This window comes from Cajanus cajan, chromosome 1 (assembly GCF_000230855.2).
Source record: "Cajanus cajan strain Asha chromosome 1, NIPB_CcT2T_4, whole genome shotgun sequence".
NCBI lineage: Eukaryota > Viridiplantae > Streptophyta > Magnoliopsida > Fabales > Fabaceae > Cajanus > Cajanus cajan.
In genome coordinates this window covers 16151144-16222832 of record NC_138517.1, presented here as the reverse complement: position 1 = coordinate 16222832, position 71689 = coordinate 16151144, and the positions used below count along the sequence as shown (strand labels likewise).

General features: G+C 31.2%; 6 protein-coding genes and 1 long non-coding RNA gene across 18 annotated transcripts in view; 3 read left to right on the top strand and 4 right to left on the bottom strand.

Annotated features, from left to right (window-relative positions):
* The window catches only part of LOC145958440 (uncharacterized), a 7436-nt gene extending 4768 nt beyond the window's left edge, over positions 1–2668 (top strand). For all 3 annotated transcript variants that reach the window (XR_014434246.1, XR_014434247.1, XR_014434245.1), the window contains one exon: positions 1958–2668. This is a non-coding gene — a long non-coding RNA (uncharacterized LOC145958440). The remainder of the gene's footprint in view (positions 1–1957) is intronic.
* An 864-nt stretch (positions 2669–3532) lies between these two features.
* LOC109803259 (receptor-like protein EIX2) lies at positions 3533–8544 on the bottom strand. Of its 2 annotated transcripts, XM_083075838.1 has the most exons (3): positions 7645–8544; positions 4740–5769; positions 3533–3773 (listed from the first exon to the last, which is right to left on the bottom strand). In XM_083075838.1, exons 1-2 carry the CDS (start codon positions 8450–8452, stop codon positions 4754–4756), a joined length of 1824 nt encoding a protein of 607 aa, XP_082931964.1. In that variant the 5' UTR covers positions 8453–8544; the 3' UTR covers positions 3533–3773; positions 4740–4753. The 2 variants fall into 2 exon arrangements, with proteins under 2 accessions (XP_082931964.1, XP_020220340.2); XM_020364751.3 differs by having other exon boundaries at positions 4740–8539.
* An 18109-nt stretch (positions 8545–26653) lies between these two features.
* Positions 26654–35217, bottom strand: EMB1417 (Pentatricopeptide repeat (PPR) superfamily protein). Of its 4 annotated transcripts, XR_003804533.2 has the most exons (8): positions 35058–35217; positions 34232–34334; positions 34018–34116; positions 33706–33849; positions 33242–33454; positions 32612–32806; positions 32032–32171; positions 26654–26858 (listed from the first exon to the last, which is right to left on the bottom strand). XR_003804533.2 is itself a non-coding variant. In XM_029272377.2 (7 exons), the coding sequence occupies exons 2-7, from the start codon at positions 34313–34315 to the stop codon at positions 32088–32090; spliced, it is 819 nt and encodes a 272-aa protein (XP_029128210.1). In that variant the 5' UTR covers positions 34316–34334; positions 35058–35217; the 3' UTR covers positions 31824–32087. The 4 variants fall into 4 exon arrangements, 3 of the variants coding, with proteins under 3 accessions (XP_029128210.1, XP_020220836.1, XP_082931958.1); XM_029272377.2 differs by lacking the exon at positions 26654–26858 and having other exon boundaries at positions 31824–32171; XM_020365247.3 differs by lacking the exons at positions 26654–26858; positions 32032–32171 and having other exon boundaries at positions 32378–32806.
* A 435-nt stretch (positions 35218–35652) lies between these two features.
* LOC109804200 (Pentatricopeptide repeat (PPR) superfamily protein) lies at positions 35653–41982 on the top strand. Of its 2 annotated transcripts, XM_020365992.3 has the most exons (11): positions 35661–35857; positions 36100–36193; positions 37516–37735; positions 38757–38859; positions 38952–39019; positions 39443–39622; positions 39727–39852; positions 39994–40332; positions 40803–40955; positions 41369–41464; positions 41639–41982. In XM_020365992.3, exons 1-11 carry the CDS (start codon positions 35776–35778, stop codon positions 41741–41743), a joined length of 1566 nt encoding a protein of 521 aa, XP_020221581.1. In that variant the 5' UTR covers positions 35661–35775; the 3' UTR covers positions 41744–41982. The 2 variants fall into 2 exon arrangements, with proteins under 2 accessions (XP_020221582.1, XP_020221581.1); XM_020365993.3 differs by lacking the exons at positions 41369–41464; positions 41639–41982 and adding an exon at positions 41164–41350 and having other exon boundaries at positions 35653–35857.
* Positions 41983–47205: 5223 nt separating this feature from the next.
* On the bottom strand, positions 47206–62683 carry LOC109803179 (DNA primase). 4 transcript variants are annotated; one of them, XM_020364632.3, is made up of 14 exons: positions 62544–62683; positions 62246–62409; positions 61010–61185; positions 60747–60893; positions 60588–60639; positions 60289–60463; positions 59195–59277; positions 58670–58882; positions 58069–58191; positions 57439–57595; positions 49472–49579; positions 49134–49199; positions 48782–49041; positions 47206–47796 (listed from the first exon to the last, which is right to left on the bottom strand). In XM_020364632.3, exons 1-14 carry the CDS (start codon positions 62665–62667, stop codon positions 47689–47691), a joined length of 1956 nt encoding a protein of 651 aa, XP_020220221.2. In that variant the 5' UTR covers positions 62668–62683; the 3' UTR covers positions 47206–47688. The 4 variants fall into 4 exon arrangements, with proteins under 4 accessions (XP_020220221.2, XP_020220222.2, XP_020220224.2 ...); XM_020364633.3 differs by having other exon boundaries at positions 47206–47793; XM_020364635.3 differs by having other exon boundaries at positions 58069–58185.
* Positions 54498–56131, top strand: LOC114916238 (uncharacterized). Its single transcript, XM_083075825.1, has 3 exons — positions 54498–55392; positions 55479–55865; positions 55950–56131. The coding sequence occupies exons 2-3, from the start codon at positions 55679–55681 to the stop codon at positions 56099–56101; spliced, it is 339 nt and encodes a 112-aa protein (XP_082931951.1). The 5' UTR covers positions 54498–55392; positions 55479–55678; the 3' UTR covers positions 56102–56131.
* A 999-nt stretch (positions 62684–63682) lies between the features above and the next one.
* Positions 63683–70317, bottom strand: LOC109804331 (DUF21 domain-containing protein At2g14520). 2 transcript variants are annotated; one of them, XM_020366146.3, is made up of 12 exons: positions 69627–70317; positions 68518–68594; positions 68190–68273; positions 67983–68096; positions 67388–67474; positions 67179–67318; positions 66885–66972; positions 66552–66625; positions 65901–66031; positions 64888–65111; positions 64273–64319; positions 63683–64056 (listed from the first exon to the last, which is right to left on the bottom strand). In XM_020366146.3, exons 1-12 carry the CDS (start codon positions 69814–69816, stop codon positions 63912–63914), a joined length of 1401 nt encoding a protein of 466 aa, XP_020221735.1. In that variant the 5' UTR covers positions 69817–70317; the 3' UTR covers positions 63683–63911. The 2 variants fall into 2 exon arrangements, with proteins under 2 accessions (XP_020221735.1, XP_020221737.1); XM_020366148.3 differs by lacking the exon at positions 67388–67474.
* Between the last annotated feature and the right edge of the window lie 1372 nt (positions 70318–71689).

Sequence of the window (71689 nt, the reverse complement as noted above, 5' to 3'; positions counted from 1 at the left end):
CTCTATCCTTTATTTATGAATTATATACAATGTTTTGTTTTCTTTATGAAAATTTTGAATGTTCTTCAATTTTGAAAATAATAATTTCTTAGTCCATTCTTTAAAATTGTTCCTTGAAATTAATATATTTTTTAAATAACAACACATGATAGTTATGAAATAATTTTGAAGTTAAAATTGAATAAGAGATCAAGTTTCATTCAATTGTTAACACTTGTATTAATAATTTATTCTCTCTTAATAGGATACAAATGTTATTATCTTATATAAATGGTTGTATGTGTCACTTAAATAAATAAATTAAGAGGTTAATATTTCCTTAAAAACTAAAGGAGAGATGTGTCAGTTAAAAATATGTAAGGGGAGGTCATTGAAATTTTTCATTATTAATTTTAAACTAACATGGAAGTAGCATCTTATCTTTTTGAAATTTTTTTAACTATTTTAGATTTGTTTTGAAATTATTTTTAATTATTAACATTATTGTTTTCACAGTTGTACATTTTTTTTATAAGAACAAAGTAAAAATCGTGGTTATATTTTTCTAATTAAAAGTAAAAAAAAACATAATAATCTTCTCAAACTAATAGATCCTTAATTTATTTATCTTGTATTCTACATTATAATATTTTGTTTTATAAGAATGAAGTATCAAATCATCTTTGATTAATATAAAATTTTGTATATATGATATAAGATTAAAGAACTTTTAATTTAAAAGTTGAATTTATAAAATTTACATTTAATATAAAGTTATTAAGCAATGTAAAACTTTGTAAAAGTTACACCGATACCGTTTGAACCCTTCTCATACAAAAAGGGGGATTCAAACGACACCGGTATAACTTTTATCAAGTATTACACACTCTATAACTTTATATTAAATGTGAATTTTGTAAATCTAACAATTGAATTATAATTTCATATCACTTTATATGTTTATATCAAATTTTGTTAAAATTGAACAATAACATAAAGGTAATCAAAGTGTTCATATTTTATTATATTTGGAAATCTATATATTATGTAAAATTTATTTTATAAGAATGAAGTATCAAATCATTTTTGATTAATATAAAATTTTGTATATATGATCTAAAATTAAAGAACTTTTAATCTAAAAGTTGAATTTATAAAATTTATATTTAATATAAAGTTATTGAGTTATGTAATATTTAGTAAAAGTTATACCAATATTGTTTGAACCCTCCTCATACAAAGAGGAGGGTTCAAACGACATCGCGGTATAACTTTTACTAAGTATTACACGCTCAATAACTTTATATTAAATGTGAATTGTAAATTCAACCATTGAATTATAACTTCATATCACTTTATATGTTTATATCAAATTTTGTTAAAATTGAACAACAATATGAAGGTAATTAAAGTGTTCATATTTTATTATATTTGGAAATCTATATATTATATGTAAATTTTGTTTTATAAGAATGAAGTATCAAATTCACTTGGATTAATATAAACTTTTATATATATAATATAAGAGGAAAAAACTTTCAATCTAACGAACCAAAAGATGCTATGTTGTCTTGCCCTACCAAAGAATGGTGGGCAAGCAAGCGAAGCCCCAGGTTCAAAAAGAATAGTAGGTATCGAAGTAGTAAATACCAGAATGATTCTTGAGCAGCGCCGGGAGAAGTGAAGATAAGCACCAAAAGTAAGAGAAGTGAGGCGTTCAGAACCTATTCTAGTAGAGGCCTAGAAAACCTGACCAAAAGATAGTTAGGTCTTTCCCTTACTAATGCTAATGTGGGATCAGTTACTTATATAAAATTATTGAGTAGTATAATACTTAGTAAAAATTATACCGGTGTCGTTTAAGTCATCCTCTAATACAAATGTTTATAAAAATCATTTATTAATTGCATCCTTGGAAAGATTAATTTTGCATTAACTGATTAGAAATTTTGTCTACTTATATTATATTGGATCGCAGAGTGGGATCCTTGGGGTGTTCCAAATGATTACGAATGTGAGGTGATTGAGAATGAAGCACCACTTCCCAAGCATGTTCCTCTCCATTGATCTCCTCTTCTCCCTAAAGAATTTCACACCACACTAGAGGCACTTGCATCTCAATCAGGAAAAGATACTCCTACTGTCAACTCTAGTGAATCACCATCAAAGGCATGATTTGCAGCCACATTAGAGCTTTGGTTTCTCAATTTGAATATATTTTTCCTTCCTTTGCATTAAACTGTTCGCATGACGTATATATTTTCAGACTCATCAGTTTTTGTTTGGGAAAACTTTGGCTCCTTGATAACTTGAACAATATGAAATAACAAGAACTTTTTGTTTCACTTTACAAGTATATATCATGCAAAAAAAAAACATATCCATTATTAATAATCTTTAATTTATTTATTTATCTAGGTTACATGACTCCCTAATGCATCTAAATAAGGCAAAGTGCTGTTCCAGCTTGTCTGCTGTAGCATTTCATTCCCTAAATGGATTCAGACTGTATTATATGCACATTTGACCTGTTGTTTACTTTGTTTCAATCTGATATCCCTGTATTTCCCTTTGTTCTATTAAAATTCCCCCATCTCAAATATTTATCAATTTAATATATATCAATTCAGGTTCCTAGGTTCTTAATGGTATACATGCCTTTACATTACATTATCTATTTAATATATCATTAATTAATAGGTTCTTAATGTTACTAAACATTATTCTGGAAAGAGTGGTTGAAGCATGAGAATTTAGGTTAGAATTTTGTTATTATTTTTTTTTGTAATATTTGTTATTTTTATCAAAATAAAAGTTTTGGAAAAATGAATAAGTTAGTTTGGTTCTTGTAATTATTAATTTTTTGTATTTTATTTCTTTAAAATTTAGAATTATTATTTTTAATTTTTATTATTATGTAATAATTTTTAGTTACTTGTTTATTCATTAAAAGATTAAATAATTATTTCAAATGTTACCGATAATTGTTAGTAATGTTATCTTATTATATTAGTCTGCGATATTTCTAACAAAAATATATAGGCCTATAAAATAAATTATTTAATTTTAGAGAAATAAAAATAAAAAATTATAAGACTTAATATTAAAATTTATTTATTTTGCAAGAATTAAAAATATATTTACAAATTTATAAAAGAATGGAAAACATTCAAAAATTACATTACCAAAATTATTTGCTCATAAATGGAGAAAAAATATATTTAGATCAATATTAGAATTATATAAGTAGTCTTCAAAATATTAAAAAATATGCTACATAATTTATCATATTAAAAAATTCATCAAATTAGTCTTTAAATATTAATAAAACATATTAATGCAGAAATTAAATTAAATTCCATTATTAACCTGTGCAATAAAAAATGTACAAATTGTGAATGAGAGAAGTATGCCACTTGAGATAAAAAGTTGATAGTGAATAAATTTGGAATTCCTAAAAATTATGTTATAATAAGCACTTTAGACTTAATAATATTATAAATATATAATTAAATATTTTTATTGCGTCGGCAATGAGAAATGCACAAGTAAATTATTAATATAATATGTGGTAATTTATATTTCATCACAAACACAACACTAATAATATGAAATAACTATAACCAAAAGTTATACAAGTACAAGCGCTTCAAACAATGAAATCATAAATATAAAAGCTAAGGATATGTCCCTGTTGCCGGTGACCAATATAAAACAACCATAAATTCCAGCTTATTTTCTGTAGATAACTTGTTTTGCTCAAATGATTTGCAAAAGGATGGGTCTTCAAGATGCTGAAAATTAACAAATGAAATGTGAGCTTCCCAGATGTCAAAATGAAACCAAAATTTATTAACGTTCTCTCAGATAAATAAATAATCAATTAAATGAATAATGTTTTTTATCTATACAAAGAAAATTAACATTAGTATTTGTCAAGAATTTGAAGTAATAAGAATAACATATGGAGTATATATGTTAGCTCATATGAAAAACTTGCATAGCATAACAGTGATAATCTTTAGAGTTTTATAAGGCTATCAAGTATCGAGCATTAATAATTTTAATGCTATGTATATAAACACTAATACATCCAACGATTATAAATAGGCAAGAAATCGCAATTCTTAGTTAATTAGCATACTGCGCTTATAATTGTTGTGCAATATTATCTCATTTCGTTTAAAAAATACGTCATAAAAGCATAGATTAACAATTCTATTGCAAAATCTTGAGTATAAATGTTCAAACATCGTGAAATATATTCGCATCATCTCTCAAATCAATTATTTTATTTAACTAACCATATATCACTCAATAATGTTATACATCAAATTTTATTGATCCAAACATTAAATTAAAATTTTTAAATACATAGATCAAATCTTCAAATTTTTAAAAGATTTAAAAATAATATAATACTTTGTTTCATTAATTTAAATTGATGGATAATCATAAAAATATTTTATATGTTAATTTGAAGTTATATAACGAAATGGAGTATGTTTGTTTTGTATTTTTGTTTTTGTTTTAAAAATTAAAAAAAATAATTTGTAAAGGCTAAAAGTAGGACAAGAAGATGCAAAAGAGTAATATGGTCTTAAATAATGATGTATGAAAGTATTATATAATGTAATATGTAAAGCTCTTTTCCATTAACTGTTTGTACCAATTAAACTCTTTTAATTTAAAATTTATGATGATTATTTATTATGTGAAAAGTAAAAGTAATTATGTATGGAAAGACTACAATTTATTACCTGTTAAGCTATAGTCACCTCCGTACATGAGAGAATTTAAAATAGGCATGTGAGCAAGAACGCTTGAATAATATTGAGCCCAACACCATCCAAAAGCTTATAACAAATCCAAATGTCATACTTATGTAAAATTCATGACTTAAAAGTGAATTTTCATTCTCATCAATTTCAACTTTTGGCCCTTTTACGTGCTCCCCATGATCAATACACGATTTCTCCAGTGGTGGCCCACAAAGATCAAGATTATCTTCAAAACTCGAGGCAGGGAAACTTTGTAATTGTGTGCCAGTTGGAATTTCTCCAATTAGATGGTTGTGTGACAAATCTAACATGGCGAGTCGATGAATTTGAGTAAGACTCAGAGGAATTGAATCAACAAATTGGTTTCTTGACAAATCAAGAAATTCAAGTGATGATAGCTTGCCAATATTTGAAGGAATTTTTCCTGTCAAGTTGTTTCTTGATAAATTTAATGAAATCAATCCAAATAAATTCTCTATTTCGATAGGAATTTCTTCTGAAAAGTGATTGCTTGAGAGATCAATACTTTTTAAAAGTAATAACTCAGTAGTTTTGAACATTTGTTCTGAACCTTTCCACATCAAGAATGCATTTAGATCGTATGATTGATTGCCTCTCATATAGCTGGTGTTGAAAGAATACCAATGACCTTCATAATTACTTGAAAATGTATTTTGAGCCATTGAAGTAAATTTTTTTATGCATGTAGGAATTTGCCCAAATAAGTTATTTTGAGAGAGATCCAACAGTTGAACGCTTCTTAGATAACAAATCTCTAATGGTAAACTTCCATAGAAATGATTCATCCCCAAACTTAAAATTTGCAACTCTTGTAATTTCCTCCCAATCCAAGTAGGGATACGGCCTGATAACTTGTTTTTTGCCATATCAAGCATTACTAGCTTTGTGCAATTACTCAGAGAGAAAGGGATCTCATTTGTTAAGTTGTTGTTTCTCAATAGTAATGCTTGAAGATCAAAAAGAGATCCCATGGAAGTAGGAATCTTTCCTGAAAAATCATTGTGACTTAGATCTAAATAAGATAATGACTTGAAATGGCTCCAACAATTCGGAATATGTCCAGATAATTGATTATTTGAAAGGTCTAATTGGTATAAGGTTTCAATTGTACCATTGGCACATAAAAATGAAAAAGAATTTGAGAATTTGTTTTTGGATAAATCAAGAAACATAGAATATCGTAGAAATGGTGGTATTGGGCCTTCAAATTGATTTGATCCAAGAGTTACGGAATAAGAAGGATTCTTCTGTGGAAAATTTGGAATTATACCAGAGAGATTGTTGTACGAAATATTCATTGAAATCCATTCCTGCAATGTTAATTTAGCCCAAAACCACTTTGGAACCAAATATGATATTCCAGCATTTGAAATGTCAAGATCATTGAAATGATTTTGTGTTTTCAACCATTTGGGAAATGTTGGACCTAGCATGCAAGATTGCAATCTTATATAGCTCAACTGAAATGGTGGAACCCAATTTTGTGTGAATGTCAAGGCCAATAATGAGTTCTCAGATAAGTCCAAGAGGTATAACTTAGACAAATTAGTGAAATGATAGTCAGTGAGCACACCTTTTAAGGAATTTGATTGCATATCTAGACTCTCTAGTTGAGGTGGAAATCGAATATCTTTAGGAATGTCTCCATTTAGCTTGTTTCCATAAAGATTTAATCCTTTTAAAGATGAGAATATTGAGAGGTCAGGTAGTGTCCCATTAATTTGATTCATTCCTAGATATAAATATTCCAATGAATATCTAGCACATCCAGATAAGTGATGGATTATCTTGGTAAACTCTTCAACCAAGCTATTGTTAGACATGTCTAATGAGTGCAAAGCACATGAATTGCCAAATGATTTTGGAACTCCACCTTCTAAAGAGTTTGAGCTAATTGACAAAAGCTTCAATTGAGATGGCAATATGTTGTTTTCAAGAATTTTTCCACTTAATTGATTGTCAGAAAGAATCAATACTTTTAAAGATGAGAATATTGAAAGGTCAAGCAACGTACCATTGATTTTATTTCCTTCCAAGTTTAATTCTTGCAATGAGTATTTGGAACACCCGGACAAGTGATCAAATATCACTAGTAGCTCTTCACTTAAATTATTATAAGAAATATCTAGTGAGCTCAAAGTACATGCTCTCCCAAATGATTTTGGAACTCCACCTTCTAAAGAGTTTGAGCTAATGGACAAAGACTCCATTTGAGATGGCAATTTACTTCCTTCGGGTATCTTCCCACTCAATTGATTGTTAGAAAGATCCAATATTTTTAAAGATGAGAATACTGAAAAGTCAGGTAAGGAACCTATGATTTGATTGTATCTGAAATACAATTCTTGTAATGAGTGTCTAACACAGCCACCAGACAAATTATGAAGAATTGATGGAAGGTCTTCAGTCAAATTGTTCTTACTCATGTATAAAGAATGTAAGGTGCATATATTCATGAAGGATTTCAAAATCCCAGCCTTCAATCTATTATAAGAGAGGTCAAGGTGCTCAAGGGAATTCATCTTGACCATGTCAAAATGATTGGATGTGGAAACCTCCAAGAGGTTATAACTAAGATCAAGCTCAACAAGGTTGGAAGTGGTGTTTGACACCCACTGGAATATCATTGGTGACGTGAAGGTGTTCGAGGATAGATCAAGGAGGGAAAGGGAAGTAGAAAAATTGAATGTAGAAGGCCTCAATGAAAGGATAAAATGATCGGAAAGGCTACAATCACTTAAACTTAGTTGTCTTAGTTTTGGTAGCTTGGCAATCATTTGCAGGTAGCTGTGAGAAGTGTTAAGAATAGGTATGGATGACAAGTAAAGATGGGTTAGAGAAATGAGATTAGACAAACACTGACCTCCATCATAAATTTTGAGAGCAACATCACCACCATATATATTTCCTCCAAGATAAAGCTCTTGTAAGTTTGAAAGGTTCCCAAGCTGAGATGGTATATTTCCTTCAAAAGAATTGTAGCTGAGATCAAGATACTGCAACTTGGAGAGATTTCCGAGTTGGGATGGTATCTTTCCTTCAAAAGAATTGTACCTGAGATCAAGATGTTGCAACTGGGAGAGATTTCCAAGTTGAGGAGGGATTATTGAAGCCTCCAGATGAAAATTCCCAGCAAGATTCAAGTATTTCAAATGAGAAAGAGAGCCAAAGTGAGTTGGAATTTTTCCTTCAAAACCACAGAATGACAGATCAAGGGATATCAAGTTGGTGAGAGAGCCAAGAAACTCTGGAATATGTGTGTTGTAAAAAGAGTTGGAAGTGAGGTTGAAATAGTATAATTGTTGCAACTCCATCAACGACTTGTGGATCTCTCCGCTGAGATAACTTCCCGAGTTGAGAGAGCGGGAGATTTCATATGAATTGTAAGCATATTCATCATCATGAATCTCACCATGAAGGTCGAGCATGAGGACATGGCGAGTGAGGTTGCTGCAGCGGATGCCCTTCCATTGGCAGCAGTGAGGAGTGGTCCAAGAGGAGAGCATGCCATAGCGATCAACAAGGGCAGCCTTGAATTGGAGAAGAGCTTCCCTCTCCCTTTGAATGCATTGAATTTCATGTTCATCACCACAAACAACAACCTCCACCCACACCAAACACACCATCATCATCAACATTTTCAATTTCAAACGCATCCTTGACATTATCATCACAACCACTAAGTGATTGATATTAGAGAATTGGATTGATACTTGTTCTCACTTTCATTACCACTGCCAATACCCATATATATAACATCCCATAAATAATAAATAAATAAAAAGAGACCATTAATTTTGCACCGTCAATTACGAAACTAATCACAACTTCTGGACTGCTTTTGGTATAAAATACTTAAATACATTAACCGTATAAATATGTGTCCTTTTGAGCCATAAATATATTTGTTGTGATTTTTTGTTATAAAAAAAATATTTGCAGAATTGTCTTACAAATTTTCTTACAATAATAATTTCATAAATTTTTATTTGCAAAACATGATTTACAGAATTTTCTTATAAATTTTTTTATGAAAAATAATTTACAAGAAATTTTTGTAAATTTTGCTGCAATTTTAATGATCATAGAAAAAAAATTTCATGGTAAAAATTCATAGAAAATGTTGTAAAAAATTTATTTTGTTTCTTGCAAATTTTCTTGTAAAAATAAATTCGCAAGTAGTATTTACTAAATGGTAAAAAAATTTCGCAGATAACTTTTCTTGCGGATTTTCCTGTCAATTTTAATTCGCAGAAAAAATTTAAAAAATATTTAAATTTATAAGTTTAATAATTAAAATATTTTTAATTAAAATGTTATTTTACTAAATTATTTATATATAATTAATTTTTATTTTAATTAAATTAAATATATAAATTTATAAATATGATAAATTAATGATAATGAGTTTTAATTTAATGATAATTTATAAAATTTTAAAATTAAAATTATTTACTTAATAAAATATTATTTTACTAAATTATTTATAAATATTTCATAAAAATTAATTTTAATTTAAAATATTAATAAATGAAATATTTATTTTAATTAAATTTATAAATTAATGATGATGAGTTTTAATTTAATGATACTTTTTAAAATAAAATTATTTAATAAAAAATTAATTTTTAAAATATTGAATATTTTAATAGTTAAAATAATTTATAATAATGTAATATTGTAGTTCAATATAATGATTAATCTTCTTTCTAAAATCATGATCTAATTAATATTTAAAGAAAACTTCAAGTCTCACATCGATAGGAAATAAAAAAATTAAAAACTATATAAGTTGGGACAACAATCATCTTATAAGTTGATTTTGTATGATTTAGGATTAGACATATAATCTACAATTTAAGAGTTTAAAAGTTTATGTATCACATGTTAGAGATATTTTAATGTTTCGGATGAATTCATTATGAGTATTTAAAAGTTAGAGAATTATTAATAGAATTTATACAAAAATTACCTCTAAATTTTAAGTTCGCAATAAACTTTCTGTAGTAATTTTTTTGATTTTTTTTTCATAAGAAATTTTTTTGCAGAATTTCTTGCGAAAAAATTCATAGGAAATTTTGCAAAAAGCTTTCTTGCGAATTTTTTTCGCAAGAAATTTCACAGGAAACTTTCCTATGAATTATTTTTGCAGGAAAATTTCTTGCAAATTTTAAAATTCGCAAAAAATATTATCCACGAAAGTATTACTTAAAGATAAAATTTCATAGAAAAATTCATAGGAGCAATATTTCCTACAAATTTTTATACAAAGTTTGCATGAAAAGTTGTATATAATAAGAGAAATTCTAGTAGTTTCACAAATTATTTAAATATTTTTATTTTTATTTTATTTTGTTAAAAACTTAAAATTCATATATGTGACCTATTGTGTTTGAATTAGTTTATTGGCTTTGGAAAAAAGCTAAATGGTTTTTTTTTTCTTTCATAAAGTAATATGAATTAGTCATTTTTGATAGTGTCTCTCTCAATCACATTGTTCTCATTGATTTTAGTTGGCCCTTAATTAAATGACTTCGGTGGAACAAAACAAAGAAAGACTTGGAAAATAACTGAGTCATCGCGTAAGTTAAAACAATAAATGTGGAAATTTTATAATTAAAGTGAGATGGCCCTTATACCACTTTCTACGAACAAAACAAAATGACTTGCAGAGTCTGCTCATCGTAGCATATACGTTAAACAATAAAATCTGTCAAGCACTATGTGGTTTAGTGATGAGAGGTTATAATGGTATATACACAATTTTAAATTTGAGCTATGATGTTTTTTTTATATATAATTCTGATAAATAAATAAAAAATACGTGCCTATGATATAATATAAATGAGAATACACATTACTAGTGTTTTTAGAATCTTATGATGTTTTCATGTTTTTTTTTTAATGAAATGGATTTTAGGAAATTTTTAACACCTTAATTATTTTAATTGTATCTATAATATATATTTTTAAGTAAATATTTTTAAAATAAATAATAATAATTAACAATAATCTTGTAATATAATATAAATTATTTATCATAAATCTAAAATATAATTTATATTTTTAAATATTTATACAAATTTTAATTATAATTAATTTATTTATCTAAATAATATGTATATATAAAATTTATTATATAAATTATAATAATATAATATGGATTAATGAACCTATGTAATATACATTCTAAAATATTAGTATATATATAATAGATTACGTGACATAATTATAAAAAAAAATTGATAGAAACATAATTTTATCTATATAAATTTTTAACTATTTTTATATGAAATTACGTATAACACACAATGATGGATTTATAAATTTTAAGTTGTGTGGGTAATATTTATATACATAAATTTGTAGTGTTTAAAATATAAAATAAAATTTTTATAAAGACAAATACATATTATAATTGTTCTCTACCAACTTTCATAGTTTGAAAATATTAAATGATTTTCTCATTTTCAATACAATAAAAAATCTATCTCTATATAAGTAACTAAATTATTATTTAATCATTCGTCTCTCATACGATTTTGCATCCAATTCTTGATGATATATATTCATAGCCGAAAAAGCTCTTTCAATTGATGCAGTAGCCACTAGTAGTATCAAGGCTAGTTCTTAAAGCAAATACACCAATGATTATACATGTTTTTCTTGTCTCCACAAGCTTCATAGAAAGATCACCAATTCCTTCTAATTTTGAAAAAGTGTTGTCAAAATATACATCTATGAAATAATTTTCAAGTTGGCTATCTAATGCCAAAAGTTCAACAGGAGAAAATTCAGAAGAATAAAATTGAGTAAATGAATCAACTTCTCCTTATCAAATATAGAAAATGAATCTCTTGGATTTATGCATGCTACACAAAGAAGCAACTCAGTATTTACTTCTGTGAAATGGTTGTTTAACTCTTGGAGTTGTCAATCAATCAATTGAAAAAATAATTGAACTTGAAAATGGCACAGATTAGAAACTTGCTCTACTTTGCGCCTTGACCTTTCTTGTGTTTGAAAAGTGTCATTCATATTTAGAACCACAATGCTATGTTTTTCACAAAATGATGGAACATTATTAAGCAAAGAAGACCAACCATCATCTCTCATTGCTTGTAATCTTTGTTTGGACACTAAAACTAATTACATAGCATTTACGTACAATATCTTGATCACTTCTTTGCAATGCTTGAGATAACTCATGAGTAATCCCTAAAATATTTTTTCATCAAGTGCAAGGTGAAAACAAATTCAAAAGTTTGCATAGAATTCAATAAAGCACATGCTTCACCTTTTTGCTCTAAACTTATGCCATCTTCCTCAACTATTTCAAGCACATCAATCATGGAAGGGAGCAAGGAAAGTGATGGAGCTAGGTGAGGAGATTGATGTTCCTTCACTTTGTTCCATGCTTAGGACCGTAACTCTTGAGGTAGACCATTGGAAGAAGCTTGAAGTTCCACGAAGATGTCTTCAATGGAGGAGAAGCCTCAAGGTGGTTCGGTTACTCCTAGCTTTGTGTAGAAGCTTGAGGAACCAATGGTTAAGGTTGAAGAACCTTAGGTGAGACCTTAGAGAGAATTCTCCACGGTTTTTAGAGAGGACTCTTGAGAAAGAAATTCAGAAGTTTTATTTCTCAATTTATCAAAAGTGTATACAAATGAGGTAATTACAAATATATAGGTTAGAGGTAACTTCTAGGAGAAGCTAACCTTAACCATGGTTCACTAGGAACCATGGTAAGGTACACTTAACTCCCACGGTTTAGCTTAGCTTGTAGGAGAAGCTAACCTTGACCATGGTTCACTTAAGAACCATGGAAAGGTAAGCTTACCTTACTTGAGTTTAGAAGCTTGCAAGGCAAGCTTCAAAACTCAAGAAGAGTAGCTTGAAAAATTCGGCCAAAGGAGAACAAAGGAGCTAGGCGGCCTTGGACAAATTTGGCTCCATGAATTAATTTGAAAATCCTTGATTTGGTTTAGTTAGGTTCATCATATGATGATGAGACCTAGCTAAATCAAATCTATGAAAAATTAGGAGCAAAATGAGTCCAATATGCAAAATTTTGCCTAGGCCCAACTCAGGCCCAATTTCTAAGCACACCCTCAAGTATTGCTAAATGTCACCCCCTTTTCCCTATTGAAAAAATGCAAAATGAATGTATCAACTAGGGAGGTTAAATGGAGTTAAACTCTCCAAGTAACCTACCTCAAAATCAATATACAAATACTAGGAAAAGCAAGTAAAGTGCCTCACAAATACAAAGGCAAAAATAAGCTATACAAAAGAAACTATGTACAAACATATGAAAAGGTCTTGAAGATCATCCCATTCCTCTTGGTTCTTTTAGGATATCACCTCTTGATTTCCTTGGCCTTGGCCATAGTCTATCATCCCCTCCCTCTTGAAAAGGATTTGACCTCAAATCTCGAGGGTCTTCATGATTATTGGCCACACCTACAAGTATATAATAAAATTCATGAGAGGTGATATTTTCAACAAATAAAGGTGAAAGGAATATCCTAGAAGTAATCCTTTCATGGAACCTAAAGAAATTTATGATACTAGTCCTACTAATATAATGAATAGGATCCTCTCCTAAACATAGACTAGATATATTTCTAAATCCTAAAAATGTGCTAAAACTAAAACTATAGTACACTAAAGACTTAATCCTAAAAACTAAAACATCTTGCCTAAAATACCCTATGTGGTAACCTAGACATTTCCTAGAAAATAAGGAAAATACTACTAAGAAATTCCCTAAACAATTTTGGATTATATTATTTGTTGGATAGTTATAAAAAGAATTTGTCACAAGGAACTTTGAAGGTTCAAATGTTATATCCAACAAATAATAAATTCCATAAATTGGGTGCATTATTGACACAGCTAAGGTAGGAAGACTATCTTCCTTGGGCACCACCAAAAAAGTAGTATGAGAAGTAGAACTAAATGAAGTCCATTTCTCCTTCACAAAATCTTGAAGTTGAGATTCTTTTTCTTTAAAAATAATAGATTTGTGAATCTCTTCTTCAAGACTAGTGACAGTGTGAGGGTAAGAGTTAAAGTCTTTATGAATAAAGAGAATAGTTTTCATAGGTTCTTTAGTGATAAAGCAATTCTCTTTAGACATAATTCCCTTAGAGGATATTTCTTCCTCTTTACTCTTCCCTACCTTTTCTATTTTACTTTCGTTTTTCATTTGTGCTTGATCCTCAGCCACTTGTTGAGGTGAGAGAGGATAAAGTACAAATTTCTTTTCCTTGTGAGTGAAGGTAATTTCATTAGTAAGACCATCATGTACAGTTCTCTTTTCAAATTGCCATGGTCTTCCTAACAAAATATGACAAGCTTCCATTGGTACTATATCACATAAAACTTGGTCCTCATACTTGCCAATGGAAAACTTGACCTTCACTTGTTGGTCAACTACTATATCACCATCCTTATTAAGCCATTGCAAATGATAAGGTTGAGGATGTGGCATAGTAATTAGACTCAACTTTTTAACCAACCTAGTGCTACAACAGTTGCACCATGAACCACTATCAACAATGAGAGAACAAACATTATTTAAAACATTACATTTTGTATGAAAGATGTTCTCTCGTTGTGATAGGGTACCACTAGGTTGATTATGAAGGATTCTCCTAAGCATTAGGAGCTCTCCTTCATAAGGATAAATTGGCTCCACTTTGGACCTTTGAAGCTTTGTTTCAACCTCACTCTCACTAGAAGAGGAGGTAGTAGTCTCTTCTTGACTACTATAAGTGTCATGCCCCCTTAAGATCATAACTTTCTTTGTAGGGTATTGAGAAGCAATGTGGCCTCTCCCTAGACACTTGAAACATTTAATATCACTAGTCTTTGTGCTAGTGTGTGGAGTGATGAGATCTCTATCCTTATCTTTATTTTTCTCTTTCCTTTTAGCCAATTCTTTGGGGGGTTCTGAAATAATTTTCTTTTCAAAAGGTTTTTCCTCCTCCAAGTAGTCTTTCCTAAGAGATCTAGAGTGGGAGCTTTCTCTTTTAGAAGATTTTCTCAACATTTGTTGTTCTACCCTTACACAAAGTTGGACCAAGTCATTTAGGTCCCTGTAGGGTAGTAGCTCCACTTGGTCTCTACTCTCTAAGTTAAGACCACTTAAGAATCTGGCTACTGTAGTGGCTTCCTCTTCTCTTATGCATGCCCTCATCATTAAAAGCTCCATTTGTTGCCTGTACTGTTCTACAAACATGTCTCTTTGTTGGAGCCTTTGGAGCTTATTCATAAGCTCCCTCCCATAGTAGGTGGGAATGTGCCTCCTTCTCATTGCACTTTTAAGATCATTCCAATATTGAATTGGAGGATCATTGTGGAGGCGTCTCTCTCTCTAGGGCTGTCCACCAATACATGGCACGTCCTTGGAAGCTAAGGGTAGCCAAAAAGACTTTTCTCTCTTCACTTACCTTGTGGCAAGCAAAGAGTTGCTCAACCTTCATTTCCCAATCCAAGTATGACTCCACATCATCCTTTCCATAAAATTGTGGGAGGTCAACTTTGACTTCCCTAGGCTTGGTTGTCCTTCTAGGTGGAGGTTGGTAGTGATCCCCTTGATTCATGCTTTTACTAGGGGATGTATAGTGGGAATGTGAGCTCCTACTCTTTTTTCTATGTTTCTTCATATCTTCTTTCAATTTTTCTTCCTCTTGTCTTAAGATTCTCAATTCTTCCTCTAAATAAGCAAGTTGTCCTTCTCTTTCAATTCTTTCCTTCTCTCTTTGAATGGATTCTTGCTTTTTCCATAGTTTAAGTGATTTGAGCTCTTTAGTGATGTAAGAAAGACTTTTTGGAGAGCCATCACTTTCACTATGGGAGGAATTTTGAGACATTTTAAGTCAAGAGATTTTTCACACAAAAATAGTTTTTATGAAAATAATTTTTTTTTTGAAGTGCTTAGACTTGGCACTTGGAGGTCTATGAGTACAAATTGAACTTTGGAGGGAGGTGAGCTACTAAAGAGCCACTTAATAACCAAGCCTCTTCAAGTAAAAATCTCTAAACCCCCTTGTACTTTGGTCTTGCACAAAACAATTTTCACAAAGAACTTTTCTTAAAGAAAATAACAAACAAGTGCCTATGTGTACAGTTATATGATGCTTGAAATCATAAAGAGCAAGAAAACATAAATTACTTGAAAACTTAAATGACTGAAAACATAAATTGCTTAAAACATAAATTGCTTGAAAACTTAAATGACTGAAAACATAAACTAGGCATGGTAAGCAATTTAAACCTAAGTGAGAGTTGGAGAGGTACCAAAGACCTTCAAGGACCCTCTCACAAGTGCTAAACGAAATTTACTATGAGAAATCTTAAGGAGAGATGGAGATACACCAAAGGCACTCCAAGACACTCCTTAATAAAGGCCTTGTACAAAAAATTTGGAAATTAAAAATTACAAGAAAATGAAATTCAAATTTTCTTCAAATGAAATGCAAATTCACATTCCAAATGAAATGTAAATTCACATTCAAATGAAATTAGTGGCTGCACTTAATTTCAAAGAAAACAAATTAGCCACTAATTAGAAACAAAATTTAGTAACGGATTTTGTAAGGAAAAAGTGTAACGACCCGCCATGGTCTCTACACTTAGTGGAATCGCACTACTACTAGTGAACTAAGGAAAATATTAAATTGGATAACTCATACATACAGGTATAGATAAGAATAAAAATAACCAAATTCTTTAAATACAAAATAAAATGCCATATATGTACAGTCATCCCAAAAATAATATTCCTTAGTGCCGGTCAAACAGACAAAAATCGCTACCCAAAATGGTAACCCTAACACGAGGATCAAACTCCCCGTCTCGCAGCGGTCACCTCGACTCCAAGCTAGCCCTGACCTGCTCCCATACCAAGTATGATCATCGCAGTTCCACCACATGGAAACAGAAGGCTAAGCTAGAATTCACAAATGAATCATAATAATCTATACTACACAATCGTATTCATAGAGTCACACCATACACTCTATCCAATATTACTCATGCATAAAATACAATCCACCAATCATGAAGTCAAACACCACACTTCATCATATTAATAATCATGCAATAAATGCATCTCATGACAGATATCAATGCATATCAATCATCTAATGCGTCGTCACGCATACACCTAGGAGATCTCCACAACAATAGAGCTGTATAAGTGACATTCCATCCTACCGAAACCACCCCAACCGTTTTCACGCCTAATGCGCCCGCTCGGTCACAGCTAAACAGGATATATAATCCTCCCTCGGGTTTACTCGGATGATGTCACTTACACAATTGGAAGTCCAGATCCACCGTCAGGTATAACACAGCTGGGTACGGGCTTACCACGACCTTGACATGCATTAACCAAGTCAATTGTGGAGTTCGCCCACCGACTATCCGCAAGGATCCACGCACCTTCCCGAGTACTTGGTTAAGGGAATAACCCTCGACCTCATACCCCGCTCCAACACTAGCTAAGGACTTAGAGGAGACTCACCCAACCCAGTGGCCTATCTGAGCACCACTCTCCCAAATCCAGTGGCTTCCCAGAGCACCACTCTCATATATCAGTGGCCTATCCAAGCACCACTCTCAAGAGACTCTATGTGAGCTCTTCCAGTTCGAAAATATTTTTCCTCTCCTCAAGTCCTAGGCTAGACTCATGCCATAGGCATCACATGCAATCATGCATCATACATCATAATGGTCTGCCCACCATCATGATCAACAATCATACACATGTCATAAAACATCACATGCAATAATGCATCATACATCATAATGGTCTGCCCACCATTATGATCAACAATCATACTCATATGAACATATACGCATGTCATATCATATTCAAACATTCATACGTATCATCACAAAGCATACATATGAATCACACCTCACCATACATCATATATCATACATACATGATCTAAAACTTCAACTTTAAACATGCATAAGCATCAATTCATTCATAAACTTATTCACGCTCGGCGTAGCCTAAGCTCGCCCATCCTAATCCCAGCCTGAGAGTCCCAAGACTCATCCACGCCTAGCGCATTCAACCTGCGCCCGGCCTAAATTCCAGTAACAGAGTTCACAAACTCTCATCCACACCAACAAATCCAGCCACATGCAAACACAAAATACAATGCATAGGCTCCATACAACTTAAATAAACCTAGAATCAACATGCACCCATCTGATGCATCAAATTCACCAAAAACCCCATTTTTTCCAAGACTTTGAACAATTAGCGAATTCTCCGATCCAGCCATGGATCCTCAACTTTCATGCATCAATTGAGTTTCTAAACTCACATGCAACTTAAATAACAAACATTCTAGCTTCCCTTACCTGAAGGTTGGCTAAGAATGGTCAACAACTGTGACGAAAAAGAATTCCTTTCCAAAACTCAACCCGAAACTTCAATCCTCCCAAAGCAAGCTTTCTAATCTGAATTTCAAGAAAATTCAGAAGGAGTTAGTGATCTAGAGGAGAAAAGGAGTCAAACAGAGAAATTTGGGAGAGAAAGGAGCTCACTGACCCAGAGACCTTCTCTCTAAAACTTCTCTCTAAAAACTCCAAAACTCCTGAAGGCCCCCAACCCCCTATTTATAGACTTTCGGATTGGCCCAGAACGGCCCGTACCGAGTTCGGAACGGCCCGTTCCGAACTCCCAAATCACGCACAAAATTCACGCCCATAACCGCCCGTTCTGAAATCAGAACGGCCCGTTCCGGGACTCATCTAGAACGGCCCGTTCTCCCTCCAGAACGGCTTCCCAGAACGGCTCGTTCTCAACTACAATATGTAGTTCAATTCAGTAGCTTGGAACGGCCCGTTCCAGTTTGGGAACGGCCCGTTCTGGGCTACTGAATCAACCTTTTATTTTTTATTTTTTTAACAATGTTACAAGTTTTAGTAACCAAAAATTCCGTTACTAAAATTAGTCACTAATTTTCACAAAAATTTTCACAATTAGCTTTGTTCTTTCTTGCTCCAATTCAGCCACCAAACTGCAACCTCACAAGGTGTTTTCACTCCTCTTTAGAAGCAACTTTGATTTTAGTCACTTCTAGGTGTTTTCAAGAGCCTAGCCACCAAGAGAGAACAAACTCCCTAAGCAACCACCAAAGCCTTCAAGTGGATGTCCTTTGCCTTGACCTCCTACACCTTTTAAGAAGCACTCAACCACCTTCAAGACTGGAATATTAGTGCTAAAACTGAAAAGGAACAATTTAGAAAAGCTACACCAAGTAGGGCTGGGCAAAATTAACTAAACTTAACTAAAACTAATAAATAACTGAATTATTTTAAACAAAAAAACTAAAACTATTTAAAATAAAACTGAATTAAACTATTTTTTAATTCAGTTTTAAAAAACTGAACTTATTTAAGTTACAGTTTAGTTAACTATAAGTAACTACACATTAAAAAATAAAAACAATCACGGGCACGACACGGGTTGGCTTGGCTCTCGAACGCACGCTATTAGTAACTGCATGACTGCTGTTACTGGTATCAGTCACTATATAATATTTGTTAAAATAAAAATGTATCTTTGGGAATTGCAAGAAATTAAAGCAGAATTGAATTTGAAAAAAGTTCAAGAATTAGCAAAGGCCGATGTGATAGCTTGACTTCACTTAATTTATGCAAAGGGATATAATTTTGATCAGTGGCTTCTAGAAGAATAAATATTTATTATGCTGATGTGATAATCTGCCAGAGAATTGGTTCATTCTAATTGTTTTTCTATGTGTTTCTGGTAATGTTTTCTCATCAGATATGAAGTTTTATCTCAAAAACTTGTTTTTACCTTTAATATAAATATTTATTATGCTGATGGAACTTCAATTCTAATTGACAAAACAAACCTGAATCATATAAAGAAAAGTTAGCACAGTTTAGAAGCAGTTCATAAATAGTTCAATTTAAAAATAGTGCAGTTCAGAAACAGATTAAGGTGCATAACAGTTCAGTTTAGTTCATATTATAATTCAGTATAATTCAGTACAGTACAATTTAATAGAATAAAAAACAGTTTAGTTCAGTTTGTGTAATCTAATTTTCAGTTCAGTTCAGTTTAATTGAACTATTTTTCAGTTTAATATAGTTTTTAACAGTGCAGTTTAGTGCAATTTAATTTCCCACCCCTAACACCAAGTGGTGGAAGACAAATGAGACAAAACTAGAAAGAATTCCACAAAATTGACAAGCAAAAATTAAGGCAAATTTTGGAAAGCTAGCACACAAAGATTAACCTAGGAAAGGCACTAGAATGGATTACCAAGTCAAAAGCTAAGATTATAAACAAAAATAAGACATAAAAATGTGGCTGGATCAACAAAAAATGTAAGCAATTATACACCAAAACCGAGAGCTATTCTTTACTAGATTTTCACTCCTTTGGCTTTTTCTTTTGGCTATTTTCTTGCTTTTTATTTTGCAAAATATTTTTCTCTTATTTTTCTTTTGATGTTCAGGAGTTTCAATGCCTTTTAAACACTTAGAAGTCTCGGATTTAATGTAAAAATTCTGCAGCAAAAATTTCACACAAAACAAGAGGTGTTTTCATGCATTTTATAACTAGTGCTTCACTATTTTGTATTCTTTTTATGTCAAATTTTTAAGCACTCATTCTTTTGTTTTTCTCATGCATTTAAGACACTCACACCTCTGTTTTGGTTCTGTTTTAAGGCTAAAAAAATTGCACAAAGTTTCAGCCACACACAAGACTCAAGGAAACCTAGTAGGAATTAGTGTTTAACAATTTTTTTGACAAAACTTATAACAAGACATAATAGAAACCTAACTCTATGAAATTTGCTAGAACTAATAGCAAATTAAGAACTCAAACATGTAAAATAAAAGCACATATGGTAAGGTACAGATTCAATAAGCAAAGACTCACAAATTTTGGATATAACAACACAAAACAAAAATTAGGTCACATAAGCTAGTCTAGGAAATTTCAACATACAAAGGACTATACATGACTTTCTAAGACAAAACAATTGATTCAAAAACAAAATCTAAACTCAATGAATGTTGTCCAATCACGGACACATGTGAATGAATGGAGATACTCAAGCAAAATCAAAACGCACAAGCATAGGAACCTAAAGCACAACAAAACCGGTTTGATTCAAGAATTAGAAGAACAAGCAAATATGAATCAAACTATTATTATGTGACATTTTGGATCCATCAAAGTGTGAATAAAATCTAGATCCATTCAGCAAACATAAAAAGACATGTAATAGGAAGATACAACACGGATTCAAGTAGAAAAAATTAGAGACAAAAACCTCAAGAGCACTAGGCTCTGATACCAAAAATGATGGAGCTAGGTGAGGAGATTGATGTTCCTTCACTTTGTTCCATGCTTAGGACCGTAACTCTTGAGGTAGACCTTTGGAAGAAGCTTGAAGTTCCACGAAGATTTCTTCAATGGAGGAGAAGCCTCAAGGTGGTTCGGTTACTCCTAGCTTTGTGTAGAAACTTGAGGAACCAATGGTTAAGGTTGAAGAACCTTAGGTGAAACCTTAGAGAGAATTCTCCACGGTTTTTAGAGAGGACTCTTGAGAGAGAAATTCAGAAGTTTTATTTCTCAATTTATCAAAAGTGTATACAAATGAGGTAATTACAAATATATAGGTTAGAGGTAACTTCTAGGAGAAGCTAACCTTAACCATGGTTCACTAGGAACCATGGTAAGGTAAACTTAACTCCCACGGTTTAGCTTAGCTTGTAGGAGAAGCTAACCTTGACCATGGTTCACTTAAGAACCATGGTAAGGTAAGCTTACCTTACTTGAGTTTAGAAGCTTGTAAGGCAAGCTTCAAAACTCAAGAAGAGTAGCTTGAAAAATTCGGCCAAAGGAGAACAAAGGAGCTAGGCGGCCTTGGACAAATTTGGCTCCATGAATTAATTTGAAAATCCTTGATTTGGTTTAGTTAGGTTCATCATATGATGATGAGACCTAGCTAAATCAAATCTATGAAAAATTAGGAGCAAAATGAGTCCAATATGCAAAATTTTGCCTAGGCCCAACTCAGGCCCAATTTATAAGCACACCCTCAAGTATTGCTAAATGTCACCCCTTTTCCCTACTGAAAAAATACAAAATGAATTATCAACTAGGGAGGTTAAATGGAGTTAAACTCTCCAAGTAACCTACCTCAAAATCAATATACAAACACTAGGAAAAGCAAGTAAAGTGCCTCACAAATACAAAGGCAAAAATAAGCTATACAAAAGAAACTATGTACAAACATATGAAAAGGTCTTAAAGATCATCCCATTCCTCTTGGTTCTTTTAGGATATCACCTCTTGATTTCCTTGGCCTTGGCCATAGTCTATCAGAAAGTAGGCTAAGTAATGTACCATAATGTGAGCTCCATCAAGTATCTCTCGCCTTCTAGATTGTAGTTTCTTGATTCAAGCCACATCCTTTAGAAATTTCTCCTTTTTACAATGCTTCTTTCACCTTTGCAATTTGACTTTCTCGAAGAATATCTCAACACTTACATGATGCTCCAACAATATTAAAAATATTAGCAACCAAGTTAAAAAATAATGCAACTCCAATATGTTTTTTTGCCACTATAACAAGAACTATAATTGAAGTTGATGGGCAAAACAATGAATATAAAATGCAAAACAGTTCTCTTTTAATATCAAGCTCTTAAAGCCATTAAATTCACCTTGCATATTACTTGCTTCATCATATCCTTGTCAAGCTCTTAAAGCCATTAAATTCACCTTGCATATTACTTGCTTCATCATATCCTTGTCCATGTAACCTTGATAAACTTAATCTATATTTTGAAAACAATGACTCCAAAGCTATTTTTAATGATAAAGCATTAGTATTAGAAACATGAACAAGACCAAGAAAACATTCTATAACTTGCCCCTTTTTATTAACATAACATAAAATCACAATCATTTGCTCTTTCATTAAGATATCTTGAGATTCATCAATCAAAATATCAAACAAATTATCTCCTAGATCATAAGTATAGCTTTAGTAGTTTCACTAGTAGTAGATCTAATAATATCTTTGTGTATTGTAGGAACTGTCAGCTTAAGATTTTCATGAGCATTTTTTTTTATCACTTTATGAATAACTTTATTGTGGTTAGCAAGAAAATTTGAAAGTTCAAGAAAATTTCCCTTATTACTTGATGACATTGACTCATCATTACCACGAAAAGTTTATCCTTGGCATAATAAGAATTGAATGCAATCAACTATTGCAGTCAAATGAATTTGATATTCCTTTTTAGTTTGATCATACTACTTACACATTGTAACTTCAATATGTTGTTTTTGTTTCATCAAAGAATGACAATTCCTCCATGCTTGATTATGAAACTATTTGGACCTCTAACATGAACTTGAAACCTCACACTTGTTTTCCAATTTGTAAAACCTTTTATTATGAATACATCAACACTACCTTTATGTTCCTCAACATGTGATCTCGTAAGATAACAATATAAAAAAATGTGTTGCATCCTTCTTTTGACTATATTCTAACCAACTTCCATATTGCAAATATCAATCTGGATTAAATTTATGATTGGTATCTCCAAATTGTGTTTGTGGAGAATTTATCTCTTTTGGTTAACAAAGACCCTTTTGCAAATAATATCTTCTAACTTCATCTCTATCACTTGGATGATAATTTGAAATTTGTGGCCTTAGACAAGGGTCGTTAGGAAACTTTTTCAAATCACATTCTAAAAATATTTTTTTGGCAGATGGACCTAATTTGACCTCTTTTTCAACATGTATTTGAGGAGAAAATGATTTCTCTGAAGATGATTTTTTTTTAAAATACCTTTCGATTACTACAAATAAAATCAATATAATTTTAACTGATGTAATGTTCATAACATACAATATTTCTTCTAAACATAAAATTAAAATGAGTAAATAAAAATTAAAATACTGAATTTCTCATTGAAAATTAAAAATAATTCAAATAAAGTAATATAAAAATACACTAACCTCAAAGATCACTTTAAATATATAGTTTAACTATTGAAACATGAAAGAATAGAGATGGAAAAAGAAGTTTTTTTTTCTTCAATTTTTCACTCTTCTGCACTTTATAATATGTTAGAGGTAGACTGAAATCTCAAAATATGAATAGAACAGGAAAAAGTAAAAATAAAATAGAAAAAAGATATAAAATATCCAAAAAGAGGTTAGGAATAACTTACAATTTTTTCTTGATTTACTTGAAATACATACATTATTAATTTACAATTTTTTTATCTTGATTTTACAATTTAAATGCATAACAACCTTTTTTTTCTTCTTAAACATGTAATTTGTTGTTAACTTTTATAGCATGATAAAATACTATTATTTTTTAAATATTCCTTCTCATGCGGCGGAGATAACGCTGCAACAAGGCTCACATTCTGTTTTTATTTTGTTACTTCTTCAATTTTCTTTTTTAATTTCTTTTCTATTTTTAAAATTTTAAGTGGATACAATATAATATTATATATATTATAACAAAAGAAACTATAAAGTTAGTGGAGGCAACTGTCCCCACAACTTATCAAGTTGATCCGTCACGACGGTACGTAGTTATTTTATTTATAATTTTTTAATCTCAACAATTTATTTTAATTTAATGGTTGTTATTAGTTGTTTTCATATTTTTATATTAAAAAGTGTTTTTATTTGAGATACCTCCTATATATATTAGAGGGACCAAGGCACTTCGTAACTCTAACAATTATATAAATAGGATATTAGATATGGTTGGGTCGTTATTCAAAAAGGACGTGAACAATTATTTTTTTAAAACATTTTGAAGGATATAATGGTCCACTCTAAAATGGGAGATAAAAAATAGTTACATATCCTTATATCCCCTTTATAATAAGTTTATAATAGCTATAGATAATTTGTTATTTTAACATATCATAGTTGATTTTATCAATGTAATTGATAAGTGTTGCTACGATACTTCTTTGCATTTTTGTTATAGAGAAGTCATTTTAGGTGAAATTACACGATCTTTTTCTCACAATCCCATGATATTTCACATTTACCAAACACATTACAATTATAACTTCTTCAAATTTCACTTTTCTAACACGTTTCTTCTCTCCCACCAAATACAAGGTAAATTTTATATTTCATTTTTAATGTATAAAAAGGTTTATATACCACAATTATTTGTTGTTGAAGATTCGAATCACGACCTATTGGGTATTGTTTTTGGTGAAATTTGATTTCGAGAATCGAATACAAATAATTTTTTTAAGTAGGACTCAAAATCTTCTAGAATTGTGTGAATTCCTTTTATTTGAACTAACAACTTATTGGTTTTCAACTTGAGAAAAAAATAAAAAGAGAGAGATTTTGCATAAATGTAAAATAGTAAGAGCTTGGAGAAGAAATTGGGATTAAGAAGTGAAAAGATTAAGTTTGGAGAAGAAATGAAGATTTAGAAGTGAAAAGTTAAGTTTGGAGAAGAACAAGAAAGGAGAAAGAGATTGAAAACAAATATAAATTACTAAAAAGGAAATGGTGGTTGATAATATTGTAGTAACTCATTGATCCATAAGCATCACTGAGACTTAAGATACATAAGGTGTTTACAAGTTTTAACCCTTATCATATAGTGAAATTAATATTTATTGAATACAAATTGTAACTCCCCATAACTATCAATAACTTCCAACAAAAATTGTTAGTTGATAATTTTTTTCTTCGATCTCTACCGTTGATTATATCTATAGTCTTGATTCTCCAAATAATCAAATTTCTATCATAATTTTGTGATTTTGAGATTAATTGGAATGTAATATTCTAACACTTAGTCAAAATAATACTATTTTTGTGTATTATTTTGACTATGATCTTTTATCTCTACACTTTTGAGTAGCATGTTACTCATCAAATATTTTGTCATTGTTTCTATTTATAATTAATGGAATATTTATTAATAATGGAAAGATAAATATAAAAAAGTGATGTTGAACAATTTTTTTTTTAATTTTATTATACATTTATTATTACTCTATTTTATAATGTACAGTAGTGATAATAAAAATAAAATTTAAAGCTCATACGGTCTAATCAAAATTTCAACTATTGGACCCACCTTAATAGTTTCAGGTTTGTCGTTTTTAATTCAATGAAATTATTTTGTCTTTAAAAAAATACATCTAAATTAAATTATGTGGACCTTATATTTTAATTATAAATAAGAAAGGAAATGATTAATGAACAAGGAAGAAAAGAGATTGCAAGTAAAATAGTAAAGATACAAAAAAAAGAACTATTAACTTATAAGCTAATTGAAAATTTATGAAAATAAGTTAGAAATTATTATAATAAACTTATGTAATAAACAAGTTTGTTTTACTCAAACTAACTTATAAGTTAATCATTTTAAGGAATTCTAACTTAGTTGAAAAAAGTCATGAATTGTTGTAGATCTTTAGCCAATTCTGATTAAAAAAACATTAAGTTAAAAACCAACTTATAGGCTACTATGTGATTTGCAATTCCATTTTGTTTTATTATAAGTGATGAAATTGAAATTTGCTCAACAAAATTGCTGCATAATTAATTTCTTCTTATGTTACCACACTGATTTTTTTTATTTATTTTCAATTTAACATTGAAACAGTTAAATTAAAAATGAAATATTACAAAATAAGGTAGTATTAAATACGTTATATATATTTAAAGTGGATAATAGTGACATTTTAGGGGGAGACTTTGAAAAGTCTCTAAGATATATATATGAAGGGTGACATAAATAGTATACGTATATGATAATGCAATAAGAGATAAGTGCGAGGGTTTGGAACATTAGCTTTGAATAAACAAAGAAGGTGACAGAGTACGTTGCATGAGCATCATCTTGAGGGACCTCTTACTGTTTTCAATAATTATCCTACTTCTCTCCATTATACTTTGATTACCAGATATGCTATGCCACTGTCTTTGTTAATTACAAGCTTGTACTCTTACTTTTGGATCTTTGCATTACTTTTCTGCAGTATAAAAAATAATAATAATAATAATAAGGCAACAGCATTCAACTTTTTTTTGTTTTGCTAACATGTACAGCATTCAAATTTAAAATAAATAGAAAAATAATTTATGGAAGAAAAAAAATACAGTTTTCGAAGAAGACTTAGGCTCAACCGTAACTATTGGGGCAAGACTTGGAAAATTCTTAGCTCAACTTGTCTTGTGTCAGCTCAAGTGCTTAACCGCAACAATTGGGGAAAGACTTGAAAAATTCTTAGCTTAACCCATCGTATAAGTATTAGGGTTTTATGTCATCGATCCAATGCAACTTAAGTATAAAATATTTTATACAGCCAGTTAATCACAAATCATCAATATTAATATAATTTAATTTTAAGGTAGTTGTTAAAACTTCAATAAACATATCATAAATAATGATTTATGATACAATTCATATAATACTTTGTATAGTTGAGAGATAAAAAGTGAAGGGAGAAAAAGTTCAAATGTAATAAAAAAAAATAGAGAGAAAAAAAAATGTTTTACGTCTTTCGAAATTCTTAATGAATCTGGAGACTCCTGTTATTATGAACACAAAGTTGGAGGTTGTAACACTTCAATTTTTCATTTTAGTATTTATATATATATATATATATATAATTAGTATTTATCAGGGTTACATGACTCCCTGATGCATCTATATAAGGCAAAGTGCTATCTCAGTTACTAAGCTGGAGTATTTCATTCCCTAAATGGGTTGAAACTGTATTATAAATTATAATCACATTTTACTTTGTTTCAAACTCACATTATAGCATTTCCCTTTGTTCTATTAAAACTTCCCCTTCCTATATATTATTTAGTATATATCAATTTAGGTTTCTAGATTCTGAATGGTGTGTAAACAAATTTTATAATTACATGTAATTTTATAGTGTTTATTATTTGAGAAGATTACACTCTTTTAAGGTTCTTAGATAACACATTTTTTACTACTACTATATTTTGTAATTTCTATGAGAAATTTAAAAGACATACTCAGATTTATAATGCAATTTAGAAATTTAAAAGACATACTCCCTTTTCTTACTTCCTTTTTTGGTTTCTATGATGGTTTTGAAATCTTTTTATTTAGTTCTTGACATTTTCTTTGTTCTCATGAAAACCAAGTTTTTTTTAAGATGCCTACAAACAAAGAACCCTTTTGAGAGAGAAAAGAGGTTACAATTTTAGTAAAACTAACTTAACTTCCATAACCTCTCATATTCAAATTCAAAATTTTTAATGTCAAAATTATCCTTAATAAAATGAGAAGGAAGAACATTAATTTTAATAAATTTAAAATAATTCTCAATGACTCTTAATATATTTTAAGTCTAACAACCATTACATTAAACACCCTTTCATTAAAAAAGTCATTATCTAATTACATAAGTCATTATTAGATTAAATAATCTAACATTCTTCCACCTGCCTCATATGATAACTTGAAGATTCAACATTAAACTAGAAGAGCGCACCATATATTAAATTTACAAGTCACCATCATTAATTAAATTAAAATGATTGAATCATGGCTATTGCAAGTTATATTAACTACTTGGTTCCTTCCATGTATCACAAATCATTTAATTCAACTCAACTTTAATTAATATTGTAATATGTGTCTTTATTGTCCTTTCTAAGACACATTTTTATCATTTCACTAAAACAATAATGTATACCATATAATGGGAATGACAAGATAAACTAAAACAACTATAATTAAATTCATAAGTTTCATCCAATAAGAGCATTATAACTATATGTATATATATACATCATACTACATCATTAACAAGGACTTATCCATAACACCCATCCTTTCAACATGACAAATGAATATCTTGGATGGTAAACTTTTAATCAACAGATCCCTTATCGTTAATTTTGTACCAATATGCTCAATACATACTTTATGTTTATGCAATTTTTCTTTAATTGACAAAAACCTTAAATCCATATTTTTGCTCCATTAGAGTATTTGTCATTCTTAAAGAAGACAACTGTAGAGTATCACAATAAATCCTTAGTGGTTGGGCTATATCGTCAATAATACCTAATCTTGAAGTAAAGTTTCGAAATCATAATGCTTGAACTGTGACCTCAAAGCATGCCACAAACTCGGCCTCCAAGGTAGAAGTGACAATCATGGATTTTTTTGCACTTTTTCATAACCTCACTTCTCTAACTAAAAGAAATATGTACCCAAATGTAGATTGTGAGCCCATACATCCAGCATAGTCTAAGTCCAAATAGTCAATTACTTCAAGATGATCTAACCTTCTATATGTGAATGTGTAATCCTTTGTGCCTTGTAAATACTTAAGAACTTTCTTTGTATCTTTCCAATGATATATTCCAAGATTACTTTGATATTACCCAATATTCCTACAACAAAACTAATATTCAACCGAGTATATGTTTGGGCATACATCAAGCTTCCAACAACTAATGCATAAGGGATGAATTCTATTTCCTTTCGTTCCAAGTCATTTCTATAACATTGCATTTAACTAAACTTAATCCCTTTTTGAATTGGAACAATCTCTACAAAGAACTTTTCCATTCTAAATCTCCCTAACACCTTATTGATATATCCTTTTTGAGGCAATCCTAACACTTATTGTGATCTATCACAAAATATTTATACTCCTATCACATAAGATGTCTCACCTATATCTTTCATTTCAAAATTATTAAAGAGATATTTCTTTACATCATGTAGCATAGCAACATGATCAGTAGCAAACAAAATATCATCAACATATAAGACTAAAATTCCAAACCTTCTCCCATTGACCTTCGTTTAAATACATTGATTAACGATGTTCTCTACAAAACCATACAACGTAATGGTATCATTAAATTTAAGATACCACAGTTTGGAAGTCTGTTTTAGTTCATATATTGACTTCTTTAATTTAGACACCATATTTTCCTTTCCTATAAAAACATTTAAAAAGGCAATCTTTACATTCATTTGGTGAAACTCTAAATTATAATGATCTACCAAAACCAACACAATTCTCAAAAAGAGTCCATGTTAAAAACTGAAGAGAATAGGTCTTTTTATAGTCAATGTTATCTTTTTGAATGAAACCTTTGACAACGAGTCTAGCTTTGTACTTTTCAATATTGTCTTTCAAGTCACATTTGGTCTCAAAGACCCATTTACAACCAACTCATTTTAAATCATCAAACAATATAAAATAGAGACGATATGGGTCATAATGACCCAAAATAAATAGAGATGATATAGTCCATGACAACCTAATAAAAAAAATAAAGATGATATGGACCACAATGACCCAATAAAAATAAATAAATAAATAAAAGTAGGGTCACTATGGACCTCGTCCCCTTAAAAAATAAAAATAAAAAAATGGGATCATTATGGGTTATAGCAATCCAAAAAATATATATATATATATATATAAGCTCATGATATATTATATACACCTTTTTTTAAATAAATGAAGAAATTCTTATAATATCTTTAATTATTTTTTTTATTTTATACTACCAATATTCAATTTAGCACTTTCTTCTTCCTTTTGACACACCTTCTTTTCTCCTTTTTCTCTTCTTTTCAATTTTCATATGCACTTTCTTATCTTTCCCCCACTCCCTGCTTATTTCAGTATGTAATTTTAATTTTTTTTTCAATTTTACATTACTCTCTTCCTCTCTCCTCTTTCAATTTTCACACTATTACCTTCTCTCTCTCTCACCTTTTAGTTTTCACACACACCCAAGACGTATAGCTAGTTTTCGATAGTATTATAAGTGCTTGTGACTTTCTCGACAGTGTTGAAGATGGTGCCAAATGTGTGTTCTTTCTTTCAACACTTTCCCCATTTATACATCTATAAAACATAACATCAAATAATTTTAATGTTCCAAAAATTATTTTCCGAAATAGTAAAATTCATATTCCCAAAAGTATTTTCTAAAATTGTATTCTTAACATACTTCCAGATAATTCTTTTTGGAATACTAAATTCGTTATTCTTGAAAGTACTTTTTGAAATTTAAAATTTAAAATTTTGAAAAAAAACTTCCTAGAATTATGTAAAACAATACATTTTCAAAAAATACTATCTAAAACATTAATTTTATTATTTCGAAAAATACTTTCTAAAAATTTATTTTACATAATTTCATAAAGGTCTTTCTAAAGCACTAAATTTAATGTTTCGGAAAGTACATTCCAGTAGTGTGTTATTTTACTTACTTCCAAAAAGTACTTTCCGAAATACTAAATTTACTGTTCCAAAAAGAACTTTCTAGAAGTATATAAAAAACACAATTCCGGAAAATGTTATTTGGAATGCTAATTTTACTATTCTATAAAGAACTCCAAAATTGTGAAATTAGTGTTCCGAAATATTTTTTCTATAACACTAAATTTAATGTTAAGGTTTTTGAAAGTGTAAAAGGGAAGTAAGTGTTGGAGGAAAACATGGGCATCTGGTTGACAAAAACTGTCAAGGAAACTACACTTGCCTACAACACCATTACGCCCCAATTCTACTGTTCGAGTGCATGTGAAAAGTGAAAGAGATAGGGGGGAGAGGAAAAGAGTAATCTCAAAATCGAGAAAACTAAAACTATTTATTAAAAACTGAAAGAGAGAAGAAAAGAGGTGTGCGAAAAAGAAAAAAGTGATAAATTAAAAATTAGAAGTATAAAACTAAAAAATTAAAGAATAAAAAAAGATTAAGGAAATTATTTTGTACTTATAAAATTTTTTGTCACTATAACCTATAGTGACTAATAATAAACTCTTTCTTCATGGCTTTCATGGCTAAAATAACCAATTACATGTATCACGTGACCCATAGTGACAGTGTAAAACGACTCAAAAGGCATAAATAGTTACAAAACAATCTCACTTAAGTAAATAGTTTCAAAAACTACACCACAAGCATTAAAAAGCCCTGTTGGATGGAAAGCTAGTTTTAATACTTTACTTTATAAATTCTAAATATCACATAAAGAAAACACAAATCTCCCTTCACAAACGCAAAAACAAACATGTTGCCAGACTCTCATGCTCTAGTCTGGATTTTGAAAAAGTTTTAGACCCATAAATTAGAATTAGAAATAGAATTTGAATACTATACATATAAGAAACAATACAAAACCAACCTGCATAACAGCGTAATCAAAGTCTCTCTAATGCAGAAACGTGCATCTTGTGAATTTCAAGTCATAGCACCCATGTTGAATTCAGCATTGATACTGGCTTCGGAGAACTTCAACTCTTTGGCTTCTTGATTGCAGGATCCCTGAGTAGTAGATCGCTCGTTTAATGAATTATTTGATATCCTCTAATGAAATAGCCATCATCAGATTCTCAACCTCACATTTTGTGAAATTTTTAAAAACTTGTTCTCCTAGTCCTTCTCCTAGAGTGTCTTCACTCTTAACTTGTAGGACATGGACATGCACATAATGATTTCAACTATGATAAACAATAACTGCCAACAGAAACTTATCTGAAATAATTTTTTATCATCATTCTCCCATTCCATTACACATCCAAAATAGGTTCCATACTGTCATACATATCATTTGAAATTTGTTCAGGTTCCATGGATATTATATCTGCATCCTGTCTGAGTTGTTGATCATCAATTATCTCTGAAGTCTCTTCTTCAGATTTATAATTATTGTTTAAGTCCAAGTTTGTTTCAACATTCTCATGCCTTTTTAAGTATGTGTTGACCTGATTAGACTGAACTTGCACTTTGACTTTTACACGCTTTCCTCTGATGTATCTATATTCCCATTGTTGTGGTGGATATTTTGCATGTAACTTCTGGTATTTGTCTAGCATACCCAGCTCTTTGAAGGCTTCTCCAATCATTGAGACCACAGAAATACTAGGTCGAAGACCAAGCTCCTCCATGTCTGCAAATATCTACAGAAGAAATCAAGAAGTGAATATCCATGATGTGTCAAGTCTATAGAATCAGATACATTCAAATAAAGTATCATCTAGTCTTACTAATTTAGGAACATGTTATGTTGACATGTTACTGTTATTCAATAATGTCATTGAGTAAGGATTACTTTTGATGAACTTCTCCACAAGTACTTAATAAGAGAAGAAAAAAGAAAAAAGAAATAAATTTCTACATAAGCTAAAATTAATTTACACATAAGCTAATTTGTAAAAACTCTTTTGTATTAGTTTCTCCAAAAACTTATCATTAATTTGTATATTAACTAATTTTAACTTATAGAGAAATTGATTTAAATTTTCCTTCTTATTTCCTCCTATAAGTGTTTATTGAGAAATTTATCTAAACTAATGCTAAATAGTTAAAACTGATAGAACTGCAAATCATAATACCTCAAACATCTTATCATGCATGTCCCTTTTACGGTAGATAGATATCATTTTATCAAAAAATCTACGAGGCAAACTTTCCATGTACTGCATTAATAACTTTGTCCAAAGCTCTTCAGCTTCATCAAGACGGTCATCTTCTACTAAAGCATTAAGTAAAGTGAAATAACTTCCCATTGTCTTTCCTTGACCTTTGCTCAACATCCATTTTGTTACCTAAAGTGTCATGTGTAATTTGCATACGGATATTAGTTCATAGGCTATCCCCATATGGAATGTACAGCAGGAGCAATTGTAAGAGTAGGGAAACAACAATAAATAAATAAAATCAGATGCAAATTTGGGCTGAACATCTATCTTTAGATGTTTCAGAGAACTTGTTCGATGCAACTTTAAAGAAAGACAAGAAGTACACAAAACAAAGAACATTACAAATTCTTCTGGATACAATACTTTTTTAAAAGTACCTGTATTACCCGCTTCCACTCTTGTTCAAATTCTAAGGTTTTGAGTGCCTTTTTCACCGTGATTAAAGGGAACTCTAACTCCCAAGCAACATATGAATCAAGAGCCCCGTAAACTTCCTCTTTGACATTTGACAGTTCCTTAATCTGTACAAGACATTAGAAAAATTACTTTACCAGAGAAATGCAAAAACATCCAAGAAAAATCAGTCTGAAAGTTTCTGAAAAAATGAGAATGCCACAACTTCCAAGAGAGAAAACAATTGAAGCTTAAATTATCAGGTTAATGACAGAAATGAATAGAGAGACACTTACAGAATTAACTAGCTTAGCAGCCTTGGAAATGGTCCCGATTTTTTTATTGGTCTTCCAAACTCGGGGATATCTAGGTCTTGGACCTTTTGCAGCACATACCTAGTATTAAAAAAATGAAATTCAGACAGGTTTATCAACTGTTTCATTTAGTAGAGCTAAAACATTTGATGTAAAAAGTATTCCATCCTGAAAAGTGTAGACCTTAGGATCTTACCACAGTGCCTCGTGTACTTGTTGGTATTTTTATTGCTTCAAATGTTTTAGCAATAAGTAGAGGAGAATCAGTGAGTGCAAGCATCTTGAGGACCTAAAAAACTCTAAAATAGAAGACAAAACATCATGAGGACATAAACAATCACGAGGACTTACAAAGAGTCCAGGGTTATGAATTCCTTTTAGCATACTCAATTTCTTATGCTTTCACAAATTATTGACTGCCTGTTTGGTCTCGGTGGGAAATTTATGGCATAGCAACAATTACTTATGTAACAATAATAATCATTACGAAGAAAAGAGCAATTTAGTTAGCCTCTGATTCCAATTTTTGCTTTTAGCAGTCTCAATATTCCAGCTTCTGTGTACCACAACATAAACATAGATTAAGATACCAACCAGCCTGATACATAAAATCAATACTTGTTACCAATTTTAACAAAACCAGAAAAACTCATTTTCTTTATCTACTTATTTGAATCAGCTTTTTCAGCTATGTTACAGCTAGGTAATACATGCCATTAATTTTAATTTTAATTTTTATAAATCCATCCCTCAGCATCATTTGCACATAAGGAGCAACCTTTTCTCAACCACGTCATTTCATTTTACACATTAAAAACTGCTACTGGGTTTTCAATTTGTCGATAAATAAACTAACAGGGCAAACAAGTTCAATGAAAAAGCTCATAAATTCACACAACGACATAAAATCTACACCTTGTTGTGACATAAATTATTCATCAATGACAGCCACACAACCTTCATCATTACAGCGTCCAGTTCCACTGAAAATTGAATTAAGAAAAAATAGAAAAGAAACATACCACGGCTTAAGCACACTTTAGTCCAGTGTTGTGGAACTCAAAACTCAGCGTTGCGAACTCTTACCCTTTTGAACCATTTCAGAGAGAGAAACAAGTGTGGTGTAGTATACTGTTCTGTAAGCGAAGAACACAAACGTGAAATACCGCTAAGAGTTTGGGATGGATGGATATTTTATTACTCGATCCGAAACGACGGCGTTTCTTACTGTAGGGTAGGGCTGCGGTGTCACGTGTATGTCCTCGGGTCTCGTGTCAAGTTGGGCCAACTGAAACGGGTTACCGAATTAGGTTGGGCCCGAACTCATCTTTGGGTAATACAATTATTATTAATTTTTATTTATTTTAAGTTTACCAGAGTTTAAAAACGTAAAAATTTGCTTTAAGAAAAGTAATAATTTAAAATTAAAAAGGAAAAATCACACGCAAAGCTACAGAAGGTGCAATATTTTGAATAAAGAAAAACAACAAAAGCTGAAACCCGACCCAAGTTTTATTCCAATCCAAATAAACTTGACACGTTGGGTTTAAAACCGGATGAACCAGTCAAAATAAGTCACGTGACCAGGCGCACACACTTGACAATGTTTTTGTCCGTAGCAGATCACCACGGACCATAGCTAATCCAAAAAACAAAGGCTCATCTTCTACCTCAAAGCGCTACGGATCTCTCATAATATTCTCTGCCAACCAAAATAACCAAACCAATCACCAAAACACCATGATGATAATCGAGCCTGCCATCGCCGTTCGTTTCCACGCCGGTTCCGGCGCCGCCGCTCGCTCCGCCGCCGCACCATATCGTACTCTCTCTAAACCGTTCTCTCTGTCTCTTCTTTGGATTGCTTCGTTCTGTTTATCGAATCGAATGCTTTCGGTGACTCGGCTTGGCGGTGGATTTTGACTTGTGGAATGTGATGTTGTGAGAAGTTCTAGCGACTTTTAGGAAGCAAAAACGGCGGCGTTTTGTAGTTTTTTTAGAGTTCTAACCGAGTAAGTAACTGTAGTTGTTATGCATTTGCTCATTGACCTGCTTTTTTGGCAGATAACCGTTCAATGTGGAGCGCTGAAGACGTGAACGGTGTGCGTTATGTTGCGTCGTGCCGGCTCGCGTGCAGCTGCGGTTTCGACGTGCCTTGGTATGCCGATTTTGCTATCTTATTGTGATTATTTATGACTTAGGGAAGTGTGTTCGGTGATTATGGAATGGAAATTAAGATGTGGTTGTTTTACGGTTACAGAAGTAATGGATAATTGTGGAAGGATGCTGCTAATGTGGAGACCTCTAATGAATTTAATTAGAATACTATTGGTCATGGATTGTTGTTTAATTGGAAATGTTGACTTTTGTAATAGTTACGTTAAATGTCGTATCGATAATGATTTCTAGTTAGTTGACCGTGTAAAATCTTTGCAACGGTGTATTGAAATTAAACTTGACCCTTAAAACGCTTTTCAAAGAAATTCAATGAAATCTATTCTAGAGAGACAATGTCTTCATTCATAGGATTCCAAGTATCTGGATTAATCGGAAGTTTGTTTCTATCTGACCTGACAAATATATGTATGTATATATATATATATATATATATATATATATATATATATATATATATATATATAGTTAATCACCTATACACTGCTAGTGTAAAGTTTTTTTACATTGGCAACCAATCATATCTTTTAATAGTATCATGTCAGTTGCTTATTTAATGAAATAATAATAGAATAAACAGCTTTAAAAGATATGATTGGTTGCCAGTGTAAAAAACTTTACAGTGTATAGATGATTAACTCATATATATATATATATATATAGGGAGCATATCAAGTGAGAAGGATTTATTATGAGAGGGTGAGAAGGTTAAAATATAACCCTTAGATTAATCAAGTGAGAGAAAATTAATCTAAGGGTTATATTTTAACCTTCTTACCCTCTCATAATAAATCCTTCTCACTTGATATGCTCCCTATATATATATATATATATATATATATATATATATATATATATATATATATATATATATATACACACACGCTTTCAATCCACCAGTGCTTGTATTTTTGTGTTTCATTGTGATTATCCGAACTTTCTCTTTGGGTGAATGAAATTACCATCATTTGTATGATTTCCTGCTAGTTAATAGTTATTATGCTAGAAGTAGAGGGCAAAGCTATGTGTTTGCCCTTTCTCGAGGTTGTTGTGAAATATGCATGATTGTCAAACCAACATGGCAATGACAATAGTGATGCTTGAATGGGGATTGTTGTAATATGATGTAATCTTTTGTATTTTGAAGAATTCTTTGGTAGGATATAGATAGGGTCAAATTTGTAATGTATTGTTTTACCTGTAACACTAATGTTGGAAATTTTGGCTACCTTCCAAGTCTAGAAATTAAAAAATGTTGTTGGAGGAAATATGTAGTGATTAGTGAATGAATATAACTCTACACAGGGTAAGAAGTCAAAAATACACAAGCATTCCGTTCACAAGAAGAAATAAACTTGCAAAGAATAGAATTAGGGCTTCATCAGAGCATCTGGGATCTCAGGATCCTGTAAAGAAAAATGAGAAGCCATCCTATCATCCATTTGAAGAAGTTGCTGCGTCAACATCAGAGAATAGTGAAGATGCTAGACTTACTGCAGCAGAAACAAGTAGAACAATTATTGAGGTACTCAGTTGTATTAATTTTTCTGATCAATGAAGTAACCTCACGGAAGGAGGACATAAAATTTGGCAAACATTTAGGTTTTCTCATTTTAGCATTATATTTATTTGTACAAAAGAGAGAAAGAAGAGCTTACTGTTTGGATTAAATGGTTGCTAGAGAACATCTTATGTTCCAAACCTGTGTTGTTGTTTTATAAAGAAAATTAATGATGGTAAATATAAGTGTTCAAACAAATAGCAAGTGTCTCCATTCCATTTTGAAAAGTGTTCTATTCACTTGTTTATAATTGATATAGCATTCCTTGTCTTTCAAAATGTATATAAAATTTGAAAATAAGGAAGAAAGCATTTTATTTTTAGGTTTACAGTTACATGGGTAGTTAATTACCAGATAACTAAGAACAAATGGTCTTTTGCGAGGCATCATTCTTTGTTTTGAGATCCATGAGTTAATTCAACTTTCAAGAAAACTGCTCTATAATTTTCCTTTCTGCAGCCTGTATTTGTTGAGTTTTTGACTTATGGAAAGTGAGAAGTTGACAAGGTTTCTTGCAATCCCTAGGAAGAATAGCGGGAAAATTTTGTTATGAAAAAATAATAATGATTTGTTAGGATTTGTCAAGTGTAAAGTCAAAATAATCCACTAGGTTTCTTTACAAAATTATTTAAGTTATAGAACGTCACTAACCGGATTATTGTTTCATTCTAGTAATAAACATTGAACTCATCACACCTGAATTTATATTCATTTTTGAAAAGCTAATGCCAAAAATATCTTTATATTGTGTTATATTAAAATCAGTAATTATTGAAGAAATTGTTTAGTAGTACTTACTGCTTGTGTATCATCTTAAATTTTAACAGACTGTGAGCTTTGGATCCTTTATCCCCAAGCTTAACTCATGTAATGAAAACTCTGAACTTGGGAGAAGAACTATATAAAGCAGCTTATCAGTTGCATCTGTTATTATCATAACAACTACGAATGCTAGATAATGATGATTGTCGTATATTATTTTTAGGTTAACAGCAAAGCAACACTGATGTTCTCAAGTTTGATTAGTGATGAATTTCATGAAAATATTATCTGGCCAGATTTGCCTTATTTGACTGATGAACATGGAAGTAAGTAATAGCAATATGACTGTCATTTAATATGTATTATTTTTCTTTAGCTTGGGTTTCAGCCACCTAATTAAATTCTATAAGCATTGCAGATATATACTTTCAAGTGAAGAACAGTGAAGATGTTTTGCAATCTCTAACTTCAGAAAATAATTTTGTGGTATGGCTGTCTCTACACTTTAGATAAATGCCCTGGAATTTCTTTTCAAATACATACAATCGGTTAGCATGATGTCTTCTGACATGCAGTTTAGGTAGACATCTATTCAGAGGAAAGGTTTACTTAGATTTGATGGCCTGATCTTTATGAATGGAATTTTATGTACAAAAAAATGTAATTTGGGAACTTTTGGGCTTCAACAATCAGTTTATATTCTCACTACTTCTTGTGTATCATTACACCATTTGAAGTATAAACAATCAAGCCTTACCAATCATTTGTGTGCTACAAATTATTTAGCTCATTTTTCATCTTTCACTCTTTCACTTTAGTCTCCAGTTCTGTTGCATTTTGCTAAGTTTGTGTCTCAAGACATGTAATAATGTTTGGTTTGTGGATTGTCTGTTCTGTATCTGGTTGTAGCAAGTCATTGTAGGTGTGAATTCAATGGAAATGATCTCCGAGATGGACTTATCAGGTCCTTCAGAAATTGACTTTGGGATCGAAGAAATTGATGATCAAGATACTGAGGATTTAGATGACAGCAATGAAGAGGATGAAGACGAAGATGAAGATGAAGATGAGAATGAAGATTATGATTCGGTCTGAATTTTCTTATATCATTCTGAGGCTTATATTCATTTCTGAACTGTACACACCATTACTATGAAAGATTATCCATTATTTTTTTGTATTATTGTTTGCAGGAATGGGTGGCTGTTTTTTCGGATGATGATGAGCAAGAAGACGATGATGAAACACTTGCAGACTGGGCAAAATTGGAGACTATGCAATATTCTCATCCAATGTATTTTGCCAAAAAGTTGGCAGAGGTAGATATCAAGTCAAATGTTCATTATATGAAGGAGTTTGGAATGACTTAATTGTGATTTCAAGAGACCTCATTCTAAAATCCTTTCTATTTCAATGTTCCCTAGGTTTATTCGTATTAGCTGACTTTATTATTATTCTAGATTGCTTCAGATGATCCAGTTGATTGGATGGAGCAGCCTCCAGCTTGTGTGGCTATCCAAGGGGTTATAAGACCTGCTTTTGTTGAAGAACATTCTACAATACAGAAGCATTTATCTACCAATCAATCCAGTGATACCAACAAAAGTAAATCCATAGAAAGTAAAGGGGAAAATATTGGTGTGATTAATGGTCATGTGCTTAATTCAGGATCTTCTGGAGATAATGCAGCACAGCAGGTGGAAAATGACTCTAATAGTGATAGCATCCCCTTTAGTGAGACTTCATTTTACAAATTGGAGATGATTAAGATTCAAGTGTTTTCTGCACAAGGAAATCCTGTAAGTTTGCCAACTTGTATGTGTTTGTGTGTGATTGTTTAGAGACAACAGCTGTGAACTTATGCAACTGATCATGCATCTTGTTCATATTTCCTTAAGCTGGTGATTTGCTGTGTTTTTCGCTGACTTCCTTAATTTTTAATTCTACCTAGTTAAGTAATAATGGATACAATTCATTGAAAAGGTTAAAATAAAGAGAGAAAAAAATGACAATTTCTAGAACAATTTATAATACTGACCTAAAATTCGGGCAGAGTGGTGTTGTTTCCTGGAACAACTTCAGTACTAAAAGAGGTGTGTCATCAGAAATGATTTATTTGTATTCACTGCAAAGCTGAATAACTATATAATTGATGGAGCGGAAACAAAAACATGGACAACATCAACATATAGCGGTGTGATATCTTAAAGTATATGTTATTTAGACCTCTTTCGGTTGAAAAGTAAATTTTTGTTCCGATTCTTTGCAGACTGCCCTTGAAATAGAAGACTACGTGAAAGCCCAACCCGATGCTATTGCACACTCTGCTTCTAAAATCATATCTCGTTTGAAAGTTGATGGAGAAAACACCTTGCAAGCCCTTAAGTCCCTGTGTTGGAGATGCAAGGGCCTTCAAGTGGAGGTAATATGTAAACTATTGGAATAATTTCTTTAGAGCACTTTGTTAGGTAGCTGTGTCTAAATCTCGTCAGCTGTCACCACTGAATGTTTTTCTAAACAGTTTTAGCATGTTTGGGATAGAGCCTATGATATTTTAAAGTTTTCTCATTCAATTCATCTAGAACATAAAGCTAATGCACTCTCTTACTCTCTGCATTTTGCTGCCGTAGATGGCTTTTAGAAATGGTGGTAGCACACCACAATCTTTATAAATGAGAAAATGCAGCTAAGGACATCTGTGTCTTAAATATAAAAATGAGGATAAACCATTTGGGAAGTTTCATTTCCTTATCATCTGTTTCATTTTCTTCAGAGTGCTTATGCACATTCTCATGTGTTACAGTCAATAATCACCTTGATTGCAATTTATTGCAGGAGGCACAACTTATCTGTTTAGACTCCCTTGGGTTTGACCTAAGAGTTTGTTCTGGGACTCAGATTCAAACACTGAGATTTTCATTCAAGAATAGGGTATATAAGTTGTTTTTCGTAACTATAAATTTTAATACCTTTATATTTCATATGTTATGATGTTGGTTCTGCTATGTATTGTACCTCCAACACTGACAAAATCAAGCCAGGTGGAGTACATATATCCTTGTATTTTATCCCCGATTATTTGTACTTATCAAATTACATTTGCAGGCCACATCAGAGTACAGTGCTGAGAGACAACTCAACGATTTACTATTTCCAAGAATTCATCCAAAGCAGCCAAAAATGAAGCAAACACATCAAAATGAATGCTAAAATCATCTAAATTGCATATCTTACATGAATTTTGTATGGCTTGTATGCCTTTGGTCAATGATTGTGTATAAAAGTGAAAGGCAGGGGAATATACCCCAAGCAGATGCCAATCAGGTTATGTAGATTGAATTTCATTCAATCATTAGTTGGAAGTAATTTTTTTCATTGTCTTGAGTCTTGACTACACTTTTGTATTCATCCTTTTTGTTGATTAATCTAAAACCTGCAAGTACTAGCAATTAGAGGCATTAGACATGAGGAACAGATGAATACAAAAGACCCCGAATTCTATTTGTAAGCCTTTTATAATCACATCATGGGATGCTATGGTCAATTCAGTGGCACCATGGAACCCAAAGTTTACCCTTTCGGAACTGGAGTTTCTACTGTATAGTGTCATGGCACAGATGGTAAGTGGAATGCTTAGTTATGAGGGAAATGGGCAACAAGCTTGACAACATTGTAGAGGACCAAAGGGGCAAGAGAGGGGAGGAATGAGATACAGCATGTTGTTGATGAATTAAGGATATGATAAAGGTTTAAACATTCGTTGGTGATAGGAAGCAACTTACAAGATGAAGCATGAACTTCTCTGTGGAAACGAAAAGGTGGTGACTGGTATTCTCACCAGTTAAAAGTCAATTGATATGAAATTTTGACGATTAGCGTCTGGTGAGTTGTTCTTTGATAGTTTAGTCGAGGCCTAAAAGAGATAAAATTAAGTGACTTAAAAGATTATATTAGATGGTCTTAAAATGTTATTGTATTTATTCATTTGTTAATATTAATTTTATTTTAATTTTTTAAAATACTAGATGATGACACATGTAAGGTTGTCATTCATTAGGCTTTGTTATTTAAAAGTAAGGTTTGCATTGTATTGAACATCAATAAAAATATCAATATTTATGTTTATCTTCCTATAATTTTCTTGTAGTCTTTTAATGGTAGATATTAGGAGTAGTGATAAAATAGCTAGTAACTTTCTATCAAATGGTGTTTTCATATGGTGTTTTCATTGTACCTACTCCACCTCTCATGAATGCATATAATCACTAATCCATGGATTCATTTCAACAATCGTACATTTACCAATCACAACTGTCACCCTACACGGCCAATTCCTACCACTCACCATACTACTTTCACCAGCTATCGCGGCAAGTCCCATGGTTACAACAGCCAAGTTTTCTAGCCTACCGTCATGGTTTCAAGATAAAATTAAGTGGTTTAAAGATTACATAAGATTGTCTTAAAATATTATTGTATTTATTTATTAATATTATTATTATTGTGATTTCCTAAAATACTAGATGATGATATATGTAGGGTTTTCATTCATTAGGCCTGCTATTTAAAGTAAAGTTTGCATTATATTGAACATCAATGAAATATTTCAGTGCATATTCTCTATAGCTTTCATGTAGCCTTTTAATGGTAGACATTAGAAGTAGTGATAGAATAGTTAATACTTTCTTATCATACGTGCTAAACATTTCGTTACTTTAGTTATTCTTGAAACTAAGAAAATATCACAGGGAAGAGAACATATCTGAAATGTTACCAACGATGCTTTTTATAGGCTTTTGGTGAGGCTCCCATTAACTACAATACCTTCCTTTAAGTGTGTGGTAGTTGACCACAGAATTAGGAAGAATAAGAGCCTCTCAAACTAAGAATTAGTGTAGCTTATGGAGTTGAATATTTGTGTATTACTTGATAAACTTGTTTGTCTCATGGCACTCAACTAGGGGAATTTTCGATGATTTGAAGAGAAAGACTGCTCAAACATATGCTATGGTGGAGTTATTGTCCGGGGCTCAACAAAAAGCTTCTAAAAACTTAACAATGATAGAGGAATGTTAAGTAGAAGAGCTAAAGGTGGCTTTTGATCGAGATATCGTCAAATGTAGATGAAAAATTCTAGTTACATATTATATTTTTTATTAGTTGAAATTTATTAGAAAACACAAAAAAGTGAGACCTAAATCTATAGTTATAAAAATTGCATTGGTCATCAAATCGGTTAAGGTATTAAGTCAATGGATCAAAGATTGAATCGATGTGTCACTAATTGAATAGTATTATTCCATCTCTATTAAATTTTTTCAAAAAAAAAATATTCATGTATGTATTTTATACTAATAAATTTCAATAAATTCATCTCGCATCTTAAATTTCAATTTCTATCTTATTTAAAATTATTTTTATTCTTAATCTATATGAAAAATACATGAGAAAAATTGCATATTAAATTGTATAAATTAATATAAATTAAAAATATAAATAATATATACATATGTATAATATACTTGTAATTTTGATGTCACAATAATATATGTAGTATGTGCATATGTATTATATTATTAAATATATAATTTAAAATTAATTATAATTATAAAAATAATTTAAGTTGCCCATATAACAATTAGACTTTTTTAAGTATATTGGTTGTGCAAAGGCAACTAAGGCTCTTCCCCTTACAAGAGTATAGGTTCCATTCTCATGGGGTCCACATAGGACTATTGATTGAACTGGTTTGATTCCGATTAATTAGTTCAACCAAAAAACCTGTCGATTCAAGCAAAGTTATAATGACTCATATCATATTATATATATATATATATATATATATATATATATATATATATATATATATATATATATATAAACAATAAGACTCAAGACTCGATTGGATTGTTAATTTCCGACTCAATTGGTTCGACTTGTCAGTCTTAACTTGTTTTTAAAACACTAGCTACATCTTATTTAATGAACTTTTCTCATGTTTTTTATTTTTATTTTTGAATTTTAACCAATAAACAAATGTGTTAGAAAAATTTATTCAACCCTACGAGTAAGTATGACAATGAGATCATCAAAGTGGGTAATAGGCCTTTGTACCTCACCTAATTGGATAAAAATATGTTTTATATATGTTTTATACTTGTGCACGTATCTATTAAGTAGATACTTACAAATTTTAAAAATATATGTAGATATTCATAAATAGTTTTGATTTTTTACAGAAATTAAAAATAACAAAAGTATATATTGAGAATTATTTTGAGTTTATATTTGATGTTAATTTTGTTGAAATATTAAAACTAATCATTTAACATTAATTTTCTATAAAAATAAAAAATAAAAAATAAAAAAATAACTTAAAATACATCAATGTCATAAAGTCCTAATAAAAGTTTCAACTCACAAAAATTAAATAATCTAATCTCATAATTTCACACAAAAATCAACTAAAACAAATAACAAAGAAGTGTGATCAATTAGGAATTTAATGTTACTTGCTTTTATATATATATATAGAGAGCAAGTAATATTATATATATATATATATATATATATATATATATATATATATATATATATAAATGAGTATAAAAAATTTTATTACTTATGAATATCCATTTATTATACATGGTAATTTTTATTCAAAGATATTTGTGAATACAAATATTTTTTGTCATCCTTATCCAAGAGTTAGAGAAATAAAATTTAGCATGTTAGATTAGATCATACTCTTAATTTAGGCTTGAAAAAGGATTAAGTCAATTTTGTTCGACATAATTATTGGAACAAGTAGACTAATAAAAATTAGGTCCATAAGGTACCAATACTATTTCGAGTAATATATTTTTTATTTTCCTATCTAAATTACATATATTTTTTAAAAAAAAAATTAAGAGACTCAATTTGGCTCAACAGGACAGGCCAACAAAATATGACTCATGTAACCCAATTCATTTGTCATGCTTGGCCGACCGGGATAGGTCAAACTATTTTGACAACTCTAGTACCTATCACTACTTAAGGTAGGTTGAGTACATGTTTGATTTTATATCCGTGATTCACATCTAAACTAGAATCACATCAAATTTGATGTAAAAGCAATTAATTGTTGCTTCACTGATCCACATGTAACAAAAATTGATGTGAATCCAAACATGTTCAAAGAGTTATAGATAAGAAAAATTCTTCATCTCCAATTGAATTGTCCGAAATATATTTTGAAAGTTTTAAAAATTAACTTAAATTATAAAATATTAAATTAAATAATTATTTAATAATAAATTTATTATAAAATATTAATATTTTAAAATTTTGGACCGTGTTTCCGTTCCAAATTTGGAGAATATAGCAATCCTCTATTGACATAATTGTTATTTGTTAGTGGCAACTTTTTGGACTAAAGTGTACCATTATAAGATAGAAAAATTCTTCATCCTCCGATTTTGCCGAAATATATTCCGAAAATTTAAAAAATTAACTTAAATTATAAAATATTAAATTAAATAATTATTTAATAATAAATTTATTATAAAATATTAATATTTTAAAATTTCGAACCGTTTTTCCGTTCCGAATTCGGAGGATAGCAATCCTCTATAAAATATTGAGATTTCAACGTAATAATATTTTAAATGTTATTTTGAGGATATTTTAGAGGGAATTGGTCCTTCAACTTATGTCATCAAGACTATATGTACGTAACTTTATTTATTTTATAACTTTATTGCTTGTCTTTATAAGATTTATTTTATTATCTTATATTAATTATTTTTTCTTCATTAAATATCTTTAGTTAATTAACAATTTTTTAAGACAAGAAATATTAAATGTTGAAAATTAATGGGATAAACATTCTTTTGTCTTGTTAAGATGAAGATAAGTAGATACAATTTTCAAATACATCAAGTGAAAAGAGATAATTAATTTTAAAGAAACTTACAAATGAATTTGACTATAAGCTAATTGGACACATTCAAATAAATGTTTGGTACCCAGGTTTATTTTAATAGTTTGTAACTTATTTTCTTAAGTTACTTTAATTAACTTATAAAAACTAGCTGGTTTGTGAAAATAAAATATCTAATAACCTATTTGATTTTTATCTTCATTAATTATCTGTAATATTTTTTTTCCTCATTGTATATAAACCCTTTTATATTTATCAACTAATATTACTAAACATTAAAATTTAATCAATTAATTTATAATTTTTTACTTTTTAATTCTTAAATTATAAGCTAATTATATTAAACCCATTCTAAATTAATAAACTTTCTTTTTGGTTAAAATATATCATGTATCAGGACGGTAGTATTTAGGATGCTCCTTTAACATTATTCTTATTTTTGCACAATTTACTATACTACACCAACAATATATTATTTATGCTTTATATTTAGATCCTAACAGAATCCGACCTATTTGTTATATTTATTTTACCGGCTCACCATTAATAATTTTCTTTTTTATATTTGATTTACCTTTTTTCAAATTTGAGTCAGAAAATCACTAGAAGAAATAAAAGTATAAAACTCAAGAATTACATTTTAACACAATTGCATTCTCATCAATCAAATTCCAAACCGTACTTTAGAACATTTCCTTGCATACACGTTCATGGTAGATCAATAATTTTCTAATAATGTCCGTTACTATTTCAAAAACACCTGAATAACTATAAACTCGATTCATAAATCCTCTTTACAATATTTCCCAAACATACACTTTCGGAATTCGGAAATATTTAAAACTAATTCTCTAATACGGGAATGGCTTTAACAAAATTGCTATGGAATGAAGTTAATAGAAAAGACTAAAAAAGGAAATAATAAACCTACATGTTCACTCATTTTGTTCAACTACGGACAAGAAAGTCAGAAATGGATACAAATGGCTAAGAACTGACTTGATTATTTACCTATACATAACAAATGGTTAAAACTTACAGAGAAGCTCACAGTTCGCTTGTGGAATCAGCTGGTAATCCTCTGCAAGAGCAAGATCAATTCACAGGCTCCCTATGTTGTTTGCGGCTAATATATGCAACATGTGATTTCTCTGGATTTTTAGCTATCAAGTCCTGAAGCTAATTGTTGATCTCACAAGTAGAAAATTCTTTGTAAATATCCCAAAAGGACTTACGTGGCACAAAATTCTTGTTGACTGAAGCAGTTTAGTTCAGCCTGGGATGCAGTTTTTTCTGCAGCCAGCCACCACTCCTCATCTTCATCATCAATTACTTCCTGCTTTAACATATTTTAAGAAACTAATATTCAGTGTTATGTTCATGTGGCCAATTAAGATAAATAAAACATCTTCAGCACAATAATGCTCTAGGACAAAGGCCTTTCTCGTGACAAGTTTAATATTTTGTGACTTTTACCCTCATGATGTAAGGGTCTATCGTATCGATGTGTTATCCACCATTAAGGTCTATTAAGATACATGATACATCAGTGTTTTAAGGGTCACTGTAAACTTCTCGATGTATACAGTCTGTTTTATCAAGAGAGATATTCATGGACCAAAATCCGGAAGTAAGCAAATACACTTCAATAATAATAAATAAATAACTCAAAATTCAAAAACAAGCCATGTTAAAAAAGGTTAAATTACTATGTTCTATAGATTTCAATCAGTAATTGACTCACGCCAACACAACACATTCAGGTACACATACAAAACTCACCCACGCTGCACGTGGGTAGGGATAAGATTGTATTTTGCTCCAAATGAGCGAAAGGTAAGATCCCATCCTACGTCCTCACTCACTTGTAACCTAGTTCTATAATTGAAGACCCATTGGAAAAAGTCACAATAGTTAAGGATGATCAAAGGCCAAGTTGGGTCGGATTTGAAATAAAACCAAATCTAAACCGATTAAATAAGAGTTTAGTTAGATTGAGATCGTTCAATATCTTTTAAGTGACCTCAATCGAACCAATCAAACTCAAGCAAGATTGGATCAAGTTATCGGGTTCCATTCTTTACTATCCAAATTTCAATCTAAGCAAAATACCTAACTTTTTGGATTAGTTTGAGTTCGTTGAATGCACAAAGATTTGATCAGCCATCACCCTGTTGTTTTCCAACCAAAATTTTACCATATTGGAAAAAACACACTGCTATTGCCCTATTGTGTTGTGGAGAAAGATAACCAACTAAGGAGGGAGTCTTATGACAATTGTATTGTAAATGGTAGGGTTGAAAGCAAGATTAAAATGTACTAACCATAGTGCTTAGCTCTGTCTGTGTTTGCTTATTCTCCATATCCTCAACAACTCTTATGGCTTCTAACCACCAAGAATCGTTGGAATTGTCCGCAACAATGTCTTCGTATTGTAGAGAACTTTGTTCCTTGTTATCATCAAGTTGATGTCTCCATTTATCATCAACTGGCTGTTCATCGTCTAACAACCCAAAGGAATCAATTACATCTGAAGGATTGGAGAACACATGAACTGGGATTTGTCGCATGGGAGATCGGTAACCTGTTTCCATGAATTAATTAACATGTTAGAAGAGAATGAAGAACTGAGTGTGAAAAGGGTCTTCAAGCTCTTTGCTGTACATATATTATAACCTCTGCATTCTGGATCATGACATTTCTGATAATAAACGGCCATTCGTAGATCAACCACGTATATGACTGGACCAATAAATCATCAAATGTATTAGAATGTTGCGACCAGATAATAGAGAATACAACAAAATTAAAGACACGGTTCAATCATAAATAATATACAAGGAAGCTCTACTGTATAATCATAAATAATATACAAGGAATCTCTACTGTATAAATCATTAGATCGAAAACTCATTCAAGAGTGGAGATTTTTAACATTCAGATATGGACAAACAGCAGTTCCAGCCTTCCAGGATAAATTAAAAAAAAAAAAAAAAAACTTGCAGGGGAGTTACCATTATTGCTTTTATGCTGTCTGCCAATTCGTTCACAGTATCTATTTTTTGTCATACTGTAGACCATGAGTCCAAATTCCGAGAAAAAATACCAGCTTTGAATTTTTCCTATAATTGCAGAAAAGTATCAACAGTGAGTAGGATTATACTGAAATCTCATGCTTGAAAATTTTATGGACAGCATGAAACCAAATATCAAGACGTTAAGATAAACTGATAAGCAGTAAAATGAAAATAATCCAAAACAATGAAGAATTTTTTCAAATGGGGTCGACAAGCAATTTGTCTCTAGATTTGGAGTCAAGTAGTCGTCTAAAATCTCAAGTCAACAGTTGAGCTCGAGATTAAAGAGATAACAAAATGTATTTAAAAGCGGTGATAAGAAACTTCTACTGAAAAACAAATAACCAATGTAAAGTTAAAAGTTACCCATCAGATTTCTTCAAGGGAAATTCTTTTGATCAGATATGGCACAAAACTTAAGTTTTATTGTGCCGAGAAAGGTTGAAAAGTCATATATATATATATATATATATATATATATATATATATATATATATATATGAAACATCTGCAATGAGAATGTCGGTGAAGTCTCTGAAGGACCAATAATGCAAGTGGTGTATCTATGCACCATGAAAATTGACCAATAATGCTTGTTTCCTATGGCTCAAGAACCTCAAAATAATAAACGGTCGAGATATTTAATCTATAAATTTTTTATGATTAAGATTTTAAAATTGTAGATCAGTCCTTTTGTTTTTCTTAATTGTCAATCTTTTTGAGGGTTTTGTTTTAGGGTGGGCGAGCGGCTCCGTCCTCGGCGTCGACACCAAGAAGATCAAGCCTCCCCCTCTCCACTGCGATTTCAGGGTCCGGACCCTCTCCACTAGCGTCACCACGCTCCCTCATTGCCGCCTCAAGGCTCTCTCTCCCGCCCAAAAAGGGTTTTTCGTTGTCCTTTCCGACATGTGTCCCTTGGTTTCCGGAATCACCACCAAAGACGCTGCCTTGTCGTTTGAGCTCGGGATGCGGGCCTTGGGTTTGGCTCTCGGCAACAGAATTCACTTGGAGCCAGGTGCTGCTGATGATGATGAGAGTGGCGGAGTGTTGCGAGTTGGAGGGCACCTTGTTATCAAAAAGATTGACAATTAAGAAAAACAAAAGAACTAATCTATAATTTCAAAATCTTAATCATAAAAGGTTTATAGATTAAATATCTCAACTGTTTATTATTTTACTATTATATCTACGGTCAATTTTCATGGTGCATAAATACACCACTTGCATTAATAGTCCTTTAGAGACTTCACCGAGAATGTCTTATGAGAGGTGAAAGAGATAAATAAAAACAACTAATAGTTAAGTTGAAAATTCAATTGTAAATACTTTACTACAAGATCATTATTATTGTACTCCACAACTACCACCAACTAGTACTCTCATCAGTCATTACCATTAGTATCGTTCTTATCGTCATTATCATCATCACCGCCACGTGACCACGAAAATATCAATACTATCATTGTTGTCCGAAGTTGCAAATACCATCGCTGCTATTATCACTATCGTCATTATCATGTGGCAACAACAAATGATGATGAAAAATGCAATAATAAAAACGATAGCAACAATAGTGATTGGGTGATGGCAACGATGTTGGATATGAAGCATGTTAGGTCCAGAGTAGGCTTAATAGTTACTCACAGCTAAAATAAGAGATGAGTAAAAAAGAGACAAGGGAGAAAATAACCACAGTAAAAATATTATTTACTGAAAGGGAGGAAATTACAACACTTCTCTCTCTATAACTTACTCCTTTGAATTAGGAGACTACTACTACCGAGAACAGATCTCAAGGTGTATAAGAGAGGAAGAGAGAAGAGAAGAAGATTTGGGATGAAAATTATGGTTTTCAGCTTCCCTATTTATAGGAAAGTCCCAATGGCATTTTCGTAATTTCTCCTAAACTTTTAATATTATTTTATTATTATGTGGGACCCGCTTCTAATATAAAATTAGAAAACCACCGAAAGGTGGTGGCAGCTGTACGCAGCTGTACCTAACATTTCTCCCACTTGAAGATTATGATTAAGTTAATCATATCTTCACACCATTTCTTCTTTATTGATACTTCATGTTGCTTATGTTTCCAATAGGCCAAATAAGGATCGACACCATGTAAACTTGTCAGTGTTGACAGGCTTTGTCATTACGTCTGCTATATTGTCTTTTGTATGGATCTTCTGCATATCCACTTTTCCTTCTTCTACTACTTCACGAACAAAGTGATATTGAATTCCTATGTGCTTTGTCCTGGAATGAAAGGCTGGATTCCTTGCAATGTGCAAGGCACTCTGACTGTCACAATACACAGTAATTTTCTCCTGCTTGTGCCCGAGTTCTTCCAATAACCTTTGAATCCAAATTGCTTCCTTGCATGCTTGCGTAGCTGCCATGTATTCAGCTTCTGTAGTAGATAGAGCTACAACAGTCTGTAACTTAGACAACCAGCTCACTGCTCCTCCAGCAAGTGTAAACACATAACCTGTAGTAGATTTTCGTTTATCCAGATCTCCTGCAAAATCTGAATCAACATAGCCTCTGACAACAAACTCCGATCCTTCAAAACATAATGCAACATCTGAGGTTCCTTTGATATATCTAAGGATCCTCTTTACAATACTCCAATGCTCTCTACCAGGATCTGCCATAAACCTACTGACCGCTCCCACTGCTTGTGCAATGTCTGGTCTCGTACAAATCATGGCATACATAAGGCTTCCCACCGCTGATGCATACGGCACTCGAGACATTTCTATCCTCTCTGCTTCGTTGCTAGGACTCATACTTGAGGATAATTTGTAATTGACAGGAAGTGGGGTCGAAATTGGCTTACAGTCTTGCATGTTGAAGCGCCGCAAGACTTTCAATAAATAATTCTTCTGAGAAAGCCAAATCTTCCTATCCTTTTTATCTCGGTGAATTTGCATCCCTAAAATCTTGTTTGCTGGTCCCAAGTCCTTCATATCAAACTCCCTAGCCAATTGTGCCTTTAATTCTTGGATCTGATCTTTGTTGGGGCCTACCACCAACATGTCATCCACATACAACAGCAAGATGATGAAATCATTGTCATCAAACCTATTGTAGTACGTACAATGGTCTGAACTCAGTCTGTTGTAACCAAGGCTAATAATGAAGGAATCAAATCTCTTATACCAACACCTTGGCGCCTGCTTTAAACCGTACAGAGATTTGGTCAACCTACAAACCAAGTTTTCTTTTCCTTGTTCTTTAAAGCCTTCTGGTTGGAGCATATATATTTCTTCTTGGAGTTCCCCATGAAGAAAAGCAGTCTTTACATCAAGTTGCTCAAGATGTAAATTAAATGCAGCACACATAGCCAGAACAACTCTGATTGTGGTTAATCGGACAACTGGCGAGAATATCTCGTTAAAATCAATGCCCTCTTTCTGAGCATATCCCTTAACCACCAATCTTGCACGATATCTCTCCACTTGATCATTGCCATCACGTTTGATCTTATAGACCCATTTGCAACCAATATTGTAGGGCCCGCTAGTCCACCCGTTCCTCCACCATAGTATGATATTGTCCGCTTTGGGCCCAAGCCCGCACGGTTTTGTTTTTGGGCTCCTTCCCAAAAGGCCTCATACTATGTGGAATGTTGGACACTTATAAACTAGCCAATGTTCCTTCATTTTACCGATGTGGGACTTGGGATGAATCCCAACAAACCTCCCCTCAGACCAAGGACCACATGTCTCGTGATCTCCTCCCCTCAAGCGATAATCCGTCACCATGTCACCATCTTGTACCGCCGTTAACTCTACGGGACACGCCGCCTGAACACCACAATATCAGGAAGACTTTCGACACAAGGCACCAAGTTCGAATCTCCATCGCGAGGCACAACACTGAGGGTCTTCCCGCATCAAACCCAGACGAACCGTTGGCTCTGATACCACTGTTAGGTCCAGAGTAGGCTTAATAGTTACTCACAGCTAAAATAAGAGATGAGTAAAAAAGAGACAAGGGAGAAAATAACCACAGTAAAAATATTATTTACTGAAAGGGAGGAAATTACAACACTTCTCTCTCTATAACTTACTCCTTTGAATTAGGAGACTACTACTACCGAGAACAGATCTCAAGGTGTATAAGAGAGGAAGAGAGAAGAGAAGAAGATTTGGGATGAAAATTATGGTTTTCAGCTTCCCTATTTATAGGAAAGTCCCAATGGCATTTTCGTAATTTCTCCTAAACTTTTAATATTATTTTATTATTATGTGGGACCCGCTTCTAATATAAAATTAGAAAACCACCGAAAGGTGGTGGCAGCTGTACGCAGCTGTACCTAACAAAGCATGGACAAGCCTTCATATGGTCGTGTGCCTGTGTTGGAAACAAATCTGACACGAAGACAACACTGACACGGCATGGACACGACCCACCAAAATCTGACATGGCCCAATCATCAAACACTCCAACACAGACACAACCCAACCTCCAGACACGGCCCAACACTCGGAACGCATAGGTAAGCAGGACGAGGGAGCACAATTACAGATGACAAAATTACCCGTACTGCAATTAAAATTTGCCACAGATAATAAGTAACCTAAATGAATACTTGCGTCTAACGAGTAAAAATATTTTTGTATCCGTTTATAAACGGGAGAGGGCGATTATGGTAATATGTATACGCGTAAGTATCTGTTAAATAATATTAACTAAATATTTATATTCTCATCTTATATTTTAATATTATTTTTAATATTTTAAAAAAATTATCATTAATTACAAATTTAAAAATTAATATTAATTATTTATTTTTAATATTTTAATATAATTAACATTAAATATAAACTAAAGATTATTTATAATATTTTTTTAATTTTAAAAAAATTCATTAGCATCTAGAACACATGCGAATATAAATAAAATTCAGTTACTCACTTAATAAATATCCAAACAAGTATGAGACCGGTAAGATACAAGAGGGATTTTTAATTTATAAGGCGGTTAAGGGTCCCTTTTTATTTTGTCTTCATGCGTCCCATTATCATCCCTAAACACAATGAAGATTGTGTGAATCAAAAACGCAATTCATCATGATTGCACTGCACTATGTGGATCCCTTGACGCAGATGATTACATTGTGGAGGCGGTAGCAACCCTCAGGGATGAAGGCGTCTAGGTAGAGGGAGAGGCCAGTCTAAAACACCCAAGGCCATGGAGACAAAAGATGGTGGTGTCAACGGAGAAGACGCAAGGGAGGGCAGAGAAGGAGGAGAGGTGGTCGTCCAAGGATAGGCAGTGGGACTCGATGTCAGAGGTCTAGAGGGTGAAGTAGAGGGGGAGGCAACGAGGGTAGGGGAAGGGCTGGAAAGGTTTGCCTAAAGTGTGTGATTCCACTTGTAAAAGTGTTAAGGCTTGTAGATGGGGATTCGAAACCAGCCATACCATACATTTATGAAGCAATGGATAGAGTCAAGGAGAAAATTGCTGAAAATTTTCAAATGCAAGAGTCAAGGTATAAAATAGAGTGAAAGATTATTGACACTGGGTGGAATTTACAACTTCATAGGCCTCTTCATGCTGCCTATTATCTCAAGTTGCCTATTATCTCAAGTTGCCTATTATCTCAATCCTAAGTAAGTTATTTAAAACTAATTATCATTTTAAGTACTACTATTTTCTTTGTACCTAGTAGCTTTTTTGTTTCTTATTTAGTTAGGTATCATTATGACAAGAACTTCAATCCGGATAGTGAAGTGTTGATTGATTTATATGAAACCTTTCAAAGAATGGTTCCGGATACAAGGACAAGAGTTATAATGGATCAACAACTTGAAAAACTCAAGGGAGCTAAGGAGATTTTTGGAATGGACATGGTATCCCTATAATTTTTAAACTTTATAAATATCATAAAGATAATAATTAATAATAACTTTGTAAACTAACTACATTTTTTTTATAGCTCTTTGGTGGGAGAGTTATGGTGGAAGAGGTAAAGAGTTACAAAAGGTGTCCAGGAAAATTTTGAGTCTCACATGTAACACCATGGGATGCAAGAGGAATTGAAGTACATTTGACCAAGTGCATACTAAGAGAAGAAATCGATTGGAGCAACAAAGATTAAATGCACTTGTATGTGTTAAATATAATCTCTAACTTGAGATGAGGCAAAATAGTAGAGAAGAGAATGGGAATAACTATGATCCCATATACTTGTCGGATATTGAATCCGTTGATGAGTGGATCACCGAAAAGGATAATCGTTGCTTGCCTATTGATGCCTCATGGATGGATGTATATGAGTGCTTTGGTGTTGATGAAGGAGCTCCAAACAAGAAAAGGAAGAGAGGTAATTATTTATATTTAGAAGATAATTTAGAACTTGGAAGTTGGAATTAGGACTAGACCTTATTATTTTCTTTTGATAACATAGGTCCAAGGAACTTGAATGCCAAGCCTGATAAGGAAAAATCAATAATAGAATATGAGGAAGAAATTGAAGATAATGAAGGAGAAGAACTTTTAATATTGGAAGATGAAGATGACTTTAGTAATGTAGATCTTAGGATTGGGGATGATGAATGATATTGGATAGTGGCACCTTGTGTTTATTTTTTGAGGCTGTATGACTGAATTTATACATTAAATATTTTTAATAATAAAAATTTATAGTAGTTAAACAAAATAAAAAAATTAAGAAAATAAAATATTTAAGTTCTTATATTAAATTTTTTATTACTTAAAATATTATCTAAATTATAATAATAATTAATAATAAAGAGAAGTTACTTTCTAAAAAAAATAGTGAAGTAAAAACCCCCTTAACCTAATTAAAAGATAAAATAAAACTTGGCCCATTTGGCCCAACTTTTCTAACCCTAATTATTTTTCCTATAACCCTTCTAATCGTGAGCCGTCGCCGCTGCCTTCCCTCTTAGAAGAAGACAGATCTGCAGATGTCGGAGCATACAGAGCCACCGTCGGAGAAGACAGCCGCTGTCTGTCTCCCACCTGCGATCGCATCGCCACACTCAGCCACTTTCACGGCCACTCCAACCGGTCCTTTAAAGCTTTCCGCAACAAACTCTTTGTAGCGAAACAGAGCCGCTCTGCTTTGACGCGCCGCAATTGCTGCCGCGACAACCGCTATTAACTATTATGTTTCAGCCCTAACCCAAAACGACTGTTTTGTGGAGAACAAAAAAATATGTGATCTCTTAAACTCGGGACTGAACTCGCAATATTACACGAGATTACACGAGATCACTGAGATTACTCTGAGATTACTCAAAAACGAGTTTACTCCCGAATTATACAGGTAAGTTGTCCTAATCTCAAATCTCATACGAGTTATCACGAGATCACCGAGATTACTCTGAGATTACTCAAAAACGAGTTTACTCCCGAATTATACAGGTAAGTTGTCCTAATCTCAAATCTCGTATGAGTTATCACTAGAGATTGACAACCATATATATATATATATATATATATATAATGTCTCTTTTTTCTTTATTTTACTATATCCCCATGTTCATGTGGTGTCTGCATTTGTGCTACATTGGAGGCAACTAAAGTGGTAAGAATGGTGGTAACAACAATGACGATGATGTCCATCATTTTTGTCACTCTCATCAATGGCATCACCATCATTACTATCATTATTGTTACTATTATTTTTTATGTTTCCACCACCACCGATGTTACCACCAACAATGATGGTGATGATGATAATAATTGTGGAGACAACAATTGTAATGATCTTGTAGGAGTATTTATAATTGAATTTTAATTTCAACCTTTAATTTTATTTTTATTTATAATTTAAAATTATTATTTATACTTCTTATCTCTCATAACAAGACATGCTCTCATTGAATAGTATGTGCAAGTGTCGCTACTAGAATTCAAAATAGTATCACCTGGTATATTCCCGACAGAGGCAACTGAGAGTATAAATTTGTCTAGAAATGGGAATGGTGACTTTCCCATGAAATATGTAGTTGAAACTTCACTTTTTCTAGTATCCAATGTAAATTCCGAAGGAATATGGCAAGAATTTCCAACATTACTATTTTCCTGTCAAAGTTAAACAAGTATAATCATTAAGGCATTAAGCACATTGAAGTTTAAATTTTAAGGAAGTTAATCTTATGTCCAGTTATGGTAAAAGATTTTGTGATCAACAAATCACTATTCAGTAACAGGTAAGAGTATAATTCTGATGGGTAAAAATAATACAAAAAGTCATATTCTATGTTAGACATATTCAAAAACCTATTTTAAAAATCTAGACTTAAGTCGACCTGGTAGGGGAAATTGGTGTAATATGCTCAAAATTCTAAATTTGAACCTTGATTGTACATTAAAATATATATATAATATATATATGTATGTATATATGAATGATAACAATTTATAATCTAGTAAGAAAATAAATTTTAGAATGTCGGAAATCATGATCTTCAATTTCTATGTAGCAAGTATCTTGGAACTAAAAAGAAATAAAATTGATGCAATAAAAGATTTATAAATTTAAAGCCCAAGTCTACCTCTGTATCAAAATGCAGAGTTTTTACGCAATCTAAGTCTGTTTTGCAGACCAGAAACGTTTTGCAATCGACATCCATATTGCAGATCAAGGAAGCCATGAACATGTCTTCTTCACCCTGTGACTTAAAGAAATCAAAACAGACAAATTACTAAGTGACAAAAATTGCACAAAATAGATATAAAAGGCACAACGAAGACACAAACACACTAGTTTGCTCATGAAAATGCATATTTTTGCCTTTTGTTGTGTTGACTATGACCCTACAACTGTCTTCAACAGGAAATCTTAGGTAATTAAATGGAAACAATACATATAAACATGTTGATATCCTTCCTACATGGTAAAGAAAGAAAAAAATTATAAACCCATTACCCATATGATTTAAAAGAAGAATCAAATAATGGCTGATTCTTTTAGAGTTCTATGTCCATATAATGGCTAATGTGTTCCATCTTCTGTGTTGTGTAGAGTAGTCTGAAAATACTGAAACTAAATATTTCAATTTTCACGCAATTTTCTTTTAAGAAAACCCTTTCTTAAAAATACTATTTTGATGGTATAATTTCAAATAGGAAATATTGGTAAGAAAAGTACCATACCAAGTCCTTGCACTTAAAACGCTTTGTTGGTAGAAGAACTGAACTTTTTCCTGCTTTTGAAGAAAGAAGAAGACGGAAACAACGATTCCGGGAATATACAGCAGTATCCACAAAAAGTTGGCCTGCAGATTCATTGCTGCTAGAATCTTTCATTACAAGCAATTTTTCGAAACTTTTATCTTCTCCCCTTGCATTTAGAATTCTTGAGCATATCTGGTTATATGTCATCATAGAGGGACGATGGTTGAAAGTGGATACTAAAACAAAAGAAATACCAGACAGTTGCATAACAATAACAATTTTTCCTTTTTATCAGATAACAGTAGTATTTTCCCAATTGAATCGTTCATAATTACTGAAATCAACTTATTTATATATTTATGTGTGAGTAAAGTGTCACTATGTATAGATAGTAGCAGAAAGAAAGGAGTGAATCTAATGAATACAAGGAAAACCATCCTAATGGACCTTATCCAAAATTTATCTCTAGCTAAGGTTGAAAAAGATGAGTGTACTCAAACTTACTTCTGAAACAAATGCACCTGCATGAGAGTTGTCCTTAAATGCAACCTTTGGTATGCGAACTATTATATGGCGAGAGAACTTATCTGCAAATGCAAATAATGAGATAATAAGGGTCATAACATGGGAAAGTCATAGAAGCACCCAACAATTGTTTTACTTGTAAAAATTAATAAAACAGAAGGTGTAAAATGCTTTTGGAATTAACAAATATGTTATAATATATGAAAATTTTCATCGTATCTTAGATTATCTCTTACTTATAGTTTCCCCATTTCCCATTATCTCTTATAGAATCGGTCATCATTTTCCTTTATCTCATGATTTGTTTCCCTAATTAGTTAGAACAGTTATTAGTATAAACAAGGTTAGCACTCAACGTTTTATACATGGATCAGTACATGGAAATGGACTTCCTCGCAAGTCTCTCATTTTCTCCCTTAATTGACAGAAGAAAACCTAGCAGAAGAAATTAGAAAGTGCTAAAGGTGTCCATTGGCTCAAAGGTAAAGTCCTTATCACTTGGTATGGCACAAGGTCTTGAGGGGACTGAATCTTCCATCAATGAGGATGGATGGTCTTGAGCGGATTATCATATATCATTTAACCAACACCAATCCTCCAAAAATAAAGGCTTTAGAAAGTATTGGAGGCAAACGGATAATTGAAACCGAAGCATTTCAGGGTAAACTAGACAAGAAATACAATCTCTATATTCCACTGGTTCCAATGTTTTGGTCAACAAAGAGCACCAATGATAGCTGCTGTCTAATCTTTAACAAATCAATATTGATCCTCAAGTGTAATTAATGTGTTAAAGCCACAGTACCACTGTAACTGTTAATTTACATAGATTAGCCACAAATTCTTCGCTAAATTACATTGGGCAAAAACACAAAAGAGAGAGAAAGAAAAATGTAAACATAGATGGAAATCATGGAAGGCATAAGAAAACTACAGAATAAAGAATTGAAGTCAGGTGACAAAGTCACATTAAAAGAAAAAGGCATATAAGCAAACAACAAAAGCTAATTGAAGATATGGGCTACTAGCCTACCACATACAAAACAAGTAATATACCTGAAGAAAAACCATACCTTCAGTTGAAGAATCAAGTTCTACTACCCAATTGTGGTCTCCATGGATTGCATATTTTTCACGTAAGGCTTCTAGAACTACTGATATCAAGAGATCAACCATTTCTTCTCCATTCTTTCCTATGTTGACTTTCTTATTAAACTCCAAATCAAAATAAAGGTGGCATGGTAAACCCTGGGAGCAAAGAAACTATAAGACTGGAAAAAACAATCATGAAGACGCACCAAGATTACTCATAATGTAACTACAGCCTCATTTCTAGTTAAATCAATGAACATAAAACACACAAGATCATTACCTCTTGAATCACTTCATAATGATGACGAAATTTGGGATCCATATTCTTGTACCTGAGAGTACAGACATCAGCAATATGAATATATTGATACAAGGATCTTTATCATTACTAATTAGTAGCAAATAATGAATCACGAGAAAGGAAATATATGAAGGAAACCTTCGCCAGAATTCTTTATATGTACATACAAGGAACCTTCTTTGGCCATTACAATGGTCTTGATAGCTGAAAACATGAACATCTTCTTGTCCTTTGGCAAACTTCATTGCTTCATCCTGCCTTGGGAATGTCATCCAAACTTCCCTCCTAGACAAACACAAAGCAGGATTGAAGTAATATTTTGGTAAATAAAGTAAAAGAAGGATAAACAGATTGAAAGAGTAGCAGGTAGAACCAGAATGCAGCATCTAAGAAACAAATACCTTATGTTCAATTTCTTTTGCTGAGAGAGATCAGGACATATCTCACGTAACAGTCGCCACAATATACGAGTTGGCCTTTTGGGAGGGACGCCATGAGGAGATCCATAAAATACAATTGGAGAGAACTGCTTCCCACGACCAATGCTTTGAGATTTTCTGGCTACTGCTGATTTAAGCTGAAAGTTTAATGCAAAGTAATTTAATTTTGATGGAAAATAGTGTATGAGCCAAGTTGCACATATAAGAATAGGAATACAGCAAGATTTTAAAAACAGCATGGGTACAAGAAGTAGCAATGTACTGTGCCAAAAAAATAAAAATAAAAAGATTAGTGAATGTTTTCTGTTTTAACCTTGTATCTTGTTTTCAGAAGGTTGTATAGTAAGGAGTAAAAACAAAATATGAGGAAAAAACAATAAAAAGATACTTTCACTCATAGAAGCTTTCAAAGACATGGAACAAAGAGAAAATAAGATAGTATTATTATACTTAAAAGCGAAAATAGAAAATAAAAACAGAAAACATTTTCTCAAACCAAACAATCATCAATTAAACTAGAAGAACCAAGCCTCTTGACCAAGTGATTGTAAGGTTAGTCCTAGGATACAAGAGATCAACCTAATGCTCTCAGATTCTTGTGTATATTAAAATAATGCTTGACTAGCATAAGACAGGTTCAGTAAACACAAACTAATCATTGAATATCAACTTTAGGACACTATGTGAAGCATGTCCCTGAAAAAAAAAATAACAAACTAGAAGATACATAAAACTCCCTAACATTTTAACTCCAATTATCCAATAACAAGTTACATCAAGCAAGCAAAAGTTACATACTTACCTAAAGAGGACAACATTTAAAAGGGTAAAGTAGTAGCCAACTAATTGCTCTACCGAACCTAAATGTTGTCAACCATATGTAGCAAAATTTATATCAACATCAACAACAACTAAGCCTTATCTAAGACATGCAAATTATTCATTTGAGACATCATAAAAAGGAAAGAATCAATTTACTAATGAACCAAACTCAAATATAGTTTCCTGTATGCTTTTAGAGTTGTTTTCCTATCAGAATTAAAGTTTTATTTCAATAATCTATGTTGATATTTAATGTAAACCTTTATCATATTAATTACTGAAACAAAACTCTAGTTCTGGTCGAAAAACAGCACCTAAGTACCTAAACAACTTCATCTAAGTTTTGTCCTTTATTAATAACTTTTAGTACATTACTTTCTCAATGGAAGATTCAACGTTGGTTTTTCTGATGCGTGATAAGGGAGTTTTCAGTTCTCCTCCAACTTGTCCTGGACCTGGAGATTCTGATGGAAATTCATGCTTTGAACTCTCCTGCTCCAATCCCCTTTTGCTTCGTTTTCTTTCCCTCGTGGCGGATTCTGCAGGATCAACACATTAAATTATTTTTTTCGCTTTCAATTTAACACTCAATAATTAGAATTTTGAAGTTCACAGTTTCGTAGGGATTCGGAGAAGAAAAAAAAAACAACGAAAGGAAAACGAAGGAACGTACTGGGAGGGGTTAAACCGCACTTGAAACACGCGAATAAGCGATCGACATCGCTCATGTTGGTGCTGCTTGTGGTTGATGACATCTTCGTTTCGTTTTCTGATGAATCAGTATTTGATTTTCCCATTGGGGAATTTTTAGTTTTCTTTCGGCTTTTTCAGGCGGGAATTTGAATTTCGTGGAGAAAACAAAACCGAGGGTTCTGAACCGGACCGGTTCGGCCTGACGAAACATGGGCCTTAAAGTGTTGGTCCGACCCAAAATGTTGTTCCAGATGGGTCAGTGTTGTTGAGCTAATTTCTTCTCTTGACAAGTCCAGGTGAATTTACTTCTTTATTAAACAAACTTAACACAGTTGCTCTTAAAAAAATCAATTCAAAAATAGTTCTTACACTTTTTTATTAAAAAAAAAAAAATCATATTTTAATATAAAATTATGATTTAAATTAAATTTTGAAAACTAGAAAAGAATATGATATCAGAAACCATTATATATGTTTACGAGACTAATTTCTAAATTAGTGTCACTTATAGGAAACAAATACTAATTTAACCAAATTTACATATTAATCATCATCCACTTATGCATCTATTATTTTGAATTTATTTATAATTCATAAACATTTTTTATATCAATCTCAATATATTAAACATAAATCTCTATTATACATAAAGATGTTTTTAAGGGATTTTTTTCAAAAAGAAGCTTTTTTTAATAATTTTTAATTTTTTTATTTAATTCAATTTTTATTTTTCATAATTATTTATAAATTAAATTTTAATATTTCTAAAATAAATTATTAATAAATAAAAATAATATTAGATTGTAATATAAATTATTTATCATAAATTTAAAATATAATTTATATTTTACCGTAAAAAAATATATAATTTATATGTTTAAAAATATCTATTTATACAAATTTTAAATATAACTTATATTCTTAAATATAATATTTATTTGTATATATAATTAATTATAAATTTTAGTTTTATATAATAAATATTTAGTCTAAACATTACATAGACTAAAATACTAACTACCATTTAATTTCTCTCGAATTTATTGACTTTTATCATCTTTAAAAAGTCATATATAAAATAATTTCTAATTAGTTAAAGATATAACTTCTTTTTACACAAATCATGCATAAAATTTAAACTCTAAAAATTCGTATGCGTGTGATTTTACACATTAATCATCATTCTCTTGTCCTAAATATAAAGAGGCAGCACATTAATTTCATAATTAATAGAACTCAACAAGAAATCGATGTCACAATACTGGATGAAATCATATATATGGGACATTAAAATAAAACAACGTAGGACAAATTCTTGATGAGAAACATGGGACGTGATTTTTTTTGCTTATGGAGAAACGGGTGAAACATGGGCAGGAGTTAAAAAGCAAACTCGAGATGCGTCTGAACTTCTCCGTTGTTGACGATAACTTGAAGCCCTTCTCGAGGACCCTGATGACACTCTTCTTGCATGTTGTAGTTTGATTCTGATACTGAAACAAGATAAAGAATCAATTAATCAATGACATAAAATTTGTTTAGATACTAGTTTAAAATACCTTTGAGAATATCTCTATCGAAAATAAATTACTTTTTTAAGAGAAAATTTCTTAAAAACACTTTTAAACATGTATCCAAAAATCTTCATATAAATTTTAATGGATACTATGGTCTATGTGTGGAGTTAAGAGTATTGAAACTTTACTCACTTTTGATGGACATCAACATATTGATCAGTTTCATCCAATATATCTTCCTTGAATAATGAAAACAACTAAAATATTAGCAATCTTACAATACCGGAAACGAACAAAAGAAAGCAGTAGTTAAGTTGAAAACAAAATTTCAACAAAGTATTGAGAAAAATCCAAGTCGCAAGTCAACTAGAAATTAGATAATTAAATAATATATAAGTGAAAAACATCTATCACTTTATAAAATTGGTTTTGTAGGGTTAAAGTAGACTCAAATCCACTGTTCTAAAATATTATCAGAGTTATCCTATATCCTTAAAAATGGGCATCTATCCCAAATCATTAAAAAGAGTCACCTACCATTTATCCATGTACAAGTCTAATAATGTTGGATGTGAGAGGTGTATTGGGAAAAAGTCAAGTCTCACGTCGACTAGAGATTAGACAATTAAATAACATATAAGTGAAAAACATTCTTCATTATACAAGCTAATTTTGTAAAGTTGAGTTAGGCTCAAATTCACTATTATAAGATAAAATCATGTTACTATGTACCTATAATATGACTATAACTATTGAATTGAAAACAAAATTTCTAAGGGAACATTGATCATGGTCAGTAACATTAACCTGAAGCAACTCTTCCATCACATCTTCTAATGTGATTATCCCAACCACTTGCTCATCCGTTGTTGGAAGAGACTCTAAATTCTCAAAGGATGAACTTGCATCAGGTTGTTCTGATCTTCTTTGTGGATGATCTGAGTCACTCTCTCGATGCATGACACTCTTCAGTGTTGCACTATAATATTCTGTTTCTTGTGAAAGCCAATTTGATGCATCAGTTGAGCCTCCTGGTTCAAATGAAGAGTAAAGTCCTATAAAATTCACAGTTACACCCTTATATGCTTGCATGAAATCAACTACCCTAAAAGTTTATGCTATTCACGCAAGAGTCCTTTAGGCTGAAAGGGTGGATTAACACATAGTAGCACATACCAAACTTATTTAGAATGTAAATGCTTTATAATACCATGTCAATAGCCAACTATTCAAAAAGATAAAGTCACTAGGCAACAACTTAATGGCTGGTTGGATAAGTTTCTTTTGAAACACTTTTAGGGAAAAAAAAAACGAAAAATAGTTTAAATAAATTTTACTATAAGCTAAAACTAACTTATACATAAGTTAAAAGTAAGATTTTGAAAAAACAAATAGGGAAGAACTTTTACAATTTTGCTTATGCTTAAGCTAATTTTAACATATGAAAAAATTTATTTCATTTTTTATTTTTAATTTTCTCTTTTAAAAGTTATTTTAAAGAAAATTACTTAAACAAACCCTCAAATGATTTTCTGCGTTCCATCTATGAGAAATGAGTCACAAAACAGAAGCAACTATATGTTGCTTATGCGTTGGTTTCCATTATTTGATGTGATTTTAAAGGGCAATGTGCCTATTTGATGTAGAACCAAACACACTTTATATCAAACACATTCCAAGAAAAATATTGGACTGATGAAAACGAGGCTTATGCAAAAAATGATATCTGATGTATCATATGCTCAAATTTCCTATGGGAGCTGAGTTTGGCTCGTTGATGGTATTGATTTTGAATGTGAATTGTCTGTGTAGAATCAGACCTGGAATTTTTCCTTCTGTATCAATTGCAACAGTTCTGGTGTTCTCTTCACACTTGAGGACAACAGCCATGTGACTTTGACCCTTCTTGAATTGATTCAAGATATCATACAGTGGCCAATCTTCACCAACTCTGATAACCAAAGTGGAACATCATATCATAAACTTAATACTGTTAACTAGTAAGATTAATGAATTATTAGTACATTCTGAACTTATTATAGCATTATTATAGCTAAATAGTTATGTTGTTTTTTCCTTTATTTATTGTTCATCTTTGCCTTCACCTTCATCTTCATCATTATTGAGCTTATTTGGGTTAACTTCTCCAAAAATACTTCTAAGAGAGAAAATAGAAAGGAAAAATGAAATTAGTTTTTCCACAAGCTAAAATTAACTTCTGCGTATGCTAAAATAAGATTTTGAAGAAATTAATTAATAAAAATGAACTTCTATAAATTATCTCATGCATAAGCTAATTTTAACTTAAAGAAGAAGTTTATTTCATTTTTTTCTTTATATTTTCCTCTCCTTGAAGTGCTTCTTTAAGAGTTTACTCAAATAGGTTCATTGGCATCTTCCTCTATTGAATTTATTTGTTTCAACCAAAGATATTTTATCATCAGCAAAAGTAGGGAAAGAAATTTTCACACCTAGGAACTCTCCTGATATTCGTATACTTAATTGGCGTCTCATCTTGAGGATGACAGAAGATTAAATTCTTGACCTAAATCAATGTTGAACAGGCAATTCTGTTATATACACCAAAAAGCAAGGATTAACTATAGTTCAGAAACCTTGAGCAAAGCCTTCCCCTTTTTCAATTGATAAATGCAAAAACATACAATATATAATGTTCTACTTATATTGGATAAACGATTTGCATATCAGAAGAAAATGTCTAGATGATTCAATAAAATGAGACCCTCAAAAATGATCCAAATAGAAGTTTCTATGAACTAGAACATATCAAATTGATTAATTACCAAGATAATACCAACAATATTTGCTTCTTTTCCAGAATACACTGGTATACGGCTGTGACCTTTGCTCATTATTAAGCTCATTGTATACCTATAAAGAAGAAAAATGTAGTTTAGTAAAAGTAATGCATAAACATCAAACATAAAGATAAAACCACTAAGGCTTAGTGGTGGGGAGTTGGGTAGTATGTATAAGATCTTATGTATAAGATCTTATGTTCGAATGTTGTTGTCGTCATTGTAATTCCTACTGATCCAAAAAAAAAAAAAAATCAGACATAGACATTCGGAACATACATGTCAAGTTTGGAGTTTATGTCAAGAGAAAATGTTTCACTTATAGGGGTCATAGCATCTTTAGCAGTCTTCAGTGTCAAGTCCAAAGCTCCAGCAATTATTTTAGTTTCATGAAGTGACAACTCTCCACCTTTCCCTGCCTGATAATGAATTTGAGCATATCACAATAAAATGTTACTAAAATTCTTGAATCAATAAAACAAGCTAACCTCATTGGCATGTAAATGGACTAAAGTCTTCAGCTCTTCTCTACCTAAAAGTGCTGTGTGCCCCTTGCCAAAAAGCCAATCCAACAACTACCATAGCAGATTTGCCAACACATAAATCAAACAAAACTAAAATATCAAAATCTAACATTTAGGCTTGGTGTCCCTGGTTTATCCTGCTTATCTGTTCCATTGTGTGACCAACTGAACATGAACCTTTTCAGATACAAGCTAAAAGTGTTTTTGAAGGTTTTTTCTCTACTGAAAAAAAAAAAATCCTTTATTTTTAGTTGAGAAACTTTCGAAAGTTCCTACAAACTTATATCCAAACAAACTTTGTTTTAGCAATATTCCTAAATTTATAATTACAAATTAAAAATCCTCATTGTTCACATCCTAATTTTGATGCCATACCATGAGAAAAGCATGATATCACTAAATTATTGCAAAGTTGCAATAGGTATGAGTCTAGTAATTGAACAAATGTTGCCTGAGATTAGTTCATTGAAGGTTCTAATTGTGTGCCTCTCATTCTAAGATATGGCCAAGTGAGTGAAACAACTTGAGTAACCTCTTATTTCAGTAAAGACAGGATTACCTTACTAAGTGGATATGTAATTGGGAGGAAAATCAGCATCAGAACTCGAACAAATGGAGACAATGTTGCCCCAACACTTAAACCATATCGAGAGCACAAGGCTTGAGGGATAATCTGAGATCAAAGTCTTGGATGAGAAATGAAATAAAGGATATAATTGTATGTATGTAATTAAATATGTTAATACTAAAGTTCACTTTGCTATACCTCTGCTGCAATAGCCAAAATGGTAGCTGCTATTATTACAGCAAGCCACTCTGGGAACATTTTCTCCATAAAAAGAGAAACCCCCTGAATAACACAATTTTATTGTCAGTACTTTTCAATCCTAAGCATGGAAAAATGTGTATCTTAAAAGGACATATCCTTTTACTTAGTAAATGATTAAATCAGTAAAAACACTCTTAAGTCATGCCAAAGATATCTTTGGATTTGGTGTAATATATAGTCACAGATAAACTTCAGGTCTTCATTTAGAATACAGAAATTTACTTTAAATCAGATGAAAGTGCTTGAAATGATCTGTGTAACATACCTCCAGTGCCATTGATTTAGCTATGAGGAGGGTGCATAAAACTAAATGCTCATTCTTTACAATGGACATAATCTTCGCTGCAGATAATAAATTTCTTTTCATCACTTTTCAAGATGAAGCAGTAAACAGTTCGGAGTTTCATACGCCAAACTTTCTCTTCAATTATAGCCTATAGTTATTTAAGTGTAACTTTTTGTGTTTTTTTGTTAGATATTTGCTCACTTTGAAATCATTAGACATCATGAAATTTGATTTTACTAATCTTTTGATAAAAGTTTGTATTGCACTTGCAATGACTAGACTGATAAGTGAAAATAAACATTTTTTCCTCTACTTTTTCCTCAACCTTGTAGTGACCCAATTATGTATATATTTTATTTATGAGGTAATATGATGACTTCATTTGTTTTTTTTTTTTCTTTTTGGTGTATGTTTTATGAGACCATGTGTAACATTCTCAATAAAATAAAATAAAATGAGACTATATAACTTTCGATTTGTATATGGTTAAAGATCAAAGTTTTTAAAAAAATTGGAGTTAACACTCATTTTACTCTTAGAATTTAGAAGATGTCTTATTAGTTTTTGAAATTAATAAATTGTCAAATAAATTTTTGAAAGTGCAAATTAACATTCATAATAGTCCAAAATTCAAACAAAATGTGTGATTAAAATAATAATGTCAATGTATATTTAAGAATCAAAATGACAATAAATAATTAAATGTAATAACATACTTGAAATTCTAAAGACTTATTTAATAATTTCTTATCTTAAAAACTAATATGATCGTGCCTTCCAAATTTAGAAACAAAAATAAGTGTTTACTCTTTAAAAATATTACTTGAGTAAGAGCCTAATCTTAGCAATAATTTATTGTGTAATCCGTGTAGCTAATCTTACTTAGTGAAATAAGATTTTATTACTTATTATTTTTATTTAATTTTTTTTATAGCATGTTATATCGTACACCTATCCTAATTTTTTACTAAATTAGCATACCCATATATGTGCATGGCTTGCTCAGTGTTCTTTTCTTTTCTTTTCTTGAGTCATATGGTACTCTTAAATGAAGAAGATTTTGCTAAACAAAAAGCAATGAACTATACCTGCATTTTTCTGGATTTGAGGTTGGCCAGCTTTAACAAGAACCTCAAGATCAACTTGGCTGAAGGACAAGAGTCCTAGAGCAAGACCTGATGTGGTAGCAGCAAATAACACAAAAGCACAACACATGCTTAGTAAAACCCAAAAGTGAGTTCCACAACAAGGTGCCCTTTCCTCAAAATATGAACTCATTTTCTCTTTGGATGATGGGGGGCAGTGGTGGAAGAAGCAAAAGAATAAAAAATCAATGACAAGAATTGCAGCATGGCATGTAACAAAGAAGAATATAAGCAAAACCAAAGTTTATAACCCTCTTCAGGATGCCATTGCCTGCATGCTTAAATATAAATGTGGGGTACCCAACCATTAGGATCAAAGGTCTTAAATCATTAATTCCTGACTCCTGGGAGATTTCAAAGAGGCAATGTTGAGCAACCAACAGAACAGAATTAAGTTGAAAGGTGTATACAATTTTTTTAAATTTTGACACACATTTCTAAGGGATATGTTCAATTTATTGTTTTTTTATTATAAATTTGACATATAGAAGTGCTGTCCAATATGATTGAGAAAACTAGACATATATACCCTTCATTGCAACTCCTAGAGATATAAAAAAACAACATATGTACCTTTCAGTTTGCGTTACGTGGACTTCCTTATATCATAATGAATTTAATTTAATAATTTTTAGTAAAAAATTAAGGGTAATGAACATAAATTAAAAATATTTAGTGGAAGTAAAATATCATTACAGTTGGATTAAAATGTCATTTATTTAATACATCAAAAAAGATATTTGCACATTCGCACAAAAAGAAGAAAAAAAAAACACTTTTTGAACTTTCATTTATTTTTTCTCTTTCCTAATTACGAACTTAAATTAATATTTTAGTGTTGAATCAACTACACTTTATCTTCTCGTGAGTATCCTGTAAGACTCTTATTATATTGATTCTTCCTACATTCACCACTAATAGTGAATATTGAATAAGGATATATTTGAGAGAGAAATGTTAATTAGACTTTAAAATTCTAAAAAAAAATCAATTGTTTTGAACTTAAATAGAAGTCTGAAATATCTAAAAATATGAGAAATAGCATAGTTTAATTTCTAAACTTTTTAAAGTATGTATTTTAAATTTTTTTATTTAGGTTTCAAAAAAAATATTTAATTTTCATTATATGGTTTTGTTTTTAAAGTTTCAGAAACAATATAGAACTGTCTTTCAAGAAAAATGTGATGAAAAAAAAAAAGACAAATCGAAACTTATGGTATAGTATAATGATTTGTTGGTTGACTTGAAAAGTGGTCCAATAGTTTATTTAGGTGTCAAAAAAACACAAAAGACTCAAAAAGCTTGTGTTGAAGGTAGCATATATCCTCTTTCGGCACCGCACTTATTGGTTATCTGGAGGAGTTTAATTATATGCCCCACAAACTAAATTCGATTATTCCCTTGATTTTTGGTACAACTATTTTTTACAGCAACACACAAAAGATTGGTCAATGATTCTGCATAGTGTCCACGCAAAGGAATTATGTTTCGTCATTCATCGTGCCTTAAATTAATACAAGGCTTTAGCAACAATGGACAATCTGTATTTCCGGTAATATTTTAAATATTTTGCGAATAATAATCCATGATTCAATCAATGGATGTTTATATTTAATATATATTATTATCACTTATATTTTTATTGTATTATTTTTTATGTAAATATTCAATTATCATATATACTTATTAATAAATTATTAGTTTTCTCTCAAAATTGATATATTAATTGAAATCTTTTTTCTTTTTCATATTATTCTTTTTTATGTCGTTTCTTTATCGTAAAGTCAATTTAGCAATGACATAAATATATTTTATAATTTTTTAAATTATTTTATCATTTTGTCATTAACTATTATTGAGAGAAAAATTTACTTGTTTTATATGTTTATTTTATAAATTATAAGCTACACTAAGTCATTTATTTCTCACAATGATAAAGTAAAGTTTTATATGTCTTCTAAATGTCTTTTTTTATATAAAACATTCATTTTTAGTTTATATATATC

Bases quoted from the DNA above. Each gene is read 5' to 3' on its own strand.
- LOC109803259 (XM_020364751.3), bottom strand. From the start codon at position 8,452: ATGATAATGTCAAGGATGCGTTTGAAATTGAAAATGTTGATGATGATG.
- EMB1417 (XM_020365247.3), bottom strand. From the start codon at position 34,315: ATGCTTGCACTCACTGATTCTCCTCTACTTATTGCTAAAACATTTGAA. The intron at 34,117-34,231 runs GTAAGATCCTAA...TTTTAATACTAG, and splicing joins CAAGTACACGAGGCACTGTG to GTATGTGCTGCAAAAGGTCC. The intron at 33,455-33,705 runs GTACTTTTAAAA...ATGACACTTTAG, and splicing joins AGTGGAAGCGGGTAATACAG to GTAACAAAATGGATGTTGAG.
- LOC109804200 (XM_020365992.3), top strand. From the start codon at position 35,776: ATGATGATAATCGAGCCTGCCATCGCCGTTCGTTTCCACGCCGGTTCC. The intron at 35,858-36,099 runs GTACTCTCTCTA...CTTTTTTGGCAG, and splicing joins CTCCGCCGCCGCACCATATC to ATAACCGTTCAATGTGGAGC. The intron at 36,194-37,515 runs GTATGCCGATTT...AACTCTACACAG, and splicing joins TGCGGTTTCGACGTGCCTTG to GGTAAGAAGTCAAAAATACA.
- LOC114916238 (XM_083075825.1), top strand. From the start codon at position 55,679: ATGAGGCAAAATAGTAGAGAAGAGAATGGGAATAACTATGATCCCATA. The intron at 55,866-55,949 runs GTAATTATTTAT...TTGATAACATAG, and splicing joins AAACAAGAAAAGGAAGAGAG to GTCCAAGGAACTTGAATGCC.
- LOC109803179 (XM_020364632.3), bottom strand. From the start codon at position 62,667: ATGGGAAAATCAAATACTGATTCATCAGAAAACGAAACGAAGATGTCA. The intron at 60,894-61,009 runs GTATTTGTTTCT...GTGTTTGTCTAG, and splicing joins CAAAAGAAATTGAACATAAG to GAGGGAAGTTTGGATGACAT. The intron at 49,042-49,133 runs GTTATAATATAT...TCATGGAAACAG, and splicing joins TCATGATCCAGAATGCAGAG to GTTACCGATCTCCCATGCGA.
- LOC109804331 (XM_020366146.3), bottom strand. From the start codon at position 69,816: ATGAGTTCATATTTTGAGGAAAGGGCACCTTGTTGTGGAACTCACTTT. The intron at 66,032-66,551 runs GTGTGAAAATTT...TTTGGTTATCAG, and splicing joins AATATCAGGAGAGTTCCTAG to AGTTGGTGAAGATTGGCCAC. The intron at 64,057-64,272 runs GTGAGTAAAGTT...ATCTTGTTTCAG, and splicing joins TATGTTGATGTCCATCAAAA to TATCAGAATCAAACTACAAC.